The 51,145-nt window shown below is 39.8% G+C and overlaps 3 protein-coding genes across 3 annotated transcripts; 2 read left to right on the forward strand and 1 right to left on the reverse strand.

Annotated features, from left to right (window-relative positions):
* The first annotated feature begins 810 nt into the window (after positions 1-810).
* WBP11 (WW domain binding protein 11) lies at positions 811-15,890 on the forward strand. Its single transcript, XM_004328893.4, has 12 exons — positions 811-966; positions 2,713-2,839; positions 3,359-3,390; positions 4,255-4,348; positions 7,187-7,383; positions 8,293-8,426; positions 8,636-8,835; positions 9,431-9,622; positions 11,589-11,693; positions 12,093-12,383; positions 13,521-13,703; positions 14,875-15,890. The coding sequence occupies exons 2-12, from the start codon at positions 2,776-2,778 to the stop codon at positions 15,306-15,308; spliced, it is 1,926 nt and encodes a 641-aa protein (XP_004328941.1). The 5' UTR covers positions 811-966; positions 2,713-2,775; the 3' UTR covers positions 15,309-15,890.
* A 13,408-nt stretch (positions 15,891-29,298) lies between these two features.
* H2AJ (H2A.J histone) lies at positions 29,299-29,971 on the reverse strand. Its single transcript, XM_019937274.2, has one exon. It carries the CDS (start codon positions 29,856-29,858, stop codon positions 29,469-29,471), a length of 390 nt encoding a protein of 129 aa, XP_019792833.1. The 5' UTR covers positions 29,859-29,971; the 3' UTR covers positions 29,299-29,468.
* A 2,329-nt stretch (positions 29,972-32,300) lies between these two features.
* On the forward strand, positions 32,301-33,073 carry H4C16 (H4 histone 16). The gene has a single exon (XM_004325559.3). The coding sequence runs from the start codon at positions 32,323-32,325 to the stop codon at positions 32,632-32,634; it is 312 nt and encodes a 103-aa protein (XP_004325607.1). The 5' UTR covers positions 32,301-32,322; the 3' UTR covers positions 32,635-33,073.
* The last annotated feature ends 18,072 nt before the right edge of the window (positions 33,074-51,145 follow it).

Consider the following 51,145-nt stretch of genomic DNA (forward strand, 5'->3'; position numbering starts at 1 on the left):
CGGATATGTTTTTAATGTTTAAACTCACCTTTAGGGGGAAAAGAGTCTTAAAGAGCAGATAAAAGATAAGGAAAGGACGAAGATTAGAGCTAAGGGAATAATCCCCTTTGTATGGTGACATCATAAAGGATTTTTGGTGGGTGAAAAGACCAGAAACTAAAAGAGCCAATATAAACCAACCTCCACACTCGTAAATTTAAAACTGATTGTACAAATATCCCCATATTTCCTCTTCAAAAACACTAATCCTGTAGATTAGCACTCTGGGATTCTAACACGGGCACTGAATTGCTTAGGTCTACAAATATTCTTTGTGTAAAAACAACTACTGAACATCCAGGCGCACGGCACGCTAGCGAAGCGCATCTTCCGGGGACTCGTTTTCTAACGGAAACTCCCGAAAGATCGCACGCGCTTACGTCATGAAGGAAACAAAAAACCTACAATACACAATTCAAGGTGACAGGCACAGCGCTAAACATTTCCCTATCGGTTATCCGCAGGCCTCTGGCGTCTCAATAAATGGAGCTCCCGGAAATTAGGTCAGAATGCCTGCGGCGAGGTAGGACAGTGGTCCCATCAGCCAATCATATATCCCCCCCCCCCCGGCTTCATTTTCATATTCTTATTGGGCTAGGTAAGTGTCAATCCACATGAAGCTCTTGTACTGCGTAGTGAAGGCGGGCTTTTAGTCTATAACCAACCAATTCGGTACTGTATTGTAGCGGAACACACTCTGGTCCTGGAGTTCTTGGTTACTCTCTATGGTTCCAGGGCGAAGAAACGCTGAGATCTTCGGCCCGTAGGGACAGGAAGTGACGTAAGGATGGCGGAGGGGCGCGAGGTTTCAAGATGGCGGGGGCTGGTGGGCTGATTGAGAGGCAGAGGTGAAGGGCCCTACGAAGTCAAAGAGGCCGAGAATCGTCCCCTCCCCGCTTCTCATAGCCCCAGGAGCCCAGCAGAAGTGTGAGTGTGCGGGATCGTTCCGCTCCGTTTTTTCATCTTTCCCGTCTCTTCCCGGGGCCCGCGCGGTTGCCTCGGGGACACGAGGCCCTTCCGCCCTGCTCTTCTTCTCAGCAGTTGGGGTCTCCGCGATCGCGGACTAGGGGGTCCCCTGGGGCGGCGCGGCGTCCAGCGGTCAAGCGGCTGACTTCGCCCGGGTCGGTCAGCGTCGCCTCCTGACGTTGCCCGGTTGGTTGCCTTAGGCTTGATGTCCTGCACCTCGAGGCAGGGTCAACTGTCGCTGTGGTTTTGGCAGTTGCTAATGCTGTTGGCTCCTATGGTGGACTTGGGCTCCGTCCCTTTGTAGCCTCTTTGACTGTTGAGAGTTTCCCTGAACAGCCCCGTGACCCGATTTCCCTATCACCTCTGCTTTGAGATAGAAAAGTAGTCTGTGCATGCAAACTAAGACTCCAGTGTCTTCTGTAAAAATTTTCTGTACTTCGTATCTATTCTAGGTTTCAGGTGTGGGAGAGGAGGGTTAAAAACACGGGCCTGAGGGTAATTGAAAGAGGGAGGCAGAAAAGATCCAGGCCATCAAAGATGTAAGAGCTTCTATTTCTGCTAATTTTGCTTGTTTCCGCTTCCTTCTCCCTCGCTCCCGGTTTTTCTGAGAAGGAAACCCTTGACAGGGCAAATCGGTTGCCACTGGAACAGCTTGGAAGCTTTTAGCAGAAAGCAAGGCAGTTGAACAGTTGCTGAAAGACGCATTCACCAATAAACTTGCCTGGCAGAATCTTCATGAGGGGAAGGTGTAATTCTGTGGTCTGCTAAAAAATCTACCTCATGATCTTACCTTTCCCACGCTTGAAAAGTGTCTGCTTTCAAAAGGAAGGAAATTTATCACCCTTTATTATTGGAAAGAGCAAGTATCAAAAAGCTAAACCTCATTCATTTGGAATGACAGGAAGAAGGGATATAATAGTGTTTCGGTTAATTAAAATGTTGATTTATAAAATAGGTTCCCTCAAACACAGTTATCCCTTTCGGTTACCTTAAAAAATACAAATCAGGAGTCAAGTAGGCATTATTAATAAAATATCTTAATGTTGATGTTTTTAGAAGATCTCTCATATAATATCAATACTTTATTTTGAATATTTGTGTTTTTAGTTATGGTTTAAGCTTCTGCTTGAGCGTCAGGAATTACATCTGAATTAGAACTAAATCTGAATTAAATAGGCTTAAATTAATGAGTTCTTACTGTCTTAGAGATGATGGGAATACATGCCAAGAAACCGTGGAGAGAGGCAAGGCTGAGCTATTTGTCGTTGAGCCCAGATCATTACCCTGTTCCCTTTTTATTCCTTTTTCAACCTACATGTAAATAAAGGGAGGATATAGGAAAAGAACTAATGGCTTCTCATCTACATGGTTTATGTCATATTGTTGAGGCATTTTTTGATTGATTTTTTCAATTGACGAGTCAGTGCTGTGATCCAGAAAAGAAAGTTAATTGACGACTTAATGATATTCATAGTGGTCTTCAGACCCATTACCATTATGTTATAAATAATAATAGGAATCTAATTTTTTGTGGTTAGAGAAGTTGAGGCTGTCTTTCCTGCACACTAAAGTCAAAACTAGGGAAAGAACAAGGTCTTAATAATAAAAGTTTCTTTTCAGAGATTGGTAGGAAGAAAATTTTATAAATATAAAAAGGAAGAAATTTTGTAAATCTAGGAAAAATAAGCTATTTTTTTGTCTTTGCAGGTTTTTAGGTTTTGTTTTTGTTTTGTTTTTTAAACAAGCAAGTAAACCACACAAATTGTCAACATGGGACGGAGATCTACATCATCCACCAAGAGTGGAAAATTTATGAACCCCACAGACCAAGCCAGTAAGTGTCCATTAATGTGGAATGATGAAGAAGAGGGGTGGTAAAAACTGTAAGCTTTAGGGAGTGTACTTTATTATTTCTTAATTACAAGATCAGCAGTGTTAGGAGGTGTCAGTTGTATAAAGTTATCTAGTGTTCTAGTGGGCACATGATTAAAACTTTTAAGCATGAAAAAAATTAGTACCCGTGTTTCTAATTTGATTGACTTGCAAAGTAGAATTGGCAATTCTCTTTGTATTTGGAATTTTGAACAAACTGTTTTGCCAGTTCTTATTTAGTATTTTATGACATCTTTTCAGATTCATAGTTATTTTTTAAGGAACTTAAAAATGTCTTGAGACATTTTTGGTTGACATAATTGGAAGGGTGCTATTGGCATCTAGTGGGTAGAGGCAAGAATGCTGCTAAATATCCTACAGTGCACGGGGCAACCTCCGACAGTAATCTGTATTAAATTGGAGGAAATGCTAATGTTCAGGATTTTAAAGTTTTATATTCTTCCTCTCTCCCTCTCTTAAGGAAAAGAAGCTCGGAAGAGAGAATTAAAGAAGGTACGATTTCAGAAGCATCCTGTTAGATATAAATGTAGTTTGGCACATCTTGTTATTTGAGATGAGTGGATTTAGAAAACATTTCCAGTTATTTTCCAGAAAAGATATTTTATGCTTCTCATAACAAACCGTAAGATTTACTAAGCCAAAATACTATACTTAGAAACTGAACTGAAATAATTTTGTAGATGAGCTCATGATGGGTTACTGTAACATGGTTTATTTGATTACCCTTCCCAGTGACTTAAATAAATACTTAAAAAAATAATTCTCTTTTGCTATTTATTATAACATACTGCTTTGTTAGAAGCCACTGAGTTAGTGAATGGAAGTAAATGTGATGATAGCTTTGTACATCCATTTTCTTGACTATGTAGTTGTTGAGTTTGTGGCAAAAAGCTTCCCCAGAATAAGAAAGGGTTTACTTTTTAGTATCATACCTTAACACATTGAGAGAACCTAGTTTTTTAATAGTTTTCAACTGTTTATTCTTGTTTCATTGCTGACATTAAATTTCTGCAAAATTTTTCTCTAATGTATAATTTTAGAATTTAGCTGCAAACTTTGTTTTAAGAAAAAAAACCCTTAAAATACTTAAGTAACTGCTAAGTCTCACAAGGTTAAAAAGAAATACTTGCCTAAGAAAACACTTCTAATAAATAACATTTATCTTTTTGTCTGAAGTTGAAACATTTTGGGGAGTAAGAAATTAATTACATAACTCTGTTTCTGGTGGTTGAAACAAGTGATCAGAAACCAAGGAGAAGTTCAACTTCAGTTTACATGGATTGTTGAAACAAATTGAAACGAAAACTCAGGAGTGTTCAGCTTCTTTAAATTCTGCTCTTTTTTCATTTTTCTAAGAACAAAAAACAGCGCATGATGGTACGAGCTGCAGTTTTAAAGATGAAGGATCCCAAACAAATTATCCGGGACATGGAAAAATTGGATGAAATGGGTAAGAATTTATAAAGGGCTGGATTTTACAACAGGGATAATAGTCTGATACATAGAGGCAGGCAGGTAATGAGTGAAACAGCACAGACACAAGAAATATAGAAAAGCTTATGGCATGTGATGCTTAGATTTAGTTTTAGAGTTAGAAGAACAGTGGGGTGAGGGGCTATTACAAACTGGAAAGCTCATCTAGAATGAGAGGGAAGCCATTCTTTAGCTTTAGCTAATTGTTTTTTATAAGTTAACAAAAGCCCAGTTTGGCTTGCTCATTTTTTTAAGAGAATACTAAGTCTGGATTTTGAAATCACCTTGGGGTTTTTTTGTTTTGTATTTTAATATTGGCAACTACCGTTTAAATCTAAATATTGGACCACCATGAATATAAGTCAATTTCCCATCTTTTCCAATGAGAAGATGCAAAGATAATTGACCACTTAGTAAGGATATAGAAGAAATCAAATACTTAAAATCAAATTTTAAAACTATCGTATTAGGATTTCTTCCTTTTTCACACTAAACAGAATAATTTTATCCAGTCTCATCATGTGCATCTTCAATATCACTGCTTTGTCATAACTGGAATCACATGAAATAATTGCATGTTGTCTTTTCTTGTATCTGAGTTGCTTGAGAATCATCTGTGATGCTGCCATTGGAAGTTTTATCCTAACTTACAAAAAAGTTTCTTTAGTTTAACCAAAACCTCTTCAAAATAGAGTGCAGTTTTACCAAGTTCCAAAGATCCTATAACATATTTAATCAACCTTTACTTCCCTTATTTATATACTTTATACTTGCAGGTATGTGAGGGAAAAAATCCTAGAAAGTATTTTTAACAGAACATTATACAATTAAGTAAAAGTAGGAGTCAGAATGGTGCAAAGTGGCTTTAGGTAGTTATAATTAATACAGAGGACGAGTCACAAAATGGATTCCATATTCAGCCCATTCTCTTAACTTTAGAACATGGAGTTTTTCATTTTCCTTTTTTTTTAGTAGCTTTCAAACATCCAAAAATAAAATAGCCTAGCTAACTCCATGCTTTTCAGCTGTCAAATTTTTGCCAATTCTGTCTTCTGCCCCCTGCCGTTTTTTTTTTAAATTGCATGTTAAAGTGATCTTTACAAGTTTTGTTTACAAAGGTTTCCAAACAAGTTTGGTGGTTTGCCTAAAAAACAGAGATAGTGAGTAAAAGAGATACAGTGGAACTTCTCAATGATGCATTAAATGGGGTTCAAAAAAATCCAGTTATGTGGGGTTATGGTATTACAAGCTTTCTGAAATAATGTGGCAGAGCCTCTGCAGCCAGCCTGGGCAAGAGTTCTGGGTCAGGCTGTGTCATCTCGCGTCTTTCCCAGTTCAGCTATAACTGATTCCACTTGTTGCCTGTTCTAAATATTGGTAGGGACAGTTCCTAGCCCTAGGATGTCAGGATATTACCTACTGAATGACCCCAAATTGTATAGTAATAACTGAGGTTTATTGAGCTCTTACCTTGCTACATACCAGGTTTTTTCCCCACGTTTTCATTTAATCTTCATGACAACTGTTTTGGGTAGGTGTATTGCCCCTATTTTACAGATGAGGAAACTCAGGCACAGAGACGTTATGTACCTTTCTCAAGGTTATACTGGTAGGAAGTGGCAGAGCTGGGATTTAAAGTCAAGCATTTAGCACTTTCATTAATCACACTAGGAATAGTGTGGTTTGAGGCCATACTTCTAGTTTTGAGTAAGTCATCAAGGTTAAGTTAATAGGATTTAAGAAAGATGACAATTAAGCTTGTGATTCTTTTAAGAACAAGGAAGGAACACTATTCATCAGAGCTCTAATTACAATTTATAAAACTCAATACAAACTAAGCAGAAAAAAGTATACCTTGACTCCCATAATTGGGAGATTCTGGAGGGAAGCTTGTCTCAAAAACCCAGATATCATTAGCAAGACTGTCCATCTGTCTGACCACTCTCTGTCAGCATACTGCTAGTGAATTTCTTGGTATAGAAGGTGGAATATGTGTGTGGAATTAGTGGTGGTTGAGAGATGAGGCCATAGACTGCTCTAGTTTTATTTCATTCCTGCTTGTGAGAGCTTCTCTCTCCCATATTTAAAATCTCAGAGGAGGATCTGGTCCCAATTTGGATCGTATGCCGATTAATCTCTGAGTCAGTTACTGGCAAGGGGGATGGAGGGAGGCAGGTATGGTTGACTAGGCAGGCCTGGGAGTCCTGTGCTAATCTCTCTTGGTCCCTTTTAGGGACCTGAAATTAAGCCCCATGTTGAACACATGGGAGAGAAAGGCTTATATGGTAGCTAAAAAGGAATACTAACCCATATAAAAGTAACAGTTGAGTGGTAAGCCAGACACCACTGGATATTTTATTTGTGTTCTCATTTGATCATCAGAGCTTGATTGTGAAGTAGTTGATGTCTCCATTTTCCAGATGAAGAAGCTGAAGATCAGAGAATTCAAGTAAAATGCCAGAGATCTCAGAATTAAATGACAGAGCCAGTGTAGCATGTAAACCCAGGTTTGTCTGACTGAAGCTTCACTATATCAGGTTGTTAGCATAGAGGAGTGAAAATTGATTTTTATTACAATGATGATAAAGTCAATTAGGTGACATTTCTTAGAAAAGGAAGTAAAATTAATGGGCTTCTTAAAGGGGTGGAATTTTAATAAATAGTGCATTTCTTTTGACAAGAATATATCTGGTGTCTGGATCCTTTTGAAAAGTTTTAACATATAAGGAGATTTTTATTAAATGATACAGCCTATTGATACCTAGACAAAGTGACTTTTTTGTATTTAATTTCATAATCTGCTCTTTTCTCTCAGAGTTTAACCCAGTGCAACAGCCACAGTTAAATGAGAAAGTGCTGAAAGACAAGCGTAAAAAGCTACGTGAAACCTTTGAACGTATTTTACGACTCTATGAGAAAGAGAATCCAGATATTTACAAAGAATTGAGAAAGCTAGAAGTAGAATATGAACAGAAGAGGGCTCAACTTAGCCAATATTTTGATGCTGTCAAGGTAATCAAGTTTCTTTTCAGAGCTGAACTAAAACTTTATGTTTAGATCTGCTCTTAAAGTTGTTCATGGGAGACCTGATCGTGTTGAACCACCTCCTCTTGGCAGTTTCTTGTCAACTAAACATACACCTACCCCATGAGCCAGCAAATATAAATCTGTGTATTTATACAAGAGAAGTTGATCTACCCGCCAGTACAGTAATAGCTGAAGAGTGGAAACAGCCCAGCTGCCCATGAAGAAGATCATGGATCAGCTGTTATATATTCATAAAATGGAATACTACTCAATCATAAAAAGGAATGATCAACTGATACTCAAAACAACATGAGATTTAAACACATTTTTTTAATGGATAAATCTCAAAAACATGCGATCCTTTCTTCATGGTTATGATTCCACTGAACACCAGGCAAAACTAATTTATGGAGGAAAGATTTTGTATCAGTGGTTGCCTTGGGACAGTGTTAGGGATTGATTGGGAGGGAGTATGAGGTATATGCATTTGTCAGAACTCATTGGATTTGTACATTTCATTGTAAATTTTGCCTCAAAATAAAAATGAAAAAAAAAACAAATGGTATAATTTTGGTAAAGTAGGTAGTATGGGTCCCATTTTACAGATAAGGAAGCTAAGGTAACTTGCTAAAGTCATACAGCTCATATGTGACAGAAATTCAGCAAAGGCAGACTAATTTTAGAGCCCACGCTCTACCACTGAATATATATTATTCTGAAGTTTCAGTTGATTGGCAGTCTTTAGCAATGTTGACTTGCAGCTTTGTATTCTTGTTTTTCATGATATTTGTGTTAGGTGGAAAGCAAATCCAGGTTCTGAAACAGCTGATGTTGAATTTTTAGTGTTGAGTTTGGGGATTACTCTTACCTATTGAAAGATTCTCCCTGTTTCAGAATGCGCAGCATGTGGAGGTGGAGAGCATTCCTTTGCCAGATATGCCGCATGCTCCTTCCAACATCCTGATCCAGGACATTCCACTTCCTGGCGCCCAGCCGCCCTCCATCCTTAAGAAGACTTCAGCCTATGGGTAAGGAAGTGGTAACAGAGTCAAACAGCGTGTAGTAGAAGCGTCTCTTGACTGTCCTGTGCCAAAATTAATGCAGTGGGAAATAAAGGACAGTGGGGATGTAAGCAGTTCCTCATTTGATTAGCTATGAAATGAGAAATCCTTTGAAAATTGTTCAGAAGAGGAAGTAGATACCTCATTAATGTGATTACTGTACATTTTCTTTACAGACCTCCAACTCGGGCAGTTTCTATACTTCCTCTTCTTGGACATGGTGTTCCACGTTTGCCCCCTGGCAGGAAGCCTCCTGGTCCTCCCCCTGGTCCACCTCCTCCTCAAGTCTTGCAAATGTATGGCCGTAAAGTGGGCTTTGCCCTAGATCTTCCCCCTCGTAGGCGAGATGAAGACATGTTATATAGTCCCGAACTTGGTAAGGAGTTCCTTTTGCTCTTAGAACCTTTCCAGTATCATTTTTTATGTTGGCTGTGGAACCATCTTGTTCACCACCCTCAGAGCTTGGGAAATAAATGAGGATAGCATGTACATACCAACAGATGGATAAATCATAGAATCTACCCAAGTAAAAGCAGCATGCATAAGGAAGTATGGAAATGTTTGTTGTGTTTTAAATTAGACTTCTTGAAGATGTCACTCTCTTACCATCAATTCCTTAAGACCTGGATAGCTTGGATACCCGCTTCCCTTTCAGCTTTATCATCATCAGACTAGAGCATCGTTGTATCCAGTCACAGTGATTGTGTATGTGCATGTCTGTCTGTAACCTTCTAAGTAGAATTTGTTTTCAAATTTGAACCTTTTAGAAAAAAATCTTACATATCAAAAAGAATTTAAAACGATTGTCAAGTGAAAACATTGTCAGACTATATGAATAGCTGAGATCATACATAGAAATTTTTAAAACAAATTATTTTGAGTTAAATAGCCTGATTTTCTGTATTTGGGGGTGCCATGTAGTGGAGGATCCACATGTATAACTTGTTCCCGGCTTCCTCCTCCCTTTTCAGCTCAACGGGGTCATGATGATGATGTTTCCAGCACCAGTGAAGATGACGGCTATCCTGAAGACATGGATCAGGATAAGCATGACGACAGTACTGATGACAGCGACACTGACAGATCAGATGGAGAAAGTGAAGGGGATGAATTTGTGCACCGTGATGATAATGAGAGAGAAAACAATGAAGAAAAGAAGTCAGGTATGTGCAGATGAAAATTCCATGATATTGATCAATAAGAAGCACACAAGCCTAAGGTCCTGATTTATTAATGGATCTGTGAAGGCAATTGTGAGGTCCTTGAAAGGAGGGATCAATGCTTTATTCATCTTTATATTTCTAAAATCTCAAAGTTGTTGACACATAATAAGTACTAGATGGATAATTATGAGGGGGAAAAAAAATCTAAGCAGTATATGTAATTTAAAAAAAAAGCCTACGTGGTAAAGTCCACTTTTGGGGAAAAAGATAGCTATTCTTAGCTATTCAACAGCATAAAGATGTTCTGTCATGGATATGTATAGGAAAGAGAGAATAACCACATAATTGTATCAAGAAAACCACATGGTTTTTAATGAGTCTGTTTAAATATCTACATTCAAAGCCCTTTAAATTTTCTGTGCTCGTGGTATCTTACATGAACGAGAACCATAGTTAACATAAAGGTACACCTGTGAGTAGAGTCATGATTTAATGGAAACATGTCATACTTATAATGTGTGTCATGTGTTTGTTTGATTATGATAAATTCAGACTGAGTTACATATACTTTTAGAAAGAAGCTATGGCATTCATCAAGAAAATTTACAAAATGTATAGTTTGTCACATTTCAGTAGTCTTGGAGCTTCTTTGGTAATTGTTTTTGCAGGCTGCAACACAGTATATATTAGTAATACTACTGATATTAGTATTAATAATGATAAATTTTTCTCCTGATATTTCTTAAGAATCATTATTGCAAACCAGAAAGCTAGTTTAAAGGGGTGGATAGAGCTGGTAATGAAAAATGATAGAGGACACTTAAGGTAGGACCTAGTACTTTAAAATATCAATAGAAAGTTGCTAGAGCCACAGCAGTTCTTTTTTTCTCTAGACTGCGATCATTTGCCTCATTTTCCTTTTTTTCAGCCAACTAGTTTTTTTTGTTTGTTTTTACTAGTTAGTTTTTCTTATATATATTCATCAGTGCACATGTGCTGGAAATGGTTATCCTAACTATAATTTGACATTCAGCTAATAATTGAGTTTCTACTATATGCAAGGCATTTTTCTAGACACTAAGGATGCAGAGTAAATAATGCTGAAGCCCTGCCCACGTGGAACTTCTATCCTCCTGTAAATGTTTACCGTCTAAGAATAAGAACGCTCCTAATACTGCACCATTTAGCATGTTTAGGTGTCTAGTGGAGAGCCCTTGTCAGGTCGAGAAGTTTCCTTCTAGTCTAAGTTTGCTAAGAGTTTTTATTATAAATACTTCGTAAGTATCTGTTGGGATGTTATTATTTTTCTTTCAGTTGTTTATTGTAATGAATTATATTCATGGCTTTTCTAATGTTAAACCATTTTGCATTTCTGGGACCAATGCTGCATGTTTATGATGTATTTTTCTTTTAAAACACTATTGAATTCAATTTGCTTGTATTTTATGTTGGCCAGCAGGTTAGTTTTGGTATTAGGGTTATGCTAGCTTCAAGTTGTGGGTAGCATTCCGTCTTTTCCTGTGCCCTTTTACAGTAAATTTCTGTAACTTAACGTTTGGCTGAATTTTCTCGTAAAATTATTTGGGCCAGGTGCCTTTGAGGGGCTTGCTCTTTGACTACCATTTTAATTTTTTATGTTCTGATCTTATCACTTCTTTGACCAATTATAAGTAATTTATATTTTTCTAGAAAATCATCTATTATTTTAATCTGGGTGTTTGATTTTATTGGCATAAAGATGTTAATAGTATTCTTTAAATTTTTTAAATTTGTAACTTTGAAATCACTGTAGCATATATTTACCATCAGTTGGCATTTGATTTACTATCTTTAATATGGCTATGTCTCTCTGCCAAGTAGTGGGAAGCAATTATATCTAGTACTTTATAGCGTTTGTCTTATAGTAAGCATATACTGAATTTTGTTGATCCCAATCCACTCCATTCTCCCTTCTCTGACCCTTCAGGTCTGAGTGTGCGATTTGCAGATATGCCTGGGAAATCAAGGAGGAAGAAGAAGAAGAACATGAAGGAGCTGACTCCTCTTCAAGCCATGATGCTTCGAATGGCAGGTAAGGCAGGGAAAGAACAGCGAATCACCTTTTGGTATTTCCTCCTGCCGGTTGCTTTACATATATTTTCCTATTTAATATGTCAGCAATCAAGTAATAAATCCTTGTTTTTCAAAAGTCAAGGTTCAGCTGCCCAAAGTTACATGACTAGTAAGTAGTTGGACTGGCATTTAAGTTCAGGTCTGTCTTGTTCTAAAACTTGGGCTCATTCCACTCTGCTACACTAGCATGGATAAGTAGAATACTATTTTATTCTTGCGTTATCTAAGTATTTTATTGAAGAAGACTTGATTGTTAATTTTAAGAAAGCATTTATTGAGCATGCGTTTCAGGCATCGCTGTTTTACAGGCTGTAAGAAATGAGTCAACTCCATGTGCCTGGTTTAAAATTTCTTTCAGGTCAGGAAATCCCTGAGGAGGGACGAGAAGTAGAGGAATTTTCAGAAGACGATGATGAAGATTCTGATGATTCTGAAGCAGAAAAGCAGTCACAGAAACAGCATAAGGAGGAATCTCTGTCTGATGGCACATCTTCTGCTGCTTCACAGCAGCAGGCTCCTCCACAGTCTGTTCCTCCTTCTCAGATACAAGCACCTCCCATGCCAGGACCACCTCCTCTTGGACCACCACCTGCTCCACCTTTACGGCCACCTGGACCACCTACAGGCCTTCCTCCTGGACCACCTCCAGGTAAGTACTTACACGTTGTAAATAAATAAGTCTAAATGTGGTTAAAATGAAGTTACTTCAAAAAATATACATCATTAGTGTTGATGATTTCTTGTTTCCTCCTCGTGTAATTCCCTAAGAAGTCAAGATTCTCAAAGGATAAGCACAACTTGCTCATTCCTACAACATTGTTTGCAAGTCATAGTGCTTCTGACAGCCATCTTTTTCTCCAAAGCTCTTCCTTTTTCAGGGTTAGTTCTGATTTTAGTCGGCAGAAACCTGGAGTATGTAACTGGGAGTTTCTTTAGTATTAGTTTTTTTTTTGGTTTGTTTTGCGGTACACGGGCCTCTCACTGTTGTGGCCTCTCCCATTGCGGAGCACAGGCTCCGGACGTGCAGGCTCAGCGGCCATGGCTCACGGGCCCAGCCGCTCCGCGGCACGTGGGATCTTCCCAGACCGGGGCACGAACCCATGTCCCCTGCATCCACAGGCGGACTCTCAACCACTGCGCCACCAGGGAAGCCCAGTATTACTTTTTAATATGACAAGTTGACCCAGTTCTGAGTTGGTAGCAAGCAGGACTAGAGCACAGTAAATACTGTTGTGTATCCTTCTTTGGTTGGGAGTTTTTGGATATCAGTGTAATCATTATAGTTAGAGACAGAGTCATCAGTGTTAATCAAGTCTTTGGCTTAAAAGTTTAAAAAAGTTTATTTACAATTTGAAACAACATGTAAAACTTGTTGGCTAATTATGATTTTAGTCCTTCATCCTGTAGTCAGCCAATTAAATCTTCAGTTGAATTCATCCTCTTCTGATTGGTGCAAAGCAAAATTACCTTTCTTATGACATTCTCAGTGGTCTTTGTCTGTATATCTTAATGAGTTTCAGGGGATCCGTAAAGCACCCTGCTCTATATTCCATTTTCAGCTTATATTGGAACCATTTAAGAAGTCTCATCTTCATATATTTCCAGCCCAGCAGAGCTGTGATTTTGTCAGTGCTGGGAAATAAAGAGAAATGGTCCATAATAAATGTTGAAGTTACCTGATTTCAGGTTAACGTGATAAGTTAAACTAAATCTCAGTCACCTTATACCGCAGTTACTACTTCGAATATATTTGTTTGACATTAACTAATCACTTTTCTCTTTTTAGGAGCTCCTCCATTCCTGAGACCACCCGGAATGCCAGGGCTCCGAGGGCCTTTACCCCGACTTTTACCTCCAGGACCACCACCAGGTCGACCCCCTGGCCCTCCCCCTGGTCCACCTCCAGGTCTGCCTCCTGGCCCTCCTCCTCGGGGACCCCCACCCAGGCTACCTCCCCCTGCACCTCCAGGTGAGGCATTGATTTCTATGACAAAAACTTGTCTACTATATATCTCATTTGCTCTAAGACATTTTCACATTTCAATATCCTGAAATCAAGGGGTATCTTAAAATAGTGGTTTTTATTTGCTTTTGGCGTAGATTGAAGTTGAGTTCTTCCAGATGGTATTTGCCTTTGATTCTACCTATCACATGAGGGACTTTTTCCACCCAGAGAACACTTTGGATTAAATTCTTCATTTAAGACTTTTTTTTTAGGACTACACTTAGAATTGTGAAGTCATGCCATACATCTGCATGAGTATCAGTTGAGTTTACAATCACAAGGGAGATGTTTTTTTCCATTCTCTTTACCCAGTATCAAGGTTAGATATGCAAATTTCCTTGTGATCTCCTTAGATGTGACAGGTATGTATGGTTTACTACACTGACTGTCTCAGTTTAATGTGAAGGTCTCCTTTTAAGCTCCTCAGCTTGGACTTGAACTTTTTTTCTCTCTCTCAGTGGTATTTGGAATAATTATGAGTCTGTATAAGCAATAGCATCTTAGGTTTGATGAAATTTGGTATTTTATAATCACAATCTTAGAAGAGGCATTTGGAGAAATTAAATCTGCACTTCCTGGTAAATGATGATGGTATGTCTGAGCCAACAATAAGACGTGAATTCTTTTCCAGTAATGGTGACATTTTGTGATTAGATTTTCTCATCCCAGGGTTAAAATTATATTTCCTATCCATTGAGTTACCTTTTGAGGGGGAGAAGTGTTGTGCAAATCAGTAAATAACGGATGGGAATCAAATCCCCAACCTTCGTTCTGATAGCATCTGCGATCTACAGGTAGAATAGAATCTTGGGCTGTCAAATTTCAGATTTGACAATTTGAGATCATATTTGAAACCAGTTGATGTTGTTAATTTTACTTTATAAGTTTAAAGGAGCACATTACTGAGAGAGGAAAAAACATAAGTACAGGGATACAAACAGAAGGTGAATACTGTTTTATAAAAGATATTCTTTACTATCAGAATATATTCCTGAGTTTCAAATAGCAAACAACATGATTTATTTTCTATAAATTTTCCATTTAAAAAAATTGTCAACCTATGTTTTTAACATCCTTAATAGTAGTTAAATTTTATCCTTGTGGTATTCATCTGCCCGTTTTCTCCTTCATTTAGGTATCCCTCCACCTCGTCCTGGCATGATGCGCCCACCTTTGGTGCCTCCACTTGGACCTGCCCCACCTGGGCTTTTCCCACCAGCTCCTTTGCCGAACCCGGGGGTTTTAAGTGCTCCACCCAACTTGATCCAGCGACCCAAGGCGGATGATACAAGTGCAGCCACCATTGAGAAGAAAGCCACAGCAACCATCAGTGCCAAGCCACAGATCACTAATCCCAAGGCAGAGATTACTCGATTTGTGCCCACCGCACTGAGGGTACGTCGGGAGAATAAAGGGGCTACTGCTACTCCCCAGAGAAAGTCAGAGGATGATTCTGCTGTGCCTCTTGCCAAAGCAGCCCCCAAATCCGGTCCATCTGTTCCCGTCTCAGTACAAACTAAGGATGATGTTTATGAAGCATTCATGAAAGAGATGGAAGGGCTGCTGTGACAGCTTTTGATGCTAGAACAGGCTTCTGTTCACATCAGTGGTTCATGGAGAGAGAGGCCCTTATTCAACTTAGGTGAAAGAGCCACTTTCACTGTCAGGGTATTTTTAATTTCAGTTCAAGGAATATCCTAAAGTTTAGCCTTGTTCAGAATTTACTGCATATAAAAGAGGGTATTTCATTCAAAATAGATTGGTTATTGAAGCAGTGCTGCTAACATCCATCCCCTTTCATACCACCATTTTCATCCCACTTCTTCCCCTACTCCAGTTCCTTGGAAACTTGTCATCAAGGGGATCTTTGTTACTTATTTGTTTTGATTCTCGTGTGCTGTGGGCACTGGAGTAGAGATTTCTAAAAAACCAGTTTATTTCACCCCATCTTGCCTTTCATGTTTGAGTTATTTTTAATGTTTTCTTGTAAATATTTTGTAATATTGTAGTGAAATGGGTCACAATGTCATTTCCTAATACAAAGCAAGATATGTGGGAAGAAAATGTACAATTCTTTGATTAAAATTATTTCCCACTGACCTAAACTTTAAGTGTTTCATGGAATAAATAAATAAATGTTCTACACCAAGACATCCTCTGTGTTACTGATAACATATAAACATAATATCTGTTTTATGGGCAGAAAAGAAGCAAGTATTTAAAACTTGGGTTTAAGGAACTACCATTTCTGGTATGGAATGAGAATTTTATTGAAAACGTGGTTAACATGTTAAGTTTTAAATTTTAAAGGATGAAGAAGAGATAATTATTTTCCTTTAGGTTTATTATATGTTAGCTTTGGAGAAATTGAGAGGGTTTATATATTGCTAAAAAGATGAGTCGTCTTCTCAAAGATTACTTTCTTCTCCAGAGCTTTGTGAACTGATACTAGTGAATGGCAAAAGGTTCTTTTAAATCATTTCTAAACTATCAGTCAGAAAAGGCTGCTACTTTTTCTTTTTTGAATTTGTCATTTATATGAGCCTTTATTATTAGAAGCACAGAAAATGAATGAGAATGTTTAACACTTTTAATTTGCATTGATGCTTTCTTTACGAAGTGTTTTAATAACTAATACCTATCCAGTAATCCTGGGGAGGTATTTTCCCCATTTTACAGAGGCAGGTATTGGAACTAAAGGGCTCGTGTGATTTATCCAGGCACCCATAGTGTGTATTTCATACACGAAGACACACACCATATGTATACACACAGTGAGACAATCTATGCATTGCGTTTAGGCTAGACATACCTGGTCTTACTTTCCCGTTGTATCTTTTTTCTTTTTTTTTTTCTGTCCACTTAGTAGTCACCCCAGTTTTTTGCTTTTATTGATTTTAGCTTCTAATATATAGTGTCAATTCTTTTATTTTTTTTTAAACATCATTATTGGAGTATAATTGCTTCACAATGTTGTGCTAGTTTCCGCTGTGTAACAGCGTGAATCAGCCATACGCATACATATATCCCCATATCCCCTCCCCCTTACGTCTCCCTCCCACCCTCCCTATCCCACCCCTCTAGGTGGTCACAAAGCACCGAGCTGATATCCCTGTGCTATGTGGCTGCTTCCCACTAGCTGTTTTACATTTGGTAGTGTGTATATATCAACACTACGCTCTCACTTCATCCCAGTTTACCCTTCCCACTCTCTGTGTCCTCAACTCCATTCTCTACGTCTGCATCTTTTTTCCTGTTCTGCCCCTAGGTTCATGAGAACCTTTTTTTTTTTTTTTTTTTTTTTTTTAGATTCCATATATATGTGTTAGCATGCAGTATTTGTTTTTCTCTTTCTGACTTACTTCACTCTGTATGACAGACTCTAGGTCCATTCACCTCCCTACAAGTGACTCAATTTTGTTTCTTTTTATGGCTGAATAATATTCCACTGTATATATGTGCCACATCTTTATCCGTTCATCTGTTGGTGGACACTTAGGTTGTTTCCATGTCCTGGCTATTGTAAATAGTGCTGCAATGAACATTGTGGTACATGACTCTTTGAATTATGGTTTTCTCATGGAATATGCTCAGTAGTGGGCTTGCTGGGTCATATGGTAGTTCCATTTTTAGTTTTTTAAGGACTCTCCATATGTTCTCCATAGTGGCTGTATCAGTTTACATTCCCGTCAACAGTGCAAGAGGTTTCCATTTTCTCCACACCCTCTCCAGCATTAATTGTAGATTTTTTGGTGATGGCCATTCTGACCAGTGTGAGGTGATACCTCATTGTGGTTTTCATTTGCATTTCTCTAATGATTAGTGATGTTGAGCATCCTTTCATGTGTTTGTTAGCAATCTGTATATCTTCTTTGGAGAATGTCTGTTTAGGTCTTCCACCCATTTTTGGATGGGGTTGTTTGTTTTCTTGATATTGAGCTGCATGAGCTGCTTGTATATTTTGGAGATTAATCCTTTGTCAGTTGCTTCATCTGCAAATATTTTCTCCCATTCTTAGGGTTGTCTTTTCGTTGTGTTTATGGTTTCCTTTGTTGTGTAAAAGCTTTTAAGTTTCTTTAGGTCCCATTTGCTTATTTTTGTTTTTATTTCCATTGCTCTAGGAGGTGGGTCAAAAAAGATCTTGCTGCAATTTATGTCAAAGGGTGTTCTGCCTATGTTTTCCACTAAGAATTTTATAGTGTCTGGCCTTACATTTAGGTCTTTAATCGATTTTGAGTTTATTTTTGTGTGTGGTGTTAGGAAGTGTTCTAATTTCATGTTTTTACATGTAGCTGTCCGGTTTTCCCAGCACCACTTATTGAAGAGGCTGTCTTTTCTGCATTGTACACTCTTGCCTCTTTGATCAAAGATAAGGTGACCTATGTTCATGGGTTTATCTCTGGGCTTTCTATCCTGTTCCATTGATCTATTTTTCTGTTTTTCTGCATTTGTCATTTACATCATGGTTTTATAAAAATGTTTGTTCTGGTTAGATCACTGCTGTGAAATGTAAGCCTGATATAAATCTTCAGTCAGGTATATGGATAAATATTACCATTTCTTTATCCAAGTATCGCTTTATTACACATTAATCACTCCTTAACATCATTGTGAAATTCCTTTAAGGTACTATAAAGTGTGAATTAAGGATCATCACATGGCATGGAATCAGCATAAAGCCCGAGGTGACATCTAAGGTCTAGTTGCAATTCTCATTTTGCATATTCTAGTTTGTGCTCTTTATTAAAATATCTCCCTATTTATGTTTAGCTGGGAGACATTTTTTAGTATTAAACTACTTTTTACTGCATTCAAGTCATTCTTCAGATCACAGAAGATGCCACAGTCACCACCCCATGTAGAACTGCACGTTTCTGTTTTGTCCTGAATGCAAACTGGAGCAGGTCTAATACCTGGGAATGTTCCTCAGCCAGAATCGGTTTGGAGGACAGCCTTATCACAGCACTTCTGGAGCTCAAAGCTCTTCCTGAGCAAAGCTGTAGATAAATTTACACATCCAGGTCCTGGGTTCAGGAAGGTATAAATGAGCTGTGGGGAAGCTTTTCTTTACATTCCTGGAAATAAGGACTTTTGGTAAAGTTGGGAGCTGGGACTTCTGTGAGACCAAAATAACTACCTACTCCAGTTCTTTTGTCTCTAAGAAGGCCTTGTAGTTGGCTGTGAAGGAAAAGTAGGGAGGACAGGGCAAGTGGCCAGGACTGGGTGAGCAGAGGGGTTTTCCTTAATCGGCCTGTTCGTTTTGCTGAGGGTCAATAGCCAGTAGAGAGAGAGGTTGGAGAATGAGAGGATAATTGATGGTATGAGGTACCTGAGGGTTTGGGGAGGCGTGAGGGAGTACAAACTATTCATTCCACAGATTGTTATTGAGCGCCTGCTGCAAGCTAGGTGCTAGGAAAGCAGTAGTAAGAAAATCAGATGAGGTCTCTACTATCATGGCTCTAATGGAAATTCCAGGAGATAAACATCAATGTCTATGTTACTTCTGTCTCATACTTTGAATACAGTATTTACCAATGCTAATTTTTTTAAAGAATTTCTTTTTTTTAACCTGCACTAATAAACAATTTGGAAAAAAATAATCTGAGGTCTGCATGTGCCACGTGCTGGCGCAGTGATACTCATCAGACCTTTATAATATTTATATGTTACCTTTCTATAGTTATTTTTAAAAAATGAAAATGTTTTCTCTGAACATTTAAAAATACTAAGTATCAACTGCTTACCTTAATGATGCTGCAACCAAATAGAGAAAACATTTTCCTTAGAGAAAAAAAGTTTTCAAAGAAAAAACCATGGCTCCCCAAATACATGTTTTTCCTTGATCTGTTATCCTATTCAGAGTATTTCCCCTTTTTAGCCATCTGAAGCCTAAAAATAAGATGTTTTCTATTGTCATTTACCATAATGAATCCATATTTAGTAAGAATTATACCACACGTGCAGGAGATAAATAACTGATATGTAGGAAAATTAACACTTTAAAAATGCTATGAAATGCAAAAAATGTTTTCAGGACTTTTTGTAACAATATTTTGTGAGGAAAATTAGAACGCAGTAATGTTTAATATCCATTGAATCTCAAGAAAAAATTAGAGTCCAAAGAAGAACACAATTAACTACGTTATTCATTATCATTGCACCCAGCAACCTTGACCCCAATAAACTGGGGAGTGAGGTAAAGAACGAAGGAAGGTGACAGCCAAAGTTCAGGTAGGGAGAGGGGAAAAAAGAACATTAGTATAGCTCTGAAATCTTGCCTGGTTTCATGAAATGTACCACCCACAAATGAAAAGGCCATATTATTTTCATGAAGGCCTGGCTTTTTTCAATGAGTTGATAAAGGTTGCCATATTTAGGGACTTATTGTAAGACGAACCCATACCTTCTAATAACGGCTCTTGGCTTTCTTGTGTGAGGAGGGAACTAAAATACAGGCAGAGTACAAATCCAACATTTGCTCCTAAGACGATTCTTATTACAGAGTAACCCAAATCACAGGAGGAGGTATTTCTAAATCCATATTTGTACTGAGTTTATCCATAAAAATACATGTTCATTTTAAAAACTTGAGGGTTAACGTAAAGAAGTAAAGAATAACATGAAAGTACCACTTTTATGGAGAAAAACCAAATAGAGCAACAGAAGTTGTTTTAAAAGATGCTTTGTGTTTATTACTTTTTATTTTTGTGTGTTTGTTTCCACTGATAGACCAGAACAGGGATCAGCAAGCTTTCCATAAATATTTGGGGCTTTGGGAACTACAGAGTCTCTGCCACAACTACTCAACCCTGCCTCTGAAGTGTGAAACCTGCCGAACAGGCAGGTGGCCGGTCACACTCCACAGCCACGTGGGGAGGGACCCAGGAGAGAGAAACTCTGGACAGGTGGGCCTGTGAGGGAGTCAGGGCACCAGTGAAGGCTGGAGGCCCAGCGTGTGTGGTTTCCCCCTAGGGAGGACCATGGGAAGGTGGTCCCCAGGGCGAGTCAGGGCTGGAGGTCGTGCAGGGAATGTGCATTCTGGGCACGAGGCTGGAGTAGAAGCCACCCGGTATCCTCACCCCCTCACTGCTTACCCACCACAACCGGGCAGCAGCCTGAGCCAGCAGGAGTCATACTTCCCTCCTGCCAAGGCCCTCAGTGCCCTCTCCCCACAGAGCCTAGCATCACGCTTCTGTAAGGAAGACAGGCCCAGAGGAACTCCAACCACTACCACAGAGCCCGTATAAAGTTGGAATTTGGAGCCCTGAGGCAATAAATTTATAACTGGCACACGTGAGCATAAGGAAAATTCAGTCTTTTTACTTCCACTTTCACAACCTAGTTGTAAAATTATTGGCACAAATTCCTTTAACAAAAATCTATGGAATGTTTCTCAAGCTCCTTCAGGCGGGTGGTTAGGCCATTAGCTTATGCGTATTAGCTGATGATAAAATTTCTGTGTGTCATTTTGTTCTTAAAAATATCTCAAGAGGACTGCAATTGACTGGCCATCTGTGTTAGGGGTTTGTTAAGTAGAACAAAGCTAAGAACTAGGAAGTAAGCAAAAAATACTCAGAAACTCTGACAGAGACAGTGGTACTCACTCAAGGATTCCGTGTGCTCTTTTACGTTTTCCAGCCTTCTTTGCAGTGAGATTTAAGCATGAACTAGTTCTTTCCCGAAGCAAAAAGTGGGTGTGAGTTCCCTGCACTCCTAACCCCCTGCCGCCGGAAGAGACAGGAAGTACTTTGGTATGGCTGGCAAATGGCATATATATGAAAACACGGCAGAAGAATAGGCTGGAATCTATGAATTTTATAGACTTCCTTTAAGGTCTACTTTTATGGAAGCTTCAGGAACACAGGGATTCCATCTGTCCTGTTTGCTCTTGCTAGAACACTGTGTATCAAGGGTTTTTGTCAGGGGGATAAACTTTGTCGTGCTAGCAAAGGTCCGGTGACATTCCTCCCCATAGCAGTGGGTGCCTGCTCATGTTATATTTGTATAACTAAGGGTCCGGATCCCCCGTTTACATGATTCCACCCTCTTCTATGCCCCTAAGGAGGATGAACTGTAGAAACTGCCTTAATGGGGTTTCTTACCTTCTGGCATCCATTTAGGCTGGGTAATAAGCGCTGTGTAGGAGGAAGGGAGGAAAGTGAGGTCATGGTAATTACTCCCCTGGCCCCTCCCCGCATGGTTGCCTTGGGTTAGCTTTTCCTGACTCTCCCTGTCATGCGGGCTCCTCCACACTACCTTCTCCTACCAGGTCTGGTGACCACACCCCTTCACTCCATCAGCCGAGGGTGGTGGAGCCCAGCGGTCACCAGCCCTTCCATGTGCTTTCCCTGCATCACTGTAAGCAGTCCCTTCATTAAACTGTCCTGAAATCACATTTGGGCATGCCATCTGTTTCCAGACAGGATCCTGGCTGACTTAGCGCCTGAATAAATATTCAACAGAGGATGTGTTGAATAAATAATATATAAAAGACAGAGAAGTCACCGAATACAGATAACAAATGTGTTAATATTATAAAACTCCCAGAATAGTGTTTGGCGCATGGTACATACATGTTTGTTAGAATGACATTTGCTTTTCAGAATGAGACCTATGGCTGTGATGGAGAGGACAGATTGGCTGCAAGGTGACAGACCCCAGGTGGGAAGATGCATCTTTCCCCACTGTAGGGGAGAGATGAAGAGTGCCAGACCACCACGGGTGGGTCGAGGGGAGGAGTCGAGAGGTCTGTTCCAGAGGAAGAAAGCACAAGACTGGATAACCAATCTGATGTAGGGGATGAGGCAGAAAGAGAAACAAGAACGTGGGGTCTCCAGCTTGGGCTTTGGTTGCCTGGCAGTGTCCAGCGAATAAAGGCTGTGAAGCTGCCTTATTGAGGGTGATGATGAAGAACAGCAGGAAGAAGATGACTCCAGCAGCTAACGTTTATGGAACGTTACTGTGTGCCAGGCATTTTCAGAAGTGCTTTACATGTATTAATTTATTTAATCCTTACTACAACCCTGTGGGGTAGCTAGTACACATTTTACAGATGTGTCTGTTGAGGTGAAGAATGATTAGATAACTTTCCCAGAGTTACACAACTAGGGGAGCAGAAATTCAAACCTAGGTAGTGGACTGGGAGAGGCGGGTGTGGAATGATGGGAATTGGTCCAGTTTGGAACAGCTGAGGTTGAGACCCCAGTGAGATAACCTATGGCGATCTTAAGTAGGCAGGTGAAGTGTGAAGTGTAGAAGGCAGGTAGGGGATATATACCATAAACACTGAGAGACAGGGGAACACAAAAGGGAAAGAGAAAATCGGAAGTAGAAAATATAAGGTAATAATAACAACAACAGCAGTAATTTATTGAGCTCTTACCATACACTAGACACTAAATGCTTTATGATAAGGAAAAGATACTATTATCCCATCTTTATGCATGAGAAAACCAAGACTTAGCAAGCTTATAAATAAATGCCTAGATTTTTATTGGTTTGAATGCTTTTCTTCCTGGCATAAGTTCAAATCAGAATAACTGACTGGATTCTGTTTGGGCCCGACAATGGGAAGCAGGATATTGGAAGAGGGGAGAAAAGTGAGGTCATGGTATTTACTTAATATATACATTTAAATGTATTAAAATTATGTATAATTATATATATATAAAGCATATATAAATAAAATTTAAAACAATTCATTATTAGAAATATTGATACATGAACTATCATGTGAAAAATACCAGGACATTTTTACCCTATGTGAAGACACGCAAAAAGATAAATTCAAGAGAGAACGTTCCTTGATGAATGTGAAAGCAAGGGGATGGTGTCGGAGGATTTGGATGTTTAAAGTACATGAATGTGGGACTGAAATACCCACAGACAGTGGTTCCCTCTTTTGCGTGGTGCTTGTACACTGCCGACATTCGCCTTGGATGTCTCTGTCTACCTCCGCTGCTCAGCAAGTCCTCTTCTCAGGGTCACGCTTTTTTCTTTAGTTATTGAGAGAGGGGAACACAGCCCATGACAGCTTGAAACTGGCCTGGACTATTGGCTAGACCCTGGCGATACTAGGAGTTGGCCTGACATAGCTGTACCATGGTATTACGTGGAACATAAACCATTTCATATGACACCAACAACACACAAGGCCATTCTACTGTGAAACATCAAAACAAAACCGAGATCTCTGTATCATATATGAACACAAAAACATAAGCGTTGTCCAAACCCCAAAAATGACCAAACAGCCCCTGTGTTGGCCCATATGCATTAGCATCTTCACCTATTACAGCTTTAGCCTCACTTCCTTCCTTGTACCTGATTAGCTGTATTAAGCTACCAAATCAAAGACGTACCTCTGTTCCCTCCACAGTATGGAATCCTGGGCGAAGCCCCAGACCTACATCCTATACACAGACCCAAGCCCTATAACAAATCCTTTCTAATATATTAGACACCTCACATCTCCCCAGTATGTGTGCTCCCTGCTACAAAGAGCAACAAACCCAACTTGTTAAACTACAGGTATGTTCCTGGTGGTCTTTGGCTGAAGGGCAAAGACAAAACTATGGATTCAACTAAAGTGCTCATTACTTGGACCAGGACTCTCAACTCAGTAATAGTGTGAACATCTGGGACCCCTGGGCTTTTGACAGGAACAAGAGAGTTCATTTGACAAGTACTTTAAAACGGAAAGCAAGTAAACCCTTACGAGCACTTTGCTTGTCTGGTTTGCCTAAAAGAAAGATAATTTTGTTTAGTGTAGGGCTTATCCCTCCTTTGTTTCCATCATTTGGAGTTAGGCTGTGCTGGCTTTTTAATTGCATGGCTTGATAAAATTATCAAAGACCCCAGTTACTATCCAAACCCACTGTTAACCTTTTTTTGTGTATATATATATATATATATATATGTTAAAATGTGTTTTTCAACACCTAAACTTTCTTTCCTCTCCCTGTAGAGAAAACAAAATAAAGCTTTACGGTGATAATTTCGTATCTGCCTGAAGCCAGCCAGCTTCCTTTCTTTTTTCATTTTGTTTTGTTTTGTTCCTCTTACTCTCCATTTCCCTCTCTTGGGAAACTAAACACTTAAACATTAACTAAGTTTGTCAGGGTCAAATTTCTCCTGCTTTAGTCATTCTAAAATACCTACATTGGCTTTATGAATTAATAAGTTGCTCTAACACAACACTGTAAATCCACTATAAGTCAAAAAGAAAAAAAAGTTGCCACCATTTCTATAACTTCTTTAAAATTGAAACTTAAAACATTGATTAAAATTAAAATATGTAAAAACCTGTATTCAAATATATGGGATGATAACAAAAGATGCATTCTCAAATGGTTCTTTGCCAATATTCTTCTCGGCTTTTGTAAAAAAATGTTTTTGGACTCCCCTGGCAGTCCAGGAGTTAGGACTCCACACTTCCAATGCAGGGGCCAACAGGTTCAATCCCTGGTTGAAGAACTAAGATCCCACATGCCGCTCGGCGCAGCCAGAACAATTATTAAAAAAAATAAAAAATAAAATTTTAAAAAATGTTTTTGCTGTCACGATATAGCTCCCTCTAATTTCTGTATATGCAATGTGAAAATGCGAAGGAGAAAATTCATCTCCATTCCAGTGCCACGGGTAAAGTAAGCCAGCTTGCCAGCGTTCCCTGGGTAGGACAACGTAATAACTTTTAAAGAACATATTCTACTTACATGTCAAAATAAAGACAAATTAGGAAGTGTCTGGGAGCACAGCGACCCAAATTGTGAAAAATCTCCACCCCTTGACGCTCTCTCCTTCAGTCTGTGTCCCGTCATCTTCTGAAAGGCTGCTCTTCCTCGACAGGAGATTAGACCTCACAGATCCCACACGCCCTGTCAGAGATTCACTTATACACCTTTCCCTACATTCTCTAGATTTATATTCCCTCTGGATGATTTTACCCATGAAGACCATTGTTAATCATGACTCCCAGATTCTTATCTCCAGGCCAGACTTTCTCCCCTGGATTCCCCGGACGCAGGTATATTGCCTTTTGACCCCCATGCTTTTGCACGTGCTGTCCCTCTGCCTAGAACGCTCTGTCGTGTCAGGCTCACTTTTGCACTAGACCCATCTCAGGTGCCACTCTCCCCACCAGGCCGAGAAACACAGGTGCCTCTTCTCTGTTACTATAATACCCTGAGCATCTCCCTTTCTTAAGGTGTAGCCTGCTAGATTATAATCATCTTTCTAATTATATGATAATCATTTTTCCTGACAGCCAGTTATCAATCATAGATGTAACATGTAACATATGCTCAATAAATTGTTGAACGAACAGGTTCCATTTTTAATCTGAGTGGGTGCATTTAACAAGCTACTAATTCCAAACTAGGTTGTCCTTCAAGGGGGAAAAAATACAAATTCAGGTTCACAAGGTTCATTTCGCTATTTACGACTCTCTTTTCTGTTATAGACTGGATTGTAGATGTCTTATAGCTAGTAAAACAGCCATTAAGCTTGTTTTTATGGTGCGTTAGACGAGAAGTCACAGAATTGCTAGAATGCCAGATGTTTACTAACTTCAATAGGTCCCGTGACTACTGCTACTTGCTCTAAATCCAGTTTCACATACTAATGGTTACTATTCATTGAGCACATTTCTATATGGGAAGCTCAGTGCCTTAATTTACATTATCTCATTAACTCTTCCCCCAGATCCACTGATGTAACTCTATTATTATGCCCAATTAATAGATGAAACTGAGATTTAAAGAGATTGAGTAACATTTCCAAAATCACCCACCTACTAAGGAGGTGAGTGGATTTGAGCCCAGGTCTCATTCCAGAGAGTAAAAGTTCTTAAACACTATAGTATATGACCTTTCAACTATCAGAAGGAGATTTGTGAAGAGTTTGCATATAGTTATCACCAATTATGGGGCCAGACTAAACCTTTTGATTCCAGGCAGACAAAACTAAACAGACCAGTTCTCAGGGACACAAAGGCAAGACTGGCCCTGCAGGAAAAAACAAAGAATGAACAAATCCTGGCCAAGTCACAGCCTGCCACGCTGAACGGCTTATCTCCACGAGAAAGCGCATGTGTGTATGCACACACAACTATGGATTAGAAATCTACTAAGGACAAGAATTCAGGTCCCACCAGTTTTTGTCCTAAATCTTCTTCCATCAGGTCTCGTGCTTGAAAAAATATTGGCCTTTTAAGTTAACAATCATACATTGGCAAGAACTGTTTGTGCATCAAAGATCCACAGGCTGAACTTGATTAGGCAAGGGGTGTGCATTTATTTTTTTTAGGGGTATGCATTTTGAACTGCCAATAAACTATTCAGGTTTAAAAACCCCTCAGAAACAGAAATGGTGAGGGACTGATTGAAGCTTGCAGCAGGGGAAGTATTTAAGGGGAGCCTAAGAATCTCTGGGACAGTGGTGGTCGAGGTAGAAGGAGGATGGGGGTCATCACTGTACCTTGTATCTGGCCTGTTTTTATCTTCAGGTAACAGGATTAGACTCCTGTGAATCTTTAGAGGGAAAAGAAAAGTTTATCTTATAAATGTCCTATCCTAATTTCTTTACCATTCGGTAATAATCTTTCACGTGCCTCAAATTTTTTAGGAAATTAAGACATAAGTGTCAAAACCAGCACCTGATATACACTTTTTTTCCCTCCACTGCCCATCACTCCACAAAGTGGTAACAATGAGAACTATTCCTAATAATTGGGCATTAAAAACAACAAAATCATATTAACTACAGTTACCTATTCCCTAACCTATAAAGGTAAGCCTATATCCCTGTAGAAAATGGTACTTCTTTCAATTTACTGAGCATCTAATATCTGGCATGCAATAAAGGAACAATCTCAGTCATCAAAACAGGTATTATGACTATTATTTTACATATGAGGAAGCCTTCTGAGTAGAAGGTGGTAATGGAGTAAACAGCTGGACACCTTGGAAACTGCCCTGGGTACATACCCTTGGTATTTTCTCACATTTCACATATTTATTAAAGCATTACTATGCCATTAATCAACACAACCCCAATAGGCATTGTTGGAATGAGGTCATTACTTTAGGCCTCCGAACAGGGGTATGTGTGGCCTGACCTTGGTATGCTTCAATCTTGATCACATGGGAGAAGTAATTCCGACATTCATTCCACAAGCAACAGAGAGACACAAGTACGAGTGGAAGCTGATGGGGAATTCTTTCTCTGATAGTAACTTATTTGTTCAGTGTCCTATCTCCAGGACACTGAACAAATAAGTGAGCTTTAAGAGTCAAAATCCAGTTGGTCTCATCTACAGCTATACCCCCATCACCCATCATCTAGTACTGTGCATGGCATATAGACATGCTCAATAAATATTGGGGAAGAAATAAAGACAGTCCATGTGAGAAAACGGGCCAACTACAATACTACCAAGGATGAAGACATACTCTTTTTTTTTTTTCTTTTCAAGAAGACTTCAACTCTGACTCACAGGAAAGATGAATCCAAAGACGTGAAATCTAAACGGGGATCTTATTTTGTGGAGCATGAGGGCCAGGACAAAGCTTGTAGAAAAGGGTGAAATGGAAGGGTCAGTTAAGGACAGATTGGATTGCTAGTGTGTAACTTTCAAATTCTTGATCTGAAATCATTTGTCCTTGCCTTTTCTCACATCTCACATATTTATTAAAGCATCACTGTACCATTAAGCAACACAACCCCAATAGGCATTGTTGGAATGAGGTCACTATTTCAGGCCAGTGGTAGAACATAAGGGACATCAAGAGGGTGATTTGTTGTTATAAAGCAAAATCAAACCAATTACATTTCCACAGGAATCTAATATGGTGGAGATAAGACCATTATGAAGCTAGAAACTTGAGAAAATCATTTTTAAAGCTCATAAGCATATGTAACTCATGACTAAAGGTGCTGCACTGTTCTGCAACATGAGTGTCAGGGGAACAAACTTCCAACCTCGTGACTCATGCTTCCGTATTACACATTACACACTCATGCTTCCGTATTCTTCACTTTAAAGAAATGTGAACATAAGCGTGTTCATAAAAATATCTGATACCGAAAACACAACAGCTGTCAGGCCAAGAAAAATCTGTTGACACCGTGTCATCAGAGCCACACTTCCAAGACGGCAAGTTATTTTACCTTTTGAAAAGTATGGGCGGAGAGACAACTTCCTGCCCAAGACCAGCTCGAAGCCACCGTCTCCTTCCTAGAACAGGTTCCTGAACTGCCCAAACAGGGCAGGGGAGCAAAGGCCCTGGGAAGGGAAAGTAAAAATAATTCCCCCAGCTGCATTCGCACCTATTCTGTCTCTCCTCCGCCTTCAGGCGAGGAGGAAGAGTTCCCAACTCTGCCCACCTCCAGGCCAGTGGGTCCCTTCTGGTCTCCCTTGCCCGCCTTGAGGGTGACCTGCGGACCAAAGCAGCCCAGAAAGTGGCTCAGGCCGACCCACCAGTACCTCCTCCAAAGGCCTCCCGGTTGCCCCCTGGGTCACCCGGCAGGCCCCCGCGATTACACAGTTCTCTCGACCAGACAACTTTCACCGACTTTATTGGCCCCCGACCCTAATGGGCCCCTCGCCGCCCACCTCCCCACTAGATCGCGCCGGCCCTCCATAACATCAACCGTATTCAAAAACACTGCGGGGTGGCTATGGAAAGAGCCTTTGCTGAGGAAGCCAGCTCTCCTGTGGCAGCGTCAGGGTCACTTGCTCTTCGCCTTCTGACTCTCCGTCTTCTTCGGCAGCAGCACGGCCTGGATGTTGGGTAGGACGCCGCCCTGGGCGATGGTCACTTTCCCCAGCAGCTTGTTTAGCTCCTCGTCATTGCGGATGGCGAGTTGCAGGTGGCGAGGGATTATCCTGGTCTTCTTGTTGTCCCGCGCGGCGTTGCCAGCCAACTCCAGGATCTCCGCCGTCAGGTACTCCAACACGGCTGCCAGGTACACCGGCGCCCCGGCTCCCACTCGCTCTGCGTAGTTACCTTTGCGCAGCAGTCGGTGCACTCGGCCCACCGGGAACTGCAGGCCCGCGCGAGAGGACCGGGACTTGGCCTTTGCCCGCACTTTGCCGCCCTGCTTTCCGCGACCAGACATGTTTGCCTCTCGCCTAAAACTCCAGCTAGGGGAAATAAAACCCAGCGGTCCAGTTCCTAGAATGGGAGGGCAACGTACCACATCTGAACTGCCTCCACCAACACTTTGCTGACACTAGGCAGCGCCTTCCCATTGGGCGCGGCAACAACCTCGGCTCCGGTGACCAATGACAGGCAGGCTCTTCTCCCAATTAGAGCGCTGGCAGAAGGACCGCCTTCTCCAGCTTGCTCCAATCAAAAGAAAAACTGCTAACCCTCATTTACATAACCTTCCATATGAATACCCTGGGCCCGACTGCTCCGCCTTTAGGGGTTCAGTTGAACTTACAGGATCCTGAGGTTTCAACGTCCTCGCTCACTCCCAGGAAAATAACGTCTTAAGAATTAAGTAACCGGGTTTCCCTAGTGGCGGTAGTGGTGTAGTGGTTGAGAATCCGCTTGCCAATGCAGGAGACACAGTTTCTTGCTCTGGTCGGGGAAGATCCCACATGCCACAAAACAACTAAGGCCGTGTGCCACAACTACGGAGCCTACAAGCCATAACTACTGAACCCGCATGCCACAACTACTGAAGCCCATGCTCTTAGAGCCCATGCTCCACAATAAAAGAAGCCACTGCAATGAGAAGCCTGCTCACGGCAACAAAAAGTGGCCCCTGCTCACCGCAACCAGATAAAAAAGCCTGCACGCAGCAACAAAGACCCAATGCAGCCAAAAATAAATTAATTAATTTAAAAAAAAGTTTTAAAAAATTAAGAAACCATGGTAAGAAAAAGAAAAATCCGGAAGGAGAGCTACTCTAAAGTACAAGGCCTGAAGCAAGAAATGCCTCTAGCACTTGAGGTCGCAGGGTATGCCCCCAATTTTTGACTTATTATTATTATGGACACTTTTTATTCTTGTAAACAAGAGAGATCTCTAACTTGAAAATGTTCTAACCTTGATTTCTTAGTAAATATTTAAAAGCCAACCTATTTTACCATTACAAGAATCCTGATTCTTCAAGACTTTTCTTCTTTGAGTCAAGGATTAAAATCATGTGGTACAATTTGACTATTTAGGACTTTTTTTTTAGCCATCCAGAGAGTGTTCTGAGAGCTCTTTTAATTCTTCTTTAACAACAATCACAGTAACTTTTTTGTGCTATGGAGATGGGTAAGGATAGGTAAATAATAAGCATTTAGGTATATATAAATATTTACCATAAAGCTTTCCTGCTGGAAAGGCTTATTCGTCAGGACTAGGGACAGGGAGCACAGTTTACTAAAATATTTGTTCCTCAAGGTGTTAAGTACCTGGGAAAGAGTTATGAATCATCCTCTAAATACTGCTGCCTTTTATCGCAGTAAACCCTTTTGGGAAGACAGTCCTATCTCCTAGAGGGGCGACACTACTCAAAAGTTTTGTTTTTGCTCAGGGATTCTCTTAAGAAAAGAATGGAGAGCCTCCTAATTGGGGATCTGCAGTATAAATCACTATTTAAAGCCACGATCATGGCATCCACTATTTTACAGGAACTTTGAATTTTTAAGTGAGAACCTCGGGTTTTAATGAAATAAGATTACAGTATTTTAACTAAATAATCACAGAAATAGTTATTTGATTGAAACGCAAAAAACGCGCTTCGGCTGGAGGCGGTGGAGGCAGTAAAGTCTGCCAACTGTGCAGAAGAATCTTCAAGGGAAAAGTCTGGGGGTATTGGGGGGAATGGGTAAGGTTAGACTTTTTGAAAGGATTTTAGTTCTTTCTCCACGGGGCCCCCAAAGAGAAAAAAGAACCATTAAAAGATTTTCTCTACCCCAACTAGTGACTTAAAAAGATCCACAGGTGTAAAGCAACTGCTTTTAAATTTAACATGTAGTAAAGCATTCCTGGTTCCTATTGATTTTCACATTAGTCTGAGAATGGTATTATAAGAGTAAGCATTCCGTTTGAAAACTATAAAATTAGAATTCCCGCGCCCTACAGAGAGAGAGAGAGAGAAAAGGCAAAATAAACTTTATCGAGTCTTTCCTCAATTTCATGGCAAAAATAAGAAAATCTTTCCCAAATAAGCAAACAAGAAATTTTATAGGGAGGGAATTTTTTTTTTTTCCTGTACGCGGGCCTCTCACTGTTGTGGCCTCTCCCGTTGCGGAGCACAGGCTCCGGACGCGCAGGCTCAGCGGCCTATGACTCACGGGCCCAGCCGCTCCGCGGCATGTGGGATCTTCCCGTACCGGGGCACGAACCGGTGTTCCCTGAATCGGCAGGCGGACTCTCAACCACTGCGCCACCAGGGAAGCCCTATAGGGAGGGAATTTTAAAAAAAAAAAAAAAAAAAGAAAGAAATCTCCTGGAGCCTATAGCTCCGCCCACTTTCTTGAGGTTTTCAAACAGGTCCGCTAGAAGGAATTATAAGGCAAGGTTCACAGCTCACAGTACTAGCAGCTTGCTGTTTGGTTTTAGACGTGTAGTTGTGAAAGATGTCTGGCCGAGGTAAAGGTGGCAAAGGGCTAGGTAAGGGAGGCGCTAAGCGCCACCGGAAGGTCTTACGGGACAACATCCAGGGTATTACGAAGCCCGCCATTCGCCGTCTGGCTCGCCGTGGTGGTGTGAAGCGCATCTCTGGCCTCATCTATGAGGAGACCCGGGGAGTGCTCAAAGTGTTCCTGGAGAACGTGATCCGTGATGCGGTGACTTACACGGAGCACGCCAAGCGCAAGACGGTCACGGCCATGGATGTGGTGTATGCGCTGAAACGCCAGGGCCGCACCCTTTACGGCTTCGGCGGCTGAGGTGTGCCTGCGGCTTATCTCCAGATCCCAAAAGGCCCTTTTTAGGGCCCTCAAAACGTCAAGAAAAGAGTTGGTAGTGCTTAAACTGCCGTGTGAATTTGCAGATAGGTGCTTCAAATGAAGCGTTAATTGGGGTTAGGCTTGAGGCTTGGGGAGGTGTGAGCCGCAGAGCTCGAGCCGGGAACCTAGCGTCCGCGCTTAGAACGTAGCCTGGGAAATACGGCGCAGGGCAGTAGTGATTTTGCTCTCTGTTTCAGAGCCGGACTGCCGACGTTGGATTCCTTTTGGGAAAAGTAGGCATCGTTACCTTTCCAAACCCACGTCTTAGAAGTGGTACACGCTTCTTAGCGGGGGAGGCTTCGGGCCCTGAGCATATATAGAATGGCTTGTATGCAAATAGGGTGAGCCGGCTATCCTCCTCCGATTGGATAGGAGGCGTCAGAGGGGGCGGTTCTCGCTGGTGCTACCCGGGTTCTCGCTGGTCGACCCGCTCCGTCTCTGAGACCGCGGATGTCGCGGCGTCCAATAGGAAAGCTCGAGGTGCAGGCGTAGTGTGGCGCGCCGGAGTCTGCTGGGTGTGAATATTTTATTTTTTCACTGACTTTGTGAGTAAGGGGTAACCCAGCTCAGGCGCTGAATGCAAGGTGGCTGCGTGTGCGCGAAGTCCAGGCCTGGGCCTGAGCCCTCGGCCCCTGCGCTAGCCGTGGGTCAGCTGCACAAAGATAGACGCGCCGAGCAGGTGAGCGTCGCGACTCCGGAGTACCCGGCGGCGGTGCTTGAACTCCTAGCGGTGGGAATCCAGGAGTTAGCCGGCAACGTGGCCGGGGCGCAGGGCAGCGTCCTGCCCAGCATCCATGCGCTGCTGTTGCTCGGGGGAGAGGGTCGTGTGGCCCGGTAGCAGCCGGGAGATAAACCCTCACTTCCTAGTAAAAGTCGTTTTCCGAATCGCGGGCGGGGCTGAGGAGAGGAGAGAGGAGGCGGGTTGGGTTCTAAGGGGTTCAGTGAAAAGGGTGTGGCGAGAGAGCTGTTTAGTCGTGGAGTCCTACGCAGTAATCCCTCCCGGGAGAGCAAGGAACGGTCCGTTTGCGAGCGCTTTCCTAGGTCGCCGGCGGAGCTGGAGACGGGGCCCCACCTGCGTGCCGCAGGCAGGGGCCGCCAGCGGGGAGAGGCGGGAACCGAAGTCATTAAAGGGCCTCGCTCGACTCCTGGCTCTGTCACTCCTAACTAACCTGTTTATATGAGGGAAATGGGGAAGGGGCTTAAGGCCCCCAAATGCGGTGTGATCCCATGCACCTTAACTGATCTCCCCCAGCTCCGGCTTGTCTAGACATCGTGAAATCACTTAGCTTCCTAGAGGTGGTTGCCTGGATTGGCTTTGGGGTAATTTCCCAACCTTGACAGCAATGTATGTGTATCTCACTTTAAGCGATATATCAATATATCTCATATGTACTCTAGCCAGGGAAACATTTCTTGTATTCACTCAGCAGAGGCTGGCATCATATTATTTATTGAATATCAGACACTTTGGGACAAATTGTATTCCATGATTGCATTTGATTCCCCAGCAAATTTACGAATTATGTATTATTAATTACCATTTTACAGATGAGGAAACTGATACGGGGTTTGGGGCAGAACTGAGCCAGGATTTGAACCCAGCCCTGTTGGATGCTGCACCCTTTGACGTTAACCTTTACGTGCTACTGACTCTGCCAGGGAGGCTCCCGTCCCTATTTGCTGACATTTCACTTCTAAGTGGTTTCTTCTACTCCATACTCAAGTGTATCCATGGTGCTGGTATTAATTAAATTTCTGGGGCAGTGAGACAATCCCATAAGTTCAACTTTCTTTAATTCAAGTGAAAAAACCCCTGAGTTACTTAAAAAGAAGCAGCAGGGTCTGGCACACTTCTGTGCCGTTGTATTTGTTGAGTGAGCGAATGAGTGTATTTGAGTAGATAGATGCACCTATTAAATCCCCAATTTAGTGTGAATCAGATTATTGAGGATGAAGGTGGGACTGCAGTGGAGCATGAAAATAGGTATTCATATGATAATTTAAAATATTTATTCTTTAAGTATTTAAGTTATTTGGAATCAATTTTTTGTTTATATTTTTGATGGTGGCCTCAATTTTTTTGAACCTGTCTAGTAGAACTTTATTTTCCCTTGTAGCACAGCTTTTTTGTTTTTGTTCATGTTTTATGTACTTTATAAAATATAACCAAATTATTTGAACATGAGAAATCTTTTGTTTCTGTCTGTGAGTATGAGTCCCATGGTAGTGTCCAGTCCTGAAGTAATCATTTTCCAAACCAAAACTGGGTCACATGATTTGAGAATGCAAGATATCTGAAATTAGAACTGACTGAGATTTTCTGAAGTTGACTAATAAAATGCCTTCCTACACGTTTGTTAAAGAACTTAATTTAAAGCTGTTCTATAAGGCTTTTCTTACAATGTGAATGAAATGCTGTTGAAATTAGATCCTGTAGCAAAGTCATCTCTTCTGAATTTGAACATTTAATGCCTCTTTTGTCCCAAGAACTGTTAACTTTTGAAGATTCAGAGATAAATAAGCCATCAAGAAGCTTCTATTTTCCAAGTAAAGAGCGAGGGAAGGGGAAGACATCTATGTGGTACACATGTGGTTTGCTATAATGGAGTGGCATGAATGAAATGCTCTTGGTGTACAGAACAAATTTTATCAGGCCTAGGGGTGTCTTCAAAGATCAGGTAACATTTGTTCTGAGCTGAAAGCCCTTTGGGGAAGGAGAAGAGCACAGCAAGCTTGGGGAGCAAACAGCGTGAACAAATGCCAGAGTAATTTCTAGGCATGATGTATTTGGGAAACCTTCTAATGTTGGATATCTAATTTGTCCTGTTGCCTGAGAATAATGTGATGGACCAGGTAAACAGTTGGGTATAAGTTGAAACTAAGTCCAAACAAGCCAATAGAAAAATGAGCAAAAGACAGTGGAAAAACATGGCCAATTACCATAGAAAGAGATGTTCAGTTTGATGAGTCATCAGGGAATTGCAAATCAAGACCACAGTGAAATGCAATTTTTCATTCACTAGATGGGTTAAAAATTTTAAAATGACAATAGCAAGTGTCGCACAGAATTTCTTATAACACTAGTAGGAGTATAAAGTGATTCAACTATTTTTGAAACAAAACTTTGTCATTGTCTTGTGAACTTGAAAATAGATTCACATTTATGCTGAACCAGCAATTCCACTCCTGGATATTTACCTGAGGGAAATGATAGCACTTATGTACATGGTGCATGTTCACTAAAGTTCTTGGTAGAGCTCTTCACAGTACCAAAAACAAACCAGCTGCACATGGACCAGAGACTGGATGAATAAACTACGGTGTGATATAATTTGGCAGTCAGAATGAACTGATAAACACAGTCAATTCATGGTGGTCTACAATACATGAAGACTTGTGGCTTTATTTATTTGGCAGATGTATATTCTAAACTAATATATGGTTGAAGCTCACCTGTGGGAGTCCTGAGGAACTAACTGAGCATTGCTGCCTTCCACAGAAAATTAACATTTTCTTCTCCTTTGGGCTGGATGCTGCTATCAACCTGTGACCATTTTAGCGCCCTGTGGGTGTCCCAGCTTGTTGAAGAGGCTCACATTCTACTTCGCCTCCTTATAGATTGATTCTCCATTGCAACCCTAGAGTGGATGCTTGCTTACCTCTCACCTTCAGTTGTTATTTCACTGTCCTTTTATTTTTTGTTCTTTGATTTTCCTTATTTTCTTCTGGCCATAATAATGCAGCGTTTGTGCTAGAAGGTTCATTCAGATTGTGTAGATTGCCAAACTGCTGTAAGTGGATTTCACTAACTACAGCATTTGAATTTATGTGTTTTCCCCGACTAGTCTGTGAACTCCTTGAAAGCCAGAATCTGATTCATATGTGTACCCCTAGAACCTCGGACCTAGAGTTTGGAATACTCATAGGCACTTATTAATGTTTTGGGAAGATTATCTATTTGATAATATGTTAATATATCTTCCTAAAATGAGTTGTTTTCCATGTATTTTCATTTTCTGAAAAGATTTTATACTATGACAATTATCTGTGCCTTAAATTTATTAGTAAACCATTTGCCTTGACCTGCCCTGGAGGTTATGTTTTGGTTATCTTTTCAGATTCTTTTTTTTTTTTTTTGCGGTATGTGGGCCTCTCACTGCTGTGGCCTCTCCCGTTGCGGAGCACAGGCTCCGGATGCGCAGGCTCAGCGGCCATGGCTCACGGGCCCAGCCGCTCCGCAGCATGTGGGATCTTCCCGGTCCGGGGCACGAACCCGCGTCCCCAGCATCGGCAGGCGGACTCTCAACCACTGCGCCACCAGGGAAGCCCCTTTTCAGATTCTTTAACCATTTTTATTGGTCAGCAAAGTGACCTGACAGGTGGAGAGAAGGGCTACCTTAAATATCATATGTGGAATACTAAAAACTAATAAACAAAAATTGTAGTTGATGTTTACCCTTAGTAATTCTTTAATAACTGGCATTAAACATTATGATAATGATTATATTCTGATAATAATAAGTTTGCTTATTATCAAATCCAAAATTCTACCTAAATATTTTTGTACTTACATACATAGATACCTACGTATTTTGTATTCTAAGGTTATCTTTCACAAAACTCTTTTCCTTGAGCTCACTCAAATAATAATGTCCCAAAATCCGAACAACTGCTTTACTATCTTGAAGATTATAATCGTGCATAACAATAAGTACTTGGTTTCTAATACTTTCTTATGGGATGTATGAAACTTGATTAAAAGCAAGCTATCTTAGAGATAAATTTTATATTAATCTTACAATTTGCTAAACCATTGAATTAGGCATTCTAGATATATAAAAAAGAGATACTTTTGGGCTTCCCTGGTGGCGCAGTGGTTGAGGGTCCGCCTGCCGATGCAGGGGATGTGGGTTCGTGCCCTGGTCCGGGAGGATCCCGCGTGGGGCCCGTGGGCCATGGCCGCTGGGCCTGCGCGTCCGGAGCCTGTGCTCCGCAACGGGAGACACCACAGCAGTGAGAGGCCCGCGTACCACAAAAAAAAAAAAAAAAAAAAGAGATACTTTTATATTTTCAAATAGATACCTGCAATTCTGCATCATCTTTACTCATCTTTATTATCATAATCATTGCAGCTAAACTCTTGGGTTTTTATTTTGTTATTTATTTTATTTATTTATTTTTGGCTGCATTGGATTTTCATTGCTGTGTGCGGGCTTTCTCTAGTTGCAGCGAGCAGGGGCTACCCTTTTGTTGCAGTGCATGGGCTTCTCATTGCGGTGGCTTCTCTTATTGTGGAGCACGGGCTCTAGGCTCCCAGGCTTCAGTAGTTTTGGCACGTGGGCTCAGTAGTTGTGACTCGCAGGCTCTAGAGCACAGGGTCAGTAGTTGTGGCACATGGGCTCAGTAGTTGTGGCTCGCGGACTTAGTTGCTCTGCGGCGTGTGGGATCTTCCCAGACCAGGGCTCGAACCTGTGTCCCCTGCATTGGCAGGTGGATTCTTAACCACTGCGCCACCAGGGAAGCCCTAAACTCTTGTTTATTCACTGAAGAATAAGATAAAGAAACTGGAGGAAGGTGCTGCCTGAGTTCAGCCTTTTTAGGAAATAATTTTCTTATAGTTTTGTTTCTCTGCAACTTATAGTGGTTTTATATTTTTAACTTAATCTGACAGTTAGCTTTTAAAAGAATTCAGTCCATTGTCACATTTAAACAACTATAAACATGATTCTTTCTTTCCATCTTTATGTTTTTCTATTGCTGTTCCTTTTTGCTATTTCTACTGGTTTTATCACAACACTGTGGCAGACATCACTGGCAGACATCCATTATCATTCTCCCGTTTGTTCTTAATACCAGAACCTAAATTTTTGGGGGAGTGATAATGCACTCAGGAGAAAAACTGTATTTCCAAGGCCCCTGTGGTGAGAGGAGGGCCGTATGGCTGGTGGAAGCTGTGGGTGGAGCTTCCGGGAACCCTGACTAAAAAGGAGGGTAACTCAGATGAGAGATCCTTTGTAGTTCCCTTTTCCTCCTCTTATTCTACTTGGAGTGTGGGAGTAATCATGGCACTTCCTGGGCCGGGGTACGAACCCGTGTCCCCTGCGTCGGCAGGCAGACTCTCAACCACTGAGCCACCAAGGAAGCCCTATTCTCTTCTTTATATCCCCTGTCAACTCCAAAGATTTGTTGAGATGATTTAGCACTTTAATTCTAGACTATTTTGATTTCTCTTGCAGAGTGACTTTTTTTTTTCAAGAATCGTTATTTAGCATTTATATTACAAATTCCCAATCACTGTATCATTATCTACTCAGACTTAATTATACGTACATTGCAGGAATCATAGTTCACTACTATTTGTTCTCTTCTTCATCTTCCCCGATTTTGAAGTCTCTATTCTGATTTCTTTTTCTTTTTCTTTTTTTTTACTTTTGGCTGCGCCAGGCAGCATGCAGGATCTCCCCCCATCAGGGATTGAACCCATGCCTCCTGCAGTGGAAGCACAGAGTCCTAACCACTGGACCGCCAGGGAAGTCCCCTGATTTATTTTTCAACTGAGTAGTCCTTTTTGAAGAATTTTCCTTAGGTGAGGTATGTGGGTAATAGAGTCTATGAAATTTTGCAGCTCTAGGAATATCTTTCCTTCACCCTGACTGGTAAATGTTACCTAAATGATATATAGACCCTTAAGTTGTAGCTCTTTTTTTTTCTCAGAAGTCTGGATAATGTTCCATGGTCCATCAGCTTCCAATGTGCAGGTAAGAAGTCCCATGCTCGTTCACTGGCCTTTATTCATTTATTATTTGTGAGATTTTATTTTTATCCTTGGAGTTCAGTCATTTTACCAGGGTATGTTTGAAGCTATTTTGTTCTTGTATTCCATTACTGTAGTAACTCCTTTTCAATCTACTGACTCAACTTATTCTTCACATTAGGGAACTGCTTTCCCTGAAGCAGAGCCTAAGACAGGGCTTGGGTGCAGATGACTTACTGAGGGAGTGCTTTTCAAGAAACGTGAGGGCACGTTGTTTCCAAGGGCAGGTAAAGTCTAGCCTTGGTCTGATCCACAAGAGTTTCTGGAGAGGGAATTATAACTCTGAATTATCCCATCTTAAAGCAGAGGCCACAAAACATGTATAATATAAACATATTTAAAAATTTTCTGAGGTAAACTTATTATTTTTAAAATAAGAAAAATTATGATTAAATATTTTATTGTGGTATGATCAAACATGGTTTTATCGATATATTTCCTGAGCTTTTTTGGTGTTGCTCTGGATTACGTCAATTTATTTCTTTTTCTCAGTTTTATTGAGAAATAATTGACATACATCACCAATGGTTTGATTTGCCTATATTGTGAAATGATCACCACAATAAGTTTAGTTAAGAACCATCATCTCATATAGATACAATAAAAAGATAAGAAATCCTCCTCATGATGAGAACTCTTAGGATTTAGTCTGCTAACAACTTTCCTTTGCAGTTGAATTTGAACAACTCAGAGGTTGGAAGCACCAACTCCCATGCAGTTGAAAATCCTCCTATAACTTTACAGTCGGCCTCCTCTTTCGGTTCCAAATTTGTGGATTTAACCATCCACAGATCATAGTACTGTAATATGTATTTATTGAAAAAAATTCATGTGTAAGTGGACCTGTGCATTTTAAACCCATGTTATTCAAGGAATAACTGTATATCATCCGGCAGCGTTAATTATAGTCATCATGTTGTACATGATATTCCTAGTACTTATTTATCTTATAACTAGAAGTTTGTACCTCTTGACCACCTTCCTCTAATTCCGCCTCCCACCACCGCTCTTCTATAGCCACAGATCTGATCCCTGATCTCTTTTTCTGTTTTCTATAAGTTTGGTATGTTTGGGTTTTTTTGTTTTTTAGATTCCACATATAAGTGAGACCATTCAGTATTTGTTTTTCCTGTCTGACTTATTTCACTTAGCATAATGCCTTCAAGGTTCATCCGTGTTGTCACATGTGGTAGGATTTCACTGTTCTTTATGGCTGAATAATATTCCATTCTTTATCCATTCATCCATCAATGGACACTTAGGTTATTTCCGTATATTGGCTATTTCAATAGTGCTACTATGAACATTGGTGCAGATATCTTTTCAAATTAGTGTTTTCATTTCCTTTGGATATATTCCAAGAAGTGGAATTGCTGAATTGTATGGTAGTTCTATTTTTAATTTTTTGAGGATACTCCATATTGTTTTTTATAGTGGCTGCTCCAATTTACAATCACACCAACAACGCACTAGGGTACCCTTTTCTTCACGTCCACACCACCATTTGTTATCTCTTGTCTTTTTTATGACAGCCATTCTAACAGGTGTGAGGTGATATCTCATTGTGGTTTTAATTTGCATTTTCTTAGTGACTAGTGATGTTGAACATCTTTTCAGGTACCAGTTGGCCATTTGTGTATCTTTGGAAAAATGTCTATTCAGGTTTTTGACATTTTTTATTTGAATTAGTTGCTTTTTTGCTTTTCAGCTTTATGAGCTCTTTATGTATTTTGGATTTTAACCCTTTCTGAGATATACGGTTTACAAATATTTTTCCCATTCTGTAGGTTTTCTTCACTTTGTTGAGTTACTTTTGCTGTGCAGCTTTTTAGTTTGATGCAGTTCCACTTGTTTATTTTTTGCCCATTAGGTGTGATTTACAAAAAAACCCATGACCAACACCCATGTTAAGGAGCTTTTTTCCTACATTTCCTTCTAGGAGTTTCATGGATTCAGATCTTACATTTAAGTCTTTAATCCATTTCATGTTAATTTGGGGGAGTGGTATAAGATAGGGATCAATTTTCATTTTTTTACATGAATACCCAATTTTCCCAGCAACATTTATTAAAGAGATTATCATTTCTCCACTGAGTATTCTTGAATCCCTAGTTAAATATTAGTTAACCATTTAAGCTTGGGTTTATATCTGGCTCTCAGTTCTTTTCCATTGGTCTGTTTGTCTGTTTTTATGCCAGTACCATACTGTTTTAATTACTATAGTATTATAGGTAGCTTGAAATCAGGAAAAGCCTCCTGCTTTTTTCTTCTTTCTCAAGATTCCTTTGGCTATTTGTGATCTTTTGTGGTTCCATATAAATTTTAGGAGGTTTTTTTTCTATTTCTGTAAAAAATGGCATTGGAATTTTGATAGAGGTTGCACCAAATCTATAGATGGCTTTTGGTAGTATTGACATTTTAACAATATTAATTCTTCCAGTCCATGAATGTGGGATACCTTTCTATTTATTTGTGTCCTCTTTGATGTCTTTCATCAGTGTCTTACAGTTTTCAAAATAGAATTCTTTCACCTCCTTGGTTAAATTTATTCCTAAGTATTATATTGTTTCTGATTCTATTGTAAATAGGATTAACTTCTTTATTTCTTTTTCAGAAAATTTGTTGTTTGTGTATAGAAACGCTACTGATTTTTCTATGTTCATTTTATATTCTGCAACTTTACTGAATTCATTTATTAATTCTAACAGTTTTTTGGTTGCGTCTTCATCTGCAAGTAGAAAAATTTTATTTCTTCTTTCCCGATTCTGATAATTTTAATTTTATTTTCTTGCCTGATTGCTTTAGCGAGGACTTTAACCTTTCACCACTGAGTATGATGTTTGCTCTAGGCTTCTCATGTATGGCCATTATTTTGTTGAGATATGTTCCTTCTGCACCTAATTTGTTGATTGTTTTTATCATAAACAGTTGCTGTATTTTGCCAAATGCTTTTTCTGCCTCAGTTGAGATAATCGTATAGTTCTTTTCTTTCATTCTCATTGGGGGATTTTTGATTACGCAGTCAATATCCTTACTAGTAATTGGTTTATTCAGATTTTCTGTTTCTTCCTGACTCTGTCTTGGTAGGTTGTATGTTTCTAAGAATTTTTTCACTTCTTCTACGTTGTCCATTTTGTTGGCATATAGTTATTCACAGTAGTCTCTTATGATCCTTTGCATTTCTGTGGTATCATTTGTAATGTCTCCTTTTTCATTTATAATTTTGTTGATTTGGGTTCTCTCTCTTTATTCCTTGGTTAGTCTAGCTAAGGGTGTGTCAATTTTCTTTATCTTTTCAAAGAACCAGCTCTCAGTTTGGTTCATCTTTTCTGTTGTTTTTCTGTTCTCAGTTACATTTATTTTTGCCCTAATCTTTATTATTTCCTTCCTCCTGCTAATTTTGGGCTCAGTTTGCTCTTCTTTTTCTAGTTCCAAAGGCATAGAGTTAGAATTTTTATTTGGCTTCATGCAAAATGGATAGCAGAACCTAGTTTCTTATGCTAGTCACATGGCAGGCTTTTTTTCCCTTGGTCTTTGCAGAGTAGAATGTAACTGTTAGCAATCTGGACAATATAACTTTTACACTGTTGGAGTGAAAGATATGAAGGAACCATAGAGGAAATGATAGAAGCAATAATATTCTCAGCTTACAAAAAAGGAGATCGAACTTAAAATTCCTATGTGAAGTGGGCCTGAGATATCTGTAAGGACATCGTAACATTTTTTCTCTATTTGATTTGATACCATATACTCATATTACTTTGTTAACTTTTTTTAAGATCCATTTTGAGAAACAGCAATTTATAATTTTAGTGAGAGTAATGTAGTAATTACCCAGAAGCATATAAAATTTCCCTTTTATTGTTATCTGTGAACTGTTTATAAGGAATTTTAATTTCTGCTTAGTCATTAATTACCTCTACCAGTGCATATTAATATTTCAATATTATCTCCAATACTATCTCATAGGAAAGATACAACCCAGTACAGCACCTTCAATCTGTCTAGATCTTTTCAGAAAGCCATTGTCTTTGATAAAGTTACATATATTCAGACCCACTGAAAGACTAATTCCTGGTGTGTGGTGAATTGGGGTTTTTCAGTGAAATTTGCTTCAGTCACCAACCAAAGAGATTGTTGCCAGGAAGAAACAAATGAAGCCATGGTTTTAGTTGGAGATTAATTTGAAAGTAATGCCACATTAAATGCCAAGTATATATCCAAGTTTTGAATTCTAGAAGGACATTGTGCATGCATGGGGAGAGACAGAGCAAATTCTCTGGTGTCTCTTCTTATAAGGGCACTAATCCCATCATGAGTGCCCCATCCTCATGACCTCATCTAACCTCACTTTCCTCTCATAGGCCTCATCTTCAAAAATCATGATATTGAGAAGTAGAGCACCAACATATGAATTTTGGAGGTCACAAATATTCAGACCATAATACATGCCTTGTATGTTCAAGGAATACCCAGATGGCCAGTGAAGGTCAAGCAGAGTTGGCTAAAGAAAGACTGGGAGGAGATGCGGTCAGAGGATCTGTTGCCTTAAGATACTGGAAGGGCATTGCCCTTTATTCTGAATGAGATGGGGATCTACTGGAGGATCTTAAGCTGAGGAGTAATATGATCTGACTTATAATTTAAAAGAGCTAGTTTGTTGGTGGTGAGGAATATAAACTGTAGGAGGCAAGAATACAAGAGATGATGATAGTTTGGACCAATGGCAGTAATTTGATTCTAAATGTATTTTGAAGGTAGAGTCAACATATTGGAAATTAGAGAGGAATTAGATGTAGGATATAAAAGAAAAAGAAGAATCAAGGAGGGCCTGAGAGAACTTCCCTGGTGGCACAGTTGTTAAGAATCCACCCGCCAATGCAGGGGACATGGGTTCGAGCCCTGGTCTGGGAAGATCCCACATGCCACGGAGCAACTAAGCCTGTGTGCCACCACTACTTAGCCTGTGCTCTAGAGCCTGTGAGCCACAACTGCTGAGTCCGCATGCCACACTACCGAAGCCCATGCACCTAGAGCCCGTGCTCCGCAACCAGAGAAGCCACCGCAGTGAGAAGCTCACGCACCACAACAAAAGAGTAGTCCCTGCTCACCGCAACTAGAGAAAGCCCACGTGCAGCAATGAAGACCCAATGCAGCCAAAAGTTAATTAATTAATAAATTTTTTAAAAGTGGTATTATTATTAACAACAAAAAAAAGGAGGGCCTGAGAAAGTAGAGTGGTAGAAGAGTAGAGTTATAATTACTGAGATGAGAACGACTTGGGGAGGAGCAAGACTGGAGAGAGGAGCTGAGGAAAACAGTAGTGCAGTTTTGGACATGAGAAATTTAAAATATGTATTAGACATCCAGGTGGAAATGTCAAGTCAGCAGTTATATATAAAATTCTTGAGGTTAGGGGAGAAGTCAAGGTTAGAAATATATGTATTTAGGTGTTATCAGCATATAGACAGCATTTGGAGTCTTGAGTTAGATGAAGACCATCTCTTAACTCATAACTCCTTTTTAAGAGCAAAGAAACCTTTTCAGAGATCCCTAAAAAACCTTCCCGCATGTCTCACTTGCCAGAATAAAGTCACATGGCCATGCCTAAGCTCATTACAAAGGCAATGGGACCATTGCAACTGAATCAGTTAATTAGGAGTCACCTCCTGGAGCAGGGGAGGAGCCAAGCCTCCCAGAAGCTCATGTTAGCATGAGGATTAGCAGATAGCTGTACAAATTGTGGTTCTGCCAGGAAACAGGAGGGATGGGCCTTATAATCATTATAGATGTCTTTAGGAGCAGAGATCAAATTTCAGTGGCAGCTTTTAAAGGTCTGGCATTTTCCTCCTTCTTCCAGCAGGTGGGAGTATTTCCAGCAGTCTTTCTCATATCTTCTATATTACTTACCGATACCACCTCCTCTTCAGCTTTCTTCTGCTGCCAAAGGAAAGTGAAAGGAAGTGTGACATGTTACAGTGAAAAATAAGATACTTTTTTTTACCCGTGTGGCAGTTTATTCTGTATTAAATATTTTCATGAGCTAATCTCTAATGGATATCTCACTTTAGTAAATTTTATTAATTATTAATCCATCAATTTTGACATAAACTAAGCTGGGCTTATTTTTACCTTGACTGAGTTGTTTTGATAGTTAAAAAATAATGGATGTAAATTATTTAAATAACTTTTTGCAAAATACTTTGCTATGAAATCAAAGCTTTAATTACTTACCTTAATTTGATTCTGGAAAAGCTTACAGAATCTTAGATACCTAAGTATGAAATTGTCTTCTCTTTACTTTTATCTTCTAATTGTTGCACTATTGTTGCACTAGTAATACAAAATTCATTTTGTGTGCAAAATAGTTTTCTGTTTCATATATAAATTAGACTAATACAGTTTCTTGACAAAAGAAGGGACTTAATTGCATTACTCACAGTTCAAGCACTCCTCCCACATTGTAAAGAAGATATACAGATAAATATTCATTGTACACTTTCCTTATTATCCTCTTTCTTTTCTGTGACCCTCATACTCACAGAACAGCTTTGCACTGGGCCACTAATGCCAATTAAGGCTAACCACCTTTCTCTTTCCCTCACAAACTTGGGCAACTCCTGCCATCTCAGGTCTTTAACTGTTTATTGCTCAGTTAAAGGATCTGGAAGCCAATCTAGTTATGGTGTAAAGGAAGAAAATTAAAGACAACATTCAATAGTAGATTTCCACTTCCAAAATAGTAGGGTAGATGTAGTTTGCCATGTTCCTCCTGCTAAGTACACCAAAACCCTGGACACTATATATAAAGCAAATAAAAGAAGACTCTAAAAGGTGGAGAGAAAAAGACAGATTGACAAGGGAACTCAGAATCCAATGAACAACAAAGTGGTGAGTTTTCTGGGTTTTCTTCTTGGCCTGTAGATCCCAGTCTTGGAACTGCAGAAGCTAGAAAACTGGAAACACTAACAAATGCAGACAAAACAAGCCCAACAAAAGCCTGCTCTCTCTAGCTGGAGGAAAGGGAAGCTTAACAAGACAGAAAACTTTTAGACAATTACAACTCTCTCCAGCCAAATACCAAAGAAAAACTGTAGTCTCACCCCACCTCTACCAGAAAAGGAGCTCGGATTTCCACCCTTGCTGGGCTGTAAGAAGGCATGAGTGAATAACCTAGACTCCTGTTTCTACCTGGCAGTAATGAGGCTATGTCTCTCCCTTTCCCTGCCAGGGTGATGTCCAAAGAAGCCAGATAAAACAGAAGGTTAAAATAAAATTCAGAGTCTCATCGTATAATATCCAAATATCCAAATTTCAATAGAAAATCATGTTATACCAAGAACCAGAAAGGCCTCAAACTGAATGAAAAGATAATCAGTAGATGCCAACATTGAAATGATAGAGATGTTAGAATCATCTGTCAAATATTTTAAAGCAGCCATCATAAAAATACTTTAATGAGAGGTTACGAACACACTCGAAACAAATGAAAAAATAAAATTTCTTCAAAGAAATAGAAGATAGGAAAAAGAATTATACAGATGATTTGTTGGAGCCGTGAAACTATTCTGTATGATACTATGTTGGTGGATACTTGTCAATATCTAAACCCATAGAATGTACAGCATCAAGAGTGAACTGTAACCTGTAGACTTTGGGTAATAACAATGTAAATTAGGCTCACCAATTGTAACAAATGTACCACTCTGTGGTGATGATGCTGTGAGGTTGATAGTGGACAAGACTCTGCATGCTGTGTGGTGGCTATGAATATATGGGAACTCTCTGTATTTCCTGCTCAATTTTGCTGTGAATCTAAAATTGCTGTAAAAAAATAGCTAAAGCATTGCTAAAAGGGAAATTTATAAATTAAATAAACTATTAGAAAAGGGGAAGAGCCTCAAATCAATAATCTAAGCTCTCACCTAGAAAAAGAGTGAAGAAAATCCGAAGGAGACAAATATAAGGAAGTATTAAGGATAAGAGCAGAAATCAATGAAATTGGAAACAGAAAGACAGTACAGAAAGTCAATGTAACCGTGAGTTTTTAAAAATTTTTATTTTTTTAATTTTTAATTTTTTAACTTTGGCCACACCACGTGGCTTGTGGGATCTTAGTTCCCCAACCAGGGATCGAACCTGGGTCCACACACTGAAAGCCTGAGTCTTAACCACTGGAGCACCAGGGAATTCCCCGTGGATATTTTTAAAGATCAATAAAATTGATAAACTTCTAGCAAGACTGATAAAAAAAAAAGAGAAAAGACACAAATTACCAATATCAAGAATAACATAGGGTTAGCACTACAGACTGCACACACTAGAATCATGGGAAGGGAACAAACTCTATACACATGAACTTGACAACTTAAATGAAATGGGTCAATTCCTCAAAAAGTACAAACTATCACAGATTATCCAAAATGAAATAGATAATGCTAATAGACCTATAACTATTTTTATAAATTTATTTATTTTATTTATTTATTTTTGACTGCATTGGGTCTTTGTTGCTGCATGCAGGCTTTCTCTAGCTGCGGCGGCGAGCAGGGACTACTCTTAGTTGTGGTGCATGGACTTCTCATTGCGGTGGCTTCTCTCATTGCAGAGCATGGGCTCTAGGTGCGCAGGCTTCAGTAGTTGTGGTGTGTGGGCTCAGTAGTTGTGGCTCATGGGCTCTAGAGTGCAGGCTCAGTACGTGTGGTGCATGGGCTTAGTTGCTCTGCGGCATGTGGGACCTTCCCAGACCAGGGCTGAAACCCATGTCCCCTGCATTGGCAGGCAGATTCTTAACCGCTGCGCCGTCAGGGAAGCCTGGACCTATAACTATTAAGGAACTTGAATTTACACTTTAAAAAAGTCCCCCAAAAGAAATATCTCCAGGCCCAGATGGTTTCACTCAAGAATTATACAAAACATTAAAAGAATTAATGCCAATTCTAAACAATCTCTTCTAGATAATAGAAGAGAAGGAAATACTTCTTGACTTATTTTATAAGCCTAATATTATCCTGAGAAAGAAAGAAAGAAATGGAGAAAGGAGGGAGGGAGAGAAGGAGGGAAAGGAGGGAAGAAAGAAAGGAAGGAAGAAAAGGAAGAAAGGAAGGAAGGAAATTGCAGACCAATATCCCTCATGAATATAGAGGCAAAATTCCTTATTAAAATATTAGCAAATAGAATTCAACAATATAGAAGAAGAATTCTACATAATTAATTAGGTATATTCTAAGGAAAAAAGGATGGTTCAATATTTGAACATTAATGTAATCTATCATATCAACAGAAAATTGCATAATATTATTAATAGATGCAGAAAAATCATTTGACAATATTAAGATCCATAAGATCCATTATGATAAAAATTATGATAAATTATGATAAAAATTCTCAGAAAATAAGGAATAAAAGGAAACTGCCTCAATTTGACAAAAATCATCTACAACAAAACTATAGTTAACATTACACTTGATGATGAAATACTGAATTCTCCCCTTCTCTTCCCCAAGACTGAAAACAAAGCAAGGTCGAAGTTACACTATTCAAAATCAATATTAATTGTATTTCTATGTACAAGTAATGAATACATGGACACCAAAATTTTAAATATAACACCACTTCTAATCACTCAAAAAATGAAATGCTTTGAAATCTAACAAAGCACATATATTACTTGTATGCTGAAAACTAGAAAACTCTGGGGAAAGAAATCAAATACAATCGAAATAAATGGAGATACACATTCATGGACTGGAATATGCAACATAGTAAAAATGTTAATTCTTCCAAAGTTGGTGTACAGGATTAGTGCAATTTGTATCAAAATAGTGGCAAGATTTTTTGAAGGCGTAAACAATATTATCTTAAAATTTATGTGGAAAGGCACAGGAACTAGAACAGCTAAAACAATTTTGAAAAAGAAGAAAAGTAGGAAGAATCAGTCTACCTGATTTCAAGACTTATATAGATACAGTCATAAAGACTTTGTTAAAGGCAGAAAGATAAATCTATACATCACTACAACTGAACAGAGAATCCAAAACTAAATCTGCACAAGTATGATTTTTTTAACAGCTTTATTGAGGTATAATTGCTTTACATGGTTGTGTTAGTTGCTGCTATATAACAAAGTGAATCAGCTATATGTACACATATATCTCCATATCCCCTCCCTCTTGCATCTCCCTCCCACCCTCCCTATCCCACCCCTCTAGGTGGTCACAAAGCACCGAGCTGATCTCCCTGTGCTATGCAGCTGCTTCCCACTAGCTATCTTTTTTACATTTGGTAGTGTATATATGTCAGTGCCACTCTCTCACTTCATCTCAGCTTACCCTTACCCCTCCCCGTGTCCTCAAGTCCATTCTCTACGTCTACATCTTTATTCCTGTCCTGACCCTAGGTTCTTTTTTTTTTTTTTAGATTCCATATATATTTGTTAGCATAGAGTATTTGTTTTTCTCTTTCTGCAAAAGCAATGCAACAGAGGAAAGGTAGCCTTTCCAACAAATGATACTGAAGCAATTGGACATCCATAGGCAAATAAAGGAATGAATGAGCGAATGAATGAATAACGACCCTCCATCTCAGTCTCACTTAAAATAATTAACTCAAAATGGATTATAGACTTAAATGTAAATTTAAAACTATAAAACTTTTTTTTTTTTTTTTTTTTTTGCGGTATGCGGGCCTCTCACCGCTGTGGCCTCTCCCGTTGCGGAGCACAGGCTCCGGACGCGCAGGCTCAGCGGCCATGGCTCACGGGCCCAGCCGCTCCGCGGTATGTGGGATCCTCCCGGACAAACCGGTGTCCCCTGCATCGGCAGGCGAACTCTCAACCACTGCGCCACCAGGGAAGCCAGTATTTGAAGAGCTAGTAGTTGGCACTATCCAGAAGTGATCAAAGAAACCAATCCTCATAATCAGGAATATCAATAAATCCCAAATAGAAAAATAAAAATAAATATCAACCTAGAAACTTTTTGGTAGAACTGTAGAAGCCAGAAGACAAGAAGACTTTAAAAACCTCTAGAAAGACGAGACAAAGGATTCATGATTAGACGGATGACTTCTTAACAGGAACAGTGGAAGCCAGAAGATGGCAGAATATATCTTCAAAGTACTGTCACCCTAAAATTGCATAGCTGTTGAAAAATGTCTTTAAACTTATAAAACAATTCTTAATTTAACTGCTAATAAGAGCAATGTAATTAGAAATCTGAAATATCATTTCTCACCTATTAAGTTACCCAAAGTCTAAAAGTTTAACAACACATTCTGTATGAGGGGCTGTGAAGAACCAGGTAGTCTCACATATTACAGGTGGGAGTGCCTCACATGAAAGGCCAAAGTGGGTAAATCTAGCAATATACACAGAAACTATAGCTTGCATTTACTCTTTGACCCAAATATCTCCCTTCTGGGAATTTATTTCTCAGATACAATTATACAGCTATAAAATAATGTATACAAATTACCCATTTGAGCAATATTTGTAGCCAAGGATTGGGAAAAAATCATGTTCAATAAAATGAGACTGCCTAAATAAACAATAAAAAATCTACATGATGAAATATTATGCAGTTATTTAAAAAATAAGAATGAAGATCTCTATGTACAGGTATGAGCATAGTTCTAAGA

This window comes from Tursiops truncatus, chromosome 11 (assembly GCF_011762595.2).
Source record: "Tursiops truncatus isolate mTurTru1 chromosome 11, mTurTru1.mat.Y, whole genome shotgun sequence".
NCBI lineage: Eukaryota > Metazoa > Chordata > Mammalia > Artiodactyla > Delphinidae > Tursiops > Tursiops truncatus.

Excerpts from the sequence above, each read along its gene's own strand:
- WBP11 (XM_004328893.4), top strand. The coding sequence starts at position 2,776 with ATGGGACGGAGATCTACATCATCCACCAAGAGTGGAAAATTTATGAAC. Across the intron at positions 3,391-4,254 it reads GGAAGAGAGAATTAAAGAAG|AACAAAAAACAGCGCATGAT; the intron begins GTACGATTTCAG and ends CATTTTTCTAAG. Across the intron at positions 12,384-13,520 it reads TCCTCCTGGACCACCTCCAG|GAGCTCCTCCATTCCTGAGA; the intron begins GTAAGTACTTAC and ends TTCTCTTTTTAG.
- H2AJ (XM_019937274.2), bottom strand. The coding sequence starts at position 29,858 with ATGTCTGGTCGCGGAAAGCAGGGCGGCAAAGTGCGGGCAAAGGCCAAG.
- H4C16 (XM_004325559.3), top strand. The coding sequence starts at position 32,323 with ATGTCTGGCCGAGGTAAAGGTGGCAAAGGGCTAGGTAAGGGAGGCGCT.